This window comes from Actinia tenebrosa, unplaced genomic scaffold, assembly GCF_029948245.1.
Source record: "Actinia tenebrosa isolate PJP-AT-01 unplaced genomic scaffold, QUT_ActTen_1.0 PGA_scaffold5__44_contigs__length_20552954, whole genome shotgun sequence".
NCBI classification, from domain to species: domain Eukaryota; kingdom Metazoa; phylum Cnidaria; class Anthozoa; order Actiniaria; family Actiniidae; genus Actinia; species Actinia tenebrosa.
Window position 1 is genome coordinate 12,376,099 of NW_028292582.1, and position 71,280 is coordinate 12,447,378.

The 71,280-nt window shown below is 40.4% G+C and overlaps 7 protein-coding genes across 7 annotated transcripts in view; 1 reads left to right on the forward strand and 6 right to left on the reverse strand.

Moving 5' to 3' along the window:
- LOC116293977 (BTB/POZ domain-containing protein 2) overlaps positions 1–1,738 on the reverse strand; it is a 4,089-nt gene extending 2,351 nt beyond the window's left edge. Inside the window, exons 1-2 of the mRNA XM_031701485.2 lie at positions 911–1,738; positions 1–166 (exon numbers count right to left, since the gene is read on the reverse strand). The exon at positions 1–166 is cut by the window's left edge and continues 2,351 nt beyond it. Coding sequence (XP_031557345.1) covers positions 1–166; positions 911–1,566 — 822 coding nt within the window. The 5' untranslated portion in view covers positions 1,567–1,738. The remainder of the gene's footprint in view (positions 167–910) is intronic.
- An 85-nt stretch (positions 1,739–1,823) lies between these two features.
- Positions 1,824–12,417, forward strand: LOC116293987 (snRNA-activating protein complex subunit 3). The gene is given in 13 exon segments (XM_031701496.2): positions 1,824–2,060; positions 2,334–2,349; positions 2,822–2,904; positions 3,589–3,652; positions 4,114–4,171; positions 4,174–4,202; positions 4,627–4,665; positions 5,210–5,311; positions 5,418–5,500; positions 6,714–6,890; positions 7,821–7,928; positions 8,529–9,799; positions 11,391–12,417. Coding segments are annotated over 12 exon segments (1,110 nt in total). The 5' UTR covers positions 1,824–1,851; the 3' UTR covers positions 8,671–9,799; positions 11,391–12,417.
- A 403-nt stretch (positions 12,418–12,820) lies between these two features.
- Positions 12,821–15,563, reverse strand: LOC148906567 (uncharacterized). Its single transcript, XM_089037432.1, has one exon. The coding sequence runs from the start codon at positions 15,504–15,506 to the stop codon at positions 14,550–14,552; it is 957 nt and encodes a 318-aa protein (XP_088893558.1). The 5' UTR covers positions 15,507–15,563; the 3' UTR covers positions 12,821–14,549.
- Positions 15,564–19,384: 3,821 nt separating this feature from the next.
- LOC116293946 (lysM and putative peptidoglycan-binding domain-containing protein 3) lies at positions 19,385–24,167 on the reverse strand. Its single transcript, XM_031701451.2, has 2 exons — positions 23,734–24,167; positions 19,385–20,816 (listed from the first exon to the last, which is right to left on the reverse strand). Exons 1-2 carry the CDS (start codon positions 24,031–24,033, stop codon positions 20,304–20,306), a joined length of 813 nt encoding a protein of 270 aa, XP_031557311.1. The 5' UTR covers positions 24,034–24,167; the 3' UTR covers positions 19,385–20,303.
- A 3,179-nt stretch (positions 24,168–27,346) lies between these two features.
- On the reverse strand, positions 27,347–34,041 carry LOC116294015 (uncharacterized). The gene is made up of 6 exons (XM_031701533.2): positions 32,452–34,041; positions 31,804–32,307; positions 31,183–31,400; positions 30,963–31,117; positions 29,913–30,378; positions 27,347–29,522 (listed from the first exon to the last, which is right to left on the reverse strand). Exons 1-6 carry the CDS (start codon positions 34,039–34,041, stop codon positions 28,901–28,903), a joined length of 3,555 nt encoding a protein of 1,184 aa, XP_031557393.2. The 3' UTR covers positions 27,347–28,900.
- Positions 34,042–34,080: 39 nt separating this feature from the next.
- On the reverse strand, positions 34,081–39,572 carry LOC148906568 (uncharacterized). Its single transcript, XM_089038377.1, has one exon. It carries the CDS (start codon positions 39,254–39,256, stop codon positions 34,307–34,309), a length of 4,950 nt encoding a protein of 1,649 aa, XP_088894503.1. The 5' UTR covers positions 39,257–39,572; the 3' UTR covers positions 34,081–34,306.
- Positions 39,480–53,777, reverse strand: LOC148906569 (uncharacterized). The gene is made up of 6 exons (XM_089038073.1): positions 45,728–53,777; positions 43,969–45,458; positions 43,026–43,674; positions 41,638–42,180; positions 41,302–41,491; positions 39,480–41,184 (listed from the first exon to the last, which is right to left on the reverse strand). Exons 1-6 carry the CDS (start codon positions 53,775–53,777, stop codon positions 39,480–39,482), a joined length of 12,627 nt encoding a protein of 4,208 aa, XP_088894199.1.
- Between the last annotated feature and the right edge of the window lie 17,503 nt (positions 53,778–71,280).

The window sequence follows — 71,280 nt, forward strand, 5'->3', positions numbered from 1 at the left end:
GTCCATGAAGTCGACTGAGGGTTTTGGGTTAAGAGTGAAGTGAAGAAAAAGTGAAACCACTTCTTTGTCTGTAAGGATATTGGAATGGACGGCAGGAGATGATGCAAATTCCTCTACTGTCATCATGGGGAAACGGATTTGATAGAGTGCTTTTGACAAGACTGACCTGTAAAAGAGGAATATCCTATTGTTATATCATAATCACCAACATAAGAACCTCCATTACCACCATTATGTTCATCGTGACTCTCACTACCACTATCAACACTATAATCATTATCACCTCCTTCATCATCGCTACCATCACCACTATCATCACTATCAACATCTTCATTAGCCATTACCAACATCATCATCAACATCACCAGCACCATAACATCCCTGTCATCTTCCCTGTTAGGGGGTAAATTTCAGCAAGTAACATGCCCTTGAAACTGCAACATGAGAGCCACACACTAGCAACGAACCACATACTGCTCTAATAAATTACTGACAGCAAGGCCCTGTTAAGGGTAAATGCTGACAAGCAACACAAAAACATTCAGAAATTGTGATATGGACAGTTGTGAAATTCAGGAGAACATAGCATCGTCAACATCGCCATCACTATGACTATAGCATCACAATCAACAATCACTCTGCAATACTTTTAAAATCTATGCCCCTCCAATTCAAAAAACTGCTTTAGATTATTCTCGAAGTTTTATCCGTAAATTTAACTGATGACCTCCTTACAGCGAGGTCAAAATATTTTTAGTCACACAAGATCACGTGATACAACATTACAAAGAAAAATATTGTAACAAATTACGGAATATTTGAAAGTAAAAGATTTTATCAACACATTTTCAGGGTTTTGAAGTCTTGAGATGGTCTATGAATTATTTTAGTAAGATTTTTCTTACAGTACCTTTTGTTTTCAGCTGTGGTTTGAAGTCGTCTTCTTTGACACTCGTGCTCAGACCAGCGTACTACAGCTGTAAATAGCTGACTTTCTCGAATATTTAACGTATCTCGCTGTAAAACCACGTTAAGGGTATCATAGTCAATGTCAGTAAAGCCTTCTGCATTAACAGCTTCCACAGTATTTTTATCAATACAATCTAGGCATAGCGCTGCGAGTTGGGGTTCATCGAACAAGCGAGCCTGACTAAGCAACATGAAAGCATTATCAGGACTGAGATTTGTCTTTAAAAAATCCACACAAGCCTTCTCTAGTGTAGGAACTGCGTATTTTTTAGCAGTATAAAGAGTCGTCATGACAGTTTCAGGTCCAATTTGAACGTCATCTGTGTACAAAAAGCGAAGAAGAGCCAAGAAAGACGACGGTTCAACGTCGGGGAGTTCGACTTCGTCTGACTGTGTCGCGATTCCTCCATTAAACATGGCATCGAAAACAGCACTGCCTACTGAAAGGATGAACTTATGTGCTGGAATACGTCGTCTTTGAGGTCCTTTACCCACAAGGAAGTAAACATCACTGAGAATTTCGTTGTTAAATAGAAAAGCTATCCTGTCTTTAACACAGGTTTTCTCGGCCTGCCAGTTGTAGGTGGGCGAGCCCATTTTCACCTCAAAACTAAACGTCAAAACCTTCTTCTTTTGTTAAGGTTCTAGTAAAATAAACTGGCCAGATTTTAAACTCGAAGAAATACAGCAAAATGCCTCCCGAAACATATAAAATAATACTTCCTTGGTGATGTGCAGGTTTTTATTTATCAAGACGCACGAAAATATCGATCCCAGGGGTCTTAGCTTATACTATATAACGAAGCATCCTATTGGTCAACACCAACCCTCAGATTAAAGCAACCAATCAAATTTCCTGATAGACTCAGTACTATTTTCAAAATGGCGGTAAGAACGGCACGAGCGACAAGAGGGAAGGAAAATAGTGATTTTTCTTCATTAATAAGTGTCAAAAGTTTTAAAGAATATCTCTCGAATGAGCTGTCAGAGGAAGATATTGAAATGAAGAAACATGAGCCAACACATAGTGAGCTTGCAGAAGCGATGGGGGTTTCTCCTGAAACTGTTGCAGAGTTGGATGAAGTTTGCAGGTAAGCTTAAAAATTCTTAGTTTCATTCAAAATACATTTTTTCTTTGAGCATGATGTTATAGTCTTTAACTCATATACATAATGTTAAATTCAATACTTGATTTAAGCTTAATTGTTAGTTGTTTAAAATCATTAAACTTATATAACTTTAACTTTATTACTTTTTTCTGGTTCTATTTCTTATTTTTGATATTTAATATTTGTTTGTTTGTTTGTCTTTCTTTTGTCCACGATTTACCTTGGAATTCATTTTCTTGGAATCTGTTACCACAGTCCAGCTAACTTGAAGGTATTTTCTTTATAACTAATATATTAATTAATTTGTTTTTAGTCAATAGACACCTTGCAATACTTCGGAGTGCAGCTCAATTTAAAGGACATAACAATAGGTTTCCAATTCTCGTGAGATTTTGTTTTGTCCTCCAAACTGAGCTTCTTTGGGGTCATATGCAAGGGGTATATTACCCATACTCTCGTTTAGTCTCTCTCATGGCCATCATTAATAGTTCCTCACAGGCTCTTCCAACTAACAGGTGCTCACTCCAGTACAACTCCTTTATCTATTTTGTATGGTTGTACCTATCAAAATTGCATAGCTTTATTAGAAAGAACTTCCTTCTGGCAGGGTCCAGCAGAACTGTCTTTCTCACGGCCATCACTGATAGGCACTTCCAGGCTCTCCCAACTAACAGCTGCTCAATCCATTACACCATTCTTTATCTATTTTGCATAGTTCTAATGAAAAAACTTGTTTGTGACAGGGTCCAGCTGAACCAAGTGATTTAGACTCTGTTGATATTTACAATAATGATATCCCACCTGATACGGACCTCTCTTCTTTAAGGTAAAACATGGAAATAGAAATATAATAATAATAATAATAATAATAATAATAATAATAATAATAATAATGGGAGTTTCTCATATAGGGCATTTCAAATAATTTCAATGCGCTTTACATTATGAATGTATAACATGTGGTATATGTCTGGTGATGAATGATCTTCACACCAACTGCTTTGAATCAGCTGGTGCTTAACCAACTTTCGAACCTTTTACCAATAATTATAAATTTTTACTTCTATCAATCTATCCATATCTTTAGCCTTCATCTGTTCCTCTACCCATTCATCCATCCATCCACCCATTCATCCATCCAGCAATTATCCATCCATCCATTCATTTCTTTACTTTACAATCCCCTTTATCCACTCATCCATCCAGCCATCCATTCACTTGTACACACAACCACCAACCCATTCATCCATCCCTCTAGTAAGTACCCTTCCATCCACCTACCCATTCATCCATCCACCCATCCATCCATCGATCCAGTCACTTACCCGCCCATCCATCCTCCCACCAATTTATCCATCCATTCATCCATCCAACCATCTATTCATTGACCAATCATCTATCCATCCTTTTTACCCATCCATCCTCTAACTCTCCCACCTGCTATCCATTCATCCCATCCCATCCATACATATTCTCTTTTAGCTTGTTTATCATTATATTTCTGCACTAGGCTGTTAAAGGAAAGAAAAGGCAAAATCACTCATTTTAGAAAAGAAGTAAATTATTTTGTAAAGGTAAGTTTGATACATGCACAGGAAAAAAAACCGGATTCCCAAATTGGGAATTTGTTGGGAATTTCCTTGAATTCCCAGTGAATTCCCATCCAATTCCCAGAGAGAACAAAATTGGGAACGTGGCACTGATTCCCAATGTTAGTTTGTTGGGAATTTTGTTTTCCTATTGGGTATTAGAAGGAAATTCCCAACAATAAATCCCAACGTTGGTGCATGTTCGAATTGGGAATTCAAGGAAATTCCCAACAATTCCCAATTTGAGAATCCGGGTTTTTTCCCTGTGATGTCTTTATGTATTTGAGTTTTTTGATTCTGGCATACCAAAGTTGATAGAAAAAACAGGCTAGAAGACAGAAGAGTAAATAGGGTGATGTTGGGTGCTAAGGTGGGTTACAGAAGTTGAAAATAAGGATAAATAACAAATTTTTAGTTGCATGATAGTGATAGTCACTTTTCATTAGGAATCCGTAACTCGCAAAGGAGCAGAAGAGCATAAAGCTATAGAAGAAACAGAAGTTCTTCTTCCATTGCAATTTATCATCCTAAAATGGTAAAAATTATTATTGTTTTTGTTGCTTTCTTCATTTTTTCTTCATTACTAATTTTGTTTCTTCCTTCCTTCCTCCCTCCCTCCCTCCCTCCCTCCTTCCCTCCTTCCCTTCCCCCTCCCTCCCTTCCTTCCTTCCTTCCTTCCTTCCTTCCTTCCTTCCTTCCTTCCTTCCTTCCTTCCTTCCTTCCTTCCTTTCTTTCTTCCTTCCTTCCTTCCTTTATTCTTTTCTTCATTTCCTTCTTTCGTTCCTTCGCTCTTCCATTAATTCCTTTCTTTTTCCCTCCCCCCTCCACTGGTAACATCAGGCCATCAACCTTACCCTTCAACTTTCTTAATTATTTCTCTATTTCATTTCTTTGCTTTCCTATTATTCATAAATAAATATTATATTTATATATGCTTATTTTTATTTTTACATTATTAGTTAAACAAAGTTCAAGAATTTCTCGTTCTATCACATCAGGTGGGTTAAAATTACTCGTAGACTGCTTATACCTAACATAAATTGCTATGCACATTTTATTTGTATGTCACGATTAACCCTATTATTTAATTTTTACTTTTGAATGAACCCTTCTAAAAATTATTGTGGATGCAAGACTAACATGAAAACAAAATAAATCTCACCTTTTCTTGATGGAATTTTTGCCATTTCTTTTGAATTTCAATGCTAGCCTCACATCTTCTCAAATCTTTCAACAATCGATAGTCCCCTTCACAGTTCCCTGCACCATCTTGAAAGATAATCATTCCTGTGTATCGAAGCAAGGACAACGGTGACCTTGCAATGATAGAGACATGAATAATTGTCTAAGGTGTTAGGAAAGGTCTCTGTCAATAAGTGACCAGGCGAAAAATATTATTCTACTGCTTTGCTCACAACCATGAATAGTAAGTAGCTCAGTATATAGCTCAGTTTGTCAAAGAGAAGGTCACGTTCTGCCTGGAGCCTGAATTTTTTCAGAGAAAAATAGCTTGATGACCAAACTAATTTAATTTGTAAATAGAAACTTACCTCACTGCGAGACAAAATTTACTGTGCATCAGACCATGTTGTTCCAGGTGACCATAGTGACAACCCAAACCTTTTACAAGTGGCAAAATGCAAGGTATGTTACTTTGGAATAATGAATGTTTATAGCATCGATCAGGAGAAAATTGTGTTAAATGATTTGGTGTTTCTGGGAATTTATTTTGTTCTTTTTCCAATTACAGGATATTTGTAAATCTGGATTCTTTTATATTGAAAATGTGTTTTATAATGACATGAGGGATGGTCTTTCTAGAGATTACAGCAGGTAGGTCTACAGGTCAACAGAGAAGGGGGGTGGGGATGCGTTATAGAAAGAACTCTGTGAGAACATTTACTCCTCTTCTCTAAAAGTGAACACTTGAGTTTGTCAACCAATCAGATTATGAATCGAAAACAATAGAATTCGAGTTACATGTATTGAAAGTCTATAAAAGCTATTTAAGGAGATGAAACAGATGAAGGAGAAAGAAGAAATAAAAGTATATTTACACAAATAAAAAAAATAAAAAAAACAAACTTGAATGTCAACGGTTAGAATAGAATGACAGTAACCATAAAGTTTTTGTTATTTGTTGAAGTGTTTTAGGAAATGCTTTGGGGAGGGGTGGTTTGTTCGCACCCCCTGCACCCCCAAGGCATTTCACATACTAGTTTTCTCCAGTGACTAAGTATGAAAGTGTTACAGTATTAATCAGTACAGAACAAAAATGTATATATTTTACTGCAGTAGCTAAAACAAATTTTCCATTTCTTAAAATATTACTTCATACACAGAATCAAAATATGGAGACCATATACTCTCTGTTACATGGGAAAACACTTCTGTGTTTCCACATGAACACAAAACTTGTCAGTCCAGAACAATAGTTATTCAAATTGGTCACCAAATTTACTTTTAACTGAAGCCACTATAATTTGATTAACTGACTTAACTGATGATTGATGACTGATAGAAAGACAAATCTAGTCTTTGGGAACCCAGCTGTTACAGATAATGGCACAAGACACCTGTGTAATAAGCCTGAAACATGATGACGTTTTACCCCTGTCTCTAGACCATAATCCTTTTCACACTGCTTTTGTTCTTTAATTATGACCATTGTTCCTGTATCCTCTAAGGAATCAAAAATTTTAATATGAAAGAATTTTAAAAACTATTATGGTATAGAGTCGGGAGTAAAACGTCATCTCGCTTCAGGCTTATTATTCAGGCTTAAAAACTGGGTTGAGTAGGCTTTGCAGTGAATTTTGGGGTTGTTTTAGGAAATAAAACGAAAACGTTTTATGAAATAGGCACCGGTCCAAAATGCGCTGCAATGACACCTGGATCCAGTTCTTCCCTCAACCTCTAAGCAGCTAATACCATTTTCCAATTTTGAGAAACAGCATTTTAAGTTGTCTTTTTATAGGAAGCTCAATCAAGGGCTGTGCACAAAACGTCTCTCTGAGTTTTTAATATCACACTTGATTTTTACCAGGATAATCACTGACTGGGCCAAGGACAGTGATGAGGACTGGAGTACCAAGCTAAAGGAAGCACAAACAAAGTCAATGGATGAGTCAGTGTTTGGAGAGCTCACAATCAGATTAGGCTATCCTTATCTTTACTGTCACCAAGGCAACTGTGAACACCTCATAATTTTTACTGATCTGAGGTATGTGTCAGAGAAGTTGACAAACTAATGATGATGGTGATAGTGATGTTGATGATGATGATGGTAATGATGGTGATGGTGATGGTAATGGTAATGATGGTGATGGTAATGATGGTGATGGTGGTGGTGATGGTGATGATAATTGTGATGATGATGGTTATGATGGTTATGGTAATGATGGTGATGATGATGGTGATGATGATGGGGATGGTAATGATGATGATGGGGATGATTATTGTGATGAGGATGGTGATGATGATGATGGTGATGATAATGGTGGTGGTGGTAGGTCATGGTGGTGGTGGTGGTGGTGCTAGTGATGGTTGTGATGATAAGAATGAGGATGATGTGGATGATAATGGTGGAGTTATTTACTGGTTCACTTCTGTACTTCATATATATTTTCCTGGTGTTCCCATCCCACCGCAAAAATCACCCCTTTCTTCAGGGCATACTGGAATTCAAGTTTCTGACTCAGTCAATAGCTAACTACTTACTGTTGCAGCAGTTTTCCCAGTGGAGTAAAAACCTTGCCCCACAAACAACGACACAGTGTTAAAGTAATTGAAGGATTATAAGGCAATCTTATTTTATTTTAACACGACAGTAAGCAATCACACTAATTAATAAATCAAATTTCCACAATCAAAGTTTTTCAATTCTGAGAGCTTGTTGGACATAAGAAGAGATAACTAGCTAAAAACTAGTGTGAGCTGCATCGGTGTTTCTAATGAAACAGTAATAATAAAAGGGTAAATTCTACACCGTGAAAAGATGAAAAAACTTACTGACGTTTCGGACGCTAGTCCTTCGTCGGAGTAAAAGACAGCAGCAGTAACTAAGGAGAGTCGGTACCATGAATTGGCTAGTTTTTGGTGAAGAGATGTGCCATTTGAAATGGCATAACAGAAGCTGTTTTTGTTTTAACAGATTACTTCATGTAGATGACAGCAAGAATGCAATGGACTACCCTTTACAAGTGTTCAAACATCGGTGCAGGCGGCGGCGATGTCGTGTGTGTAACATCTATACTGCAGAGTAAGTAAATAATTTATCTTCGTAGTTAATGTTACTCGAAATCAATTTGGGCAGAGAGAAAAATAAGCCATTAGTAGGTTTAGACTAATACTACTTCTTCCGAGACATTTTTATGGTCGTCACGCAACTTTTGTGGGGAGGTAAGCGTTGCGTGACGATGTTAGACTGACGTCTGTTTAAGGCGCAGACACACGGTGCAACATTGCAAGCAACAAATTTGAATCCGGGTGACACACTTTGCAACAAAATCACGCAACATCGCTTGTGTCAGCCTGCAATGCTAAGATATTTGGTCAGCAGTTACTAGTATAAAGTTGGTGCAAGCTGATTGTCTGGAAATTTCAAAATGTTGCAGGTAATGTTGCAGCCTTGTTCACACGATGAAATTTGTTGCGCGCAATGTTGCAAGAGTAGAGTACGATTCAACTTCAGATCTGTTGCATTTGCGTTGGGGAGACACTCTGCAACAGTCCTGTTGCGTGACATGTTGCGTGCAATGTTGCACCGTGTGTCCGGAACTTTAGGGGCTTGCGGTAATACAAATCCTAACAGACTAGAAGACTTTTCCCCTCATTAAAATGTCTTTTTACTTCGTTTTAGATGGGTTACGAAAAACGATATATTGGCTAGTGAAGACCCTTCGTTCTTCTGCGATAAATGCTTTAAATCGTTACATTACGCCAAAGGAGAAAAACTCTGTGACTTTGAGGCTTATCCGTTTATGGGATACTCGGACTGGTGACAAGAAACAAGTAAGGGTATTTGTAAATAGTATTCAAACTGAGCTAAATACTATCAATATATTGTACATTGCGGCAGAGACAGTAAAATACCAACAGCAAATAACAACGATAACTGCAACAGCAGCAACCACTGACGACAGCACTGTGGCACTGTTGCAAAAACAGTTGCAACAGCAGCAACAGACGGCAACATCTACAATGACAACAACAACATCAGCAACTACAACAGCAAATACAGCAGCAGCAGCCAAAACAACAAAAGCAACGGCTACTGCAACTTAACAGCAGTCAGCAGCAACTTCGGCCATGAAAAAATGCAATGAGGAACTACTATAGCCTATGGTTTTGGCCGATTTTGGTCCATTTTCACACCTTTTCAAAAAACATGTATTATTTAAGAAGGATGCAAAACAGGTCATTTTGGGCCATTTTTACAGCAAAAGTTTACATTCACTAATTTTTGTAACTAAATAATTTTTTAAATATTCGTTTCGGCTGCCGGTCAATATGAAATGAGGCAAAAAATAGGGGAAAGGGAAAAATAAGTATCGGTTTATATACAAAGGTGAAAATATCCTTCTTTCGTGGTGAAAGTTGCCATTTTCGATGGCTTTCCTTTGCGTGTGTACAACTCTTTGCTCGGAACTTTGCAATTGCTTGGTTTTGAAACTGATAATTTTGAGTCTTTGATTCTTGTTATCTGATTCAAATCGACCAATAAAACTTGAAACTAGTGATTCAGCCGATAAACATTCGGGCTTGAGACAGGAAATGACGTCTAGCTTTTGAAAATCAGGCTTTTGTTACGCTTTGATCCTATCGATACATTAGGGGAGGGGAGGATGTAGCAACCAAACGTCTTTCGGCGTTTCCGTCATTAAGTTTATTAGGGTTACCGGAAATTGATCTCGGAGTTCGTCGTTTGATTTGGCTGAAACATCCACGACATTTTGGACGCTATATTTGCATCAAAACTAGCAGGTACTCAAGCCCAAGACGCGTCTCGTGACTGGCTGTTACATGTAACGCCCATTTTGTTGAAGAGGAAAAATTGTTCAATTTTGTTTTCCTAAGAGGATTCCATAAAAATGTCTGATTTACAGAGAGCAAGACAGCCAACGAACCAAGGTATGTAATGAAATTATTCTCTTATCCAATTTTTATTTTTAAGCATTGAAATACTTTGGGTAACTAATTTGATAATGTAAAATCAAAGATAATTATTGAACACTTTCATTTTGGCACGACGTTTTCCGGAATATCATGCTACATCGGGTACTTGTGCTCGAGCGAGAAGACGGCCTTGTAGCTCGGAGTTTCATGGTAGAATGCGCTACGCTTAATTCTTACAATTTTCCAATGACTTCCTTCTCATTTTACTTCATTCCTCGATTTCTTTCGTGTGCATTGAACTTTCCCTACTTCCCCTACTACTTCACGCCAAATCATATTAGTTGGAAGGAATAATATCCAAATATAATTAGAAAATTACTTGACGTGGTTCAGTAAGCACCGGGGGAGGGGGTGGGGGGGGGGGGGGGGGGAGATTTAAAAGTTAATACAGTAAAAATCCTCCAAAATTCTTCCAAAATATTCCAAAATGAGATGGTATGTAGCCTCGTAGGGGACTTCGTGTCCTAATTGCTGTATCACCTGGCAAATGCTTTGTCAAACAAATTTATTCCTCGGGCAAAGACACGTAATGTTGCCTGGAATGCAGTGACACGCAACGTCGAAGGACCTCGAAGTCATCACGACTACTAATAAAAACTCTATAGACCTGCTTGTACGGGCTTGTACGGTAGTAGGCAAAGAAAATAGGTGGTTTTCAGTTGGACTACAGTTGGAACAGTTATGAAAAATTTTCAGATTTCACATAAACGTGAAATCTTTTCCCCACATCGGGCCCAGATTTATTGACCTTTGTTTTATGTACATGTTGATATAAAAGTCATGTCACCACTGTCCGACCTTCGTCATCAAATTTAACTCTATCACGTCTACTACATTTAACAAGAATTTTCTTTTGCTAAAAAGCTTCAGAAAGTTCTTCCTTTTATCGATATTTCAAATATTCTACTTTACTGTGTATTATCATCTGGAGAAATTCAGGGGAAAAACACCGAACGTGACATTATCACGGGATCAGCTAGTGATTCTCACGTGCCAACACGACGGTTGGCCAATAATATAAACACATACCCTTTGAGTTCATGCGAGTGGATCATACTTTAGAAGTGAAAAGCGCAGTTAGTTATTCTGCTCTGAGGATCCGAAGAAAAACCCTGAAAAATCTAAAAGCTATTTTAAATCCTTCGATTTGTAGCAATCTTTTCATACAAACAAACAAGGAATCCATTAAGGTTTGTTATTTTTTGTTTTACGTTCTCTACTAGCTACATTTAGGTCCTAACTATAAGCTTTGAATATCGTCTTTCTCTCAACATTGTTAGTATTATTTTTCCATTTTATAAAGCTTACGTTTGTGAGATTTATTGTAGACCCACCAGAGTAAAAATAAGTCCACATTTTTCGAAATTAGTTTAAGATTCTGCTCGGTGTTTCGATATTTGATGCCTCGTTGCGTTACAATGTTTTGATAGTCAACTAGTCAACAGAATAAAGTCTACTTGTTTGAGGTCTTTTTAACAAGAAAGCTGTTATTTAGGCGATAGTTCAGAATAATAAGCTTATATTTTCTCATATACTTTTTTCACAGAGAAGACAAATAGCGAAAAGATGGTCAATACTGTTGCAAACACGAAGGCATCAGTCAAATCCGCCCCCAAAGCCGTTCAAGCTGTTGAATCAAACGGCGACGTAGGAAAGTCATCAAAGGAAATACACGAAGCCAAAGTCCAAGATACTGAAAAAGTCAGCTTCGAAGTGATGGGTATTCCCCAAATCACAACACTCGAAGGGTTTTTGGAAATGCACATTTGCTAAAGGACTTCCAAAAGTCTTCCATAAAAATTAGGAATGGAATGGAATGGATTCAGGAGTTCCGGACTTTCAAAATCTAGCAGTTGAAACATCAGAGACTATCAATCTGGATTTATGCACTGAACAAGGAAGATTTCCAATCACCTTTATTTGTAAATAGAAAGAAAAGTTTTATAAGACAATCAATTTTATTCCATGCAGGCTATTTCAGTCCAGCAATTATGCTCACATGATAGAATGCTTTATTTAACCACTCATAAAGATGGGCTTTTATTTTCTAAATTGTATAAAATTTATAATAGCAGATATCAGAGTTCCACTAGATTGCTTTCAAACAGTTGTTTCATTTAATTAGGTCAGACATTTCATTATATTGACCCAAATATATCGACCCCTTCACATTTCCCTTGGCCATCTTAAAAGGTAGCCTTGCCTTTGCATTTAAGTGAGAAGAATAGTGAGCTTGCAGTGATATAGATGTGAAGAAGGTCTCTATCATTGCAAGCTCACTTATCATTTCACTTCAATGCAAAGTCACAGCTACCTTTCAAGATGGCGCAGGGAACTGTGAAAGGGACTATTGTTTGAAGGCAATAGAGGATAACTCTAATATCTGCTTTCAAGATTGATATATAGAGAGAGAGAGTAGACCCTCCCTATAGGGGGAAGGGTTGCAAAGCAATTGTACATAGGCTAAAATATAAGTTATCTGTACAAACCCTTGTCATTCGTAAATAGTTCATAGTAAATAGTTAATTTTAGGAGTTGTATAGAATTAGAATAAATAAATAGTTAAATTTTAATTGTATTTGTTTCCCTTCCTGCTTTGCCACATCTCTTTCCCTTTTTTCTATTTTCTCTCCCCAACCCCTTCTCCTATTGAGGGCAAAACAATTGTCATCTCACAGGACCCGATTTAAGGGGGAGGGGTGGTGTTACCTGGTACCCACCACCTCTGGAAGTGAAATCTTAGATTTTGTCCCCAAATATCTCCAAAACTAAAAGCCAAATCACAGAAATGAATGGACTGTCTGTCTGAATGTATGCTAAAAACATATTTGTGTATAGAAATTGCCACTACAGACCCCCAGTATCGAGCATTTAAACAGGTCTCTGAGGGGGGAGGAGGTATATACCGGTACCCACCACCTTAATTCGTAAAATCGGGTCCCAATTTTGGACCATTGCTTTGACCTCTCCCCTAATATAACTTTCTCTTATTCGCCCGTTTCGAATCGAATTCCATTGGCGCTTATTTTGACCAGCAACGCGCCAATTACTAGTATAACTGCGGTAGATTGCATCTTGTTGAATTTATTTTTGTTTTTACGTCTTTAAACGTTAGTGTTTTCATTTTTTTAAACGATTTTATAACAGGATTAGCCGTGACAAGGCGCGCGTCTTTTGCTATAAGAATCACAGTGAGCCCGGCTGTACATGAACAAATAGATCAACAAAATACTCTGGGTTTCCTGTGTTGAAATTCGAAATTGTACTACCAGTAACTTGATAGCAAATTAACGTGACGTATTAGTGTAACGCACGCCTAACTCATACGTGGAAAGACCGAGACTGAACGTCTTATACACGCTTTTGTATCGTCAAAACTTGACCACTGTAATAGTATTCTTTATGGTCTTCCTGACTACCAAATCAAGAAACTACAGAGGATCCAAAATACTGCTGCAAGGATTGTCACAAGAACGAAAACTACTGAACACATCAGCCCAGTTCTACGAGAGCTCCACTGGCTACCGATTAAAGAGCGAATAATCTTCAAATTGTTGCTGATTACCTTCAAGGCTCTTCATGGTTCTGCTCCTGCTTATGTCTCCGCGCTCCTACAAGAACACAAGCCTGTACGCTCACTGAGATCATCTAAACAAAGCCTACTGTCTGTTCCTCGTACCTTCACTTCAAATTATGGCGACCGTGCTTTCTCAGTTGCTGGTCCTACACTATGGAACTCACTACCGGACACTATCAGGAAATCTGACAGCCTTCCCGAATTTAAGTCATTACTGAAAACTGTACTCTTTCAATCAGCCTACTTAATTTAAAACTTTTGAACCTGTTTGCTGGACTGAACTATTTATTATTTTTCGTTTTTATCTCCACAGCGCATTGAGGTAGCAGAATGCGCTATACAAGTACTGTTATTATTATTATTATACGTCACATTTGAATTTCAAGCTGCTCTCAAGTTACGTTTACGTTAATCTGCTAGTCTATCAAGTTACTGTTAATACGATTACCCTAAATTCGATATGTTATTAGCGTCTCAGGTTTCATATCTTAACACAAGAAACCTAGCCTGCGTGCAGCCGGACTTTTCTCTCAGTTAAAGGTCGGCTGCACGCAGGCTAACACGTATCCGGAATTTTTGTATACGCAAATTATTTTTGCGGATACGAAAATGTTTGCGTCCACATGCAGCGTATTCGAATCGTTTTCACCGTCCACACGTATCCGTTTTCGTAAAATTTGCGTATACGGACACCAAAATTTCCGGACACGTGTGGACTCAACCCGTATCCGTAAAAAAAAAAAAAATTGCGGATACAAAAATTTGCGGGTACGTGTGGGACGGGGACTAAAGAAACCCAGTTGTGTAACTGATTTTAATGAAATCTATATCAACTCATGAATATCAGTTACAGAACTCATGCATGAATATCAGTTACAGAATCATGAATATCAGTTTCAGAACTCATGAATATCAGTTACAGAATCATGAATATTAAAAGCTTTGAATTAGCCAATCAGTGTACTGCAATCAACACGTGAATATTACATCGGCCCCCGCACTCCCCTGGGAAATATTCAATGTCGCCCCCAACTTTAGATTGTTGACCCGTATTGGGATACACGCATGGCATCTTTAGAATTCTTTTTATTGAGTATTTGTTTCACTGGCCAAGTAAAACCACCGCCTCTATGTCACGGGATTAGTGACTTCTAGTGACCCTCTACCAGAAGGAGGGTATTTACTATTACAGGTATAGCTATAGCTATGTTCAGGTACTTTGACCGCCTTGTCGCCCTTCTTGTGAATAAAGACAGCACCTTTCTCAGGACAATACCTTGAAACTCCAAACAGATCTCTTTCTTTGACATAATAAATCTCTTTTATATCATCATGATCCTTTAAGCATTGCTCGTTCCAAAAGCACAATGATAGCGTAAAAATCCCAATATGGGTCTTGTCTTTGCAATCTGACTCGAGATTGTGGCCGATGTACAAAGATCCTCCAGGTTTGACGATTCGAAGCATTTCTTTCACAGCTTTGCATTGTTTCTCGGGACTTACGTAAGGAAAGGTGCCAAAAGTCATTGAATGATCATACGAAGCATCTTGGACGAAAGAGAGATCCTCAACTGTCCCTACTTTGAAGTTGTCCTTCATTTCAGGAAATATCTCTCTTGTAAACTTTATTGCCCCGGTACTGAGATCAAGACCGCCGGCTTTTACATTTTTGTAAGTTAGGTTAAAAGCCGAAAGAAATGCTCCACAGCCACAACCATTGTCAAAGATCGAGTGTCCGTCTTGAAAACCTAACTGTTCGCCAATCTTTTGAGTCCACTGTAAGTAATCTTCCATAGTGTAGCTTTTTCCCATGGCTAAACTCTTTCTTTTTTTGCAGTAAGTATCGACGTAACTTTCCCATTTGTAAGACAATAATTTATTCTGTATCCAGCTTCCAACGTATTGCCTTTCAAACCAGCTATTTTTTACAAGTTTAACCTTGCGAAACAAGGACGCTTCTTGTAAATCAATACGAATTTGAATTCCAACAAAGAGCACCAATAAGCCAACAATTATATTCAGCAATACGCACCTTTTTGTACAAAAGCATATTCGCTTTCCTATCCTTTCCCTCATGTAAGCCATGTTGCTTACTTTTGCATTATAAGCAATACAGACTTTGCACCATCACGTGATGGCAGCCGTGACAGGAGACACTACAATAGAGTCTTTTTCCTCTGGGAAACTTAATTCTATCTCGTGTAAATCAGAATATTCCTGATTCAACGTTCCAGCTACTATGCTCAGCGGTCTTCCGCCACGCGAATATATAAACAGTGAGAAACTACGTTCTGTACCCAGTTGAGACGTATGTTCCTCTTCGGTAGCTTAATTTTACATGGCTAAACACGATCCAGAAGTACAAGTTCCGTACTCCCCGATGTCCCAGTGAATCTAATAGTTTTTATTTTTTTTATTTTTTATTTTATTTAGCATTTGCCTCACATCAAATCTTTAAAAAAATGAAAAATATAAACAAATTACAAGCAGATGAGAGGTAAGGGATACCGTCACAGGTTTCCCCAATTACGACCGTCCCTTGAATAATATGACATTAGATTATTGAACATTAACTTAATTACAGGAGAAAATTGTTTTTGCTAATGAGCTTCATTTGATGCAGACAGTCTACTGCAGTCATCAATGTTGTAGGTTTCTCGTAGAGCCGTATACAAACACAGCGTTCTAGTACTTTGCCAAGTATGGACAGGAGAGAAATTGGACGGTAGTTTTCAGCAAGTTCCTTTGAATCTTTTTTGTGTATAGCGCAGCGCGCTCATTCTAAAAATAGCTTAAAGATTCGGACAAACATTGCATTCTGTTTAACCGCTACGAGGATTATACGAACCGATTTTATTTTTTACACTTAAAGTTACAATAATAACCCATGTAAACTAAGGTCAACTGCGATCGGCTGTGAAAATTATCTGCTGAAAGTAAACTTGTAAGTTTGTTTGTCCGAATTTCGCCTTTGTCTTCGTTTTTATGACGTCACGGCTGCGCTGCGCTATTGGAGTGACATCAGCCAGTTTCCATTCCGAAGGGAGTTTTCCCAAGAGTAAAGAAAGATTAAACCTATTGCAGATGCTAGGTGCAAATTTGTGAATCATCACCAGCGACTGATGTAAAGGCTTTCAAGCTCCTTGCGTTCAGCAAAACCAGTAAAACACAAACCAAGACCCCCACCACCAGTACAAGGAGAACTTGTGGTAATATTCTTGTTTTACTTAATTTGTCGGGTTTTTTTTATACTTGCCGAGTTTCGCTAATGTGCGTGGCAGGATTAGCTGTTTTATCAAGTTTTACGCTCAACTGTCCTTACGGTGGCAGTAATTTTCCCTTGGTTTGTACATTTTGTAGTTCTAATATTAATGTTTGCTAGTCAGTTGTTGGTCATAACCTTATGCTATATTTTGGTTGCCACTGTGCACTCCGTCACTTCTGGCTGATCGTCCAAAAATTTTGCCAGTTGTGTTTGGTCATAAACTCTTTGGCTCAGCGTTATTCATGGCTTTTTGTTAATGCATGTTTTTTGGTTTTGTTTTATTGTGCACTTCGTCACTTCTGGCTGTTCGTTCAAAATTTTTGCCAGTTGTGTTTGGTCATGAACTATTTGGCTCACCGTTATTCATGGCTTTTTGTCAATGCATATATGCTTTTTGGTTTTTGTTTTATTGTGCACTCTGTGGTTTTACTTTGTTCATACTTTTGGAACTGGTTTGCAACCCATCAATAGACACAAAAGAAAACAATGGAATTAAGGTCTACTAAAGTGTGTTAATCTAATATCTATTTCACGCTTTCACTCTAATGACTTCACTCTATCTTAACTGGTGAGTAAAAATATCCTTTAAATTTTGAACAATATCCCAGCAATAGAGTCTTCACTCTTATTTCAACTCCTGATATTTGAATGCGAGGGATCTGTGTTATTCTTGGTTTGGACGTTACGTTACCAATGTCTAGTGTGTTACACTCTCTTGGGATCGAATGGCTTGATGAGTCGAGATATACTTGTTTCCAGCAGAGCGGTGAATTTTGTTTTAGCCAATCACAGTGCGTTTAGCTGTTTTGCCGCCGGCTCTTATTCCCAGGCCACTGTAACCCAAATTTGGCGTATTTTTCCGGTTTTTTTTTTTTTTTTTTTTTTGACTGAAATACAATATACATGCCTACAAGAAGCAGAAATATGGAAAGGAAAAATAAAAACAATTTCACTTACCGCCAGGTTTGCTTCTTTCTTTAAACGGGCTGGTTATTTTGTCTGATCATGCTTTGCGCGACGCGTTCACCTTCTGGTTTTCTTTTTTCTTTCTTTTTTTTTTTTCTTTTTTTTTTTTTCTTTTGCGAGGAGTGGGGATTGGGGAAGAGGAGGGGAGGGGCAGAGAAAAGGAGTCTCGTACTAAAACCTTTGTGCGTGACCAGCGAAGAACTGATGTCGGAAGTGGCCTATTTCTAAATATTCTCTTGAGATCGTTTTTCAAGCAGTTCCATAAACTCGCAGCACGTGTCTTATCCGGCATCTATCACGTGAGCAGGTGTTAGCTAGCAGAGCTAGAAGCCCTTCGTCTCTCCAAGGGCACTAGGACACCGAATGTGGTTGGATTTCTATATTTTTTTCTTTCCCTTTCGATTATTTGAATTAAATTAACGTCATACTTGTTTATTTATCCCCGGCCGAGGCTCTATATGGAACTTAAGGTGAATTTGATTAACCATATTAACTCTGGACGGTTGAATATTACTGACGTAAGGAGCATCACGCGGTCGCGTTGTTGTTGGTATAGTACAAACAGAGTCAAGTACGGAACGGCCGTTAAAGAAGTAACGCTCATAGGCTATTCAAACCGTTTGACCTTTGGAATGAAAACGTCTGCATTATAACAGCGGACGAAGGAACACGGACACAAGATAAATAAACAAGTATAACGTTAAATTAATTCAAATAATCGAAAGGGAAAGAAAAAAAAAAATAGAAATCCAACCACATTCGGTGTCCTAGTGCCCTTGGTCTCTCCAGTCACAGAGTTAAAATCCCCGCTATGGTATGTCCCGCTTATTGAAGTGCGCGTTTAGTAACTTTCATACAGAATATTGCCTTCTTTCACTAACATCGTTGGACTGCTTTATTTAATAAATCATTTGTTAGAGTGCACGCACTAAACCCGTGAATAATATTTAGTACTAATTAGTAGTAATTTATACAGAATCCTTTGTTTCCTATTGTTTGATCATCACTACTTAGTACTAAAAATTAGTATTTGTTTCACGGGTTTAGTGCGAACACTTTATATACTATATAACTACCAGTAGAAAAGGGTTAGAAAAGCAACTTTTTTTTTGGCTACAGTTGTGATGAAACACAATGACAAGCCGTTTGCACTACATCTCAAACACAAAATCCAAGGAGTTTTCAAGGACAAAAATTACGATTTTCAAGACCATTTTGTTTGTGAATTTTTTACTTAACAATTCATAGAGACAAAAAACATTATTTTAAAGACTTTATTTTAGCAATGACTCATATAAAGTCAGGGATTTCCAATACTAGTGAGGGGAAGAGGCCACTCCCTACCAAAAAAAATTATCCCTTCAAAACACATGCTGATTTCATATACCCAATGGAGAGGGAATTTAAAATTAGTCAGGATTTCCAATACTAGTGACAGGAAGAGGCCAATCCCTACCAAAAAATATCCCTCCATCCCCCTCTCTTCAAACACATGAAGTTGGCGAGGGAATTTGAATTAGTCAAGATTTCCGATACCAGCAAGGGGAAGAGGGCTACACCCTGCTACAACAAATCAACTCTCCATCCCTTCCCCCCCCCCCCCCCCCCCAAAAAAAAACATGCAGATTTTATATACCCAAGGGGAAGGGAGGTCGTAGGGTCAAAGATTCTCTAGAACTCATTCTTGAAATACTCTACAATGTATATAACATAATACAGCTGTACATAAATGTTGAGTTTTTCTTTATGCTTTATATATTATTTGATCTACTAATTTAAAGCTTAATTCTATCATTCCTAAAATCTAATTCAGTCAATGAGTAGAACTAATAATAAATTAATAACAATAATAATAGCACTTGATGTTTCATTGTTTCCTTTACCCTATATTCTGAGGCTTTGCGCACTTACACTTTCAGTCCTCAAGACTCATTTACTCAGGGTTAACCTCATTTCGGTGTCAAAATATTCACAAATACCAATAGTATTTTTGACTGTTACTAAAAATAGACTTGTAAAGACTTGTGGGATAGAAATGAAGACAAACATTGCAAATAAAGGCATTGAATACATGGAAAAGAATGATTTCAGTTGAAAAACCAAAGTTCTTCCATGAATTGCAAACAACAAGACTTACAAAACAACAACGAGGGAGGGGGGTATGGATAATTTCTGGAACTACACATTATAATAATTCAGATAATACCTCTGTTAATTTGAAAATGTGAAATTTCATTTCTTTCTTATATAAATGATGTGTGTTGAAATGCACTGTATTTAAATTTAAACTATGAAACCATAAACTTTTGATTCATACAGGTATTAGCCCATTTAGCTTACTGGCAAGAATTCAAGAGATTGATGGATCGACAGATATTGTATTTGCAGGGCAAAATCATTCCATGGAGGCTGTAGGAAGGAGGATGAATGTCTCTCTTTCATAAGGTCAAAAAGATTAATTCCCAATTTTTAAAACAAATGATATCATTAAAAATCCCAAATTCCCTCAATAACCTACCCCAATAATTAAGGTGTTCCCTAATTGAATGAAAAAAAATATTGTTCCCAAACTTTTACACTCACATCTCACCCTTTCTCCCACCTCAAAGGAATAAGTCCCTCAAATCAGAAGTTTATGGCTCAAACTCAGGTTAGCTTTTAATTTTGGGCCAGAGCCACATCAATGCTAACGCTGCTGGAATAACAATACAGACGACAACTACTACTGCTACAAATCCCTTCCATCCTATGCCATAAACATTCCCTAAGTCTCTCTTTTCTGCCTGCATTTTTAGAGGACGTATACAAGTCACTGTAAGTGTTCTTGCAACTTCGTCCAGATTTGCTTTTCGCAGTGGAGTCCCTTTGCAAATCATTCTTAAATCTTCATCCATGCTTCGAAGGAAGCTATTAGGTGAATCCAAAGCAGAACGAATGCTTATTTTTCTGACACATTCATCATCATCATCATCATACCCATTTACTAATGTTCCATTCATTCCTGATGATGAGGGATCCAGGTTCAGTGGTTCTGGTTTGTGTTTCTTTTTTTCTTCGTCTTCTTGTGCTAGTATTCCATGTGGCTGAACTGGTATTCTGATTTTTTGTAGAGCATGAAAGTCTTGTTCGGAATATAAATTGTTTGCTCTTTTGATTTCCTCCATCTACAAAAAAAAAAAAGAAAAAATTACTGTGACTACGCATACATGTACAGCAAATATAAGTTCACTTTAATATATAATCATTGATGAAATATCTATTTCTATATCTATTACTAAAAATAGATATATTCACATGACCTGAGAGTATGAACCTTGATTCATTTAGTGGATGAAGAGCCACTGTGGAAATGCCATTTTTATATTCCATTCATTTATTTGTGTTCACTTTTTTATTTACATATGAAGACTCATAGCTAATAAGCTGATCATGAGACACGATGAACTTTAGAGACACAACATGCTGGTTTTGAAAGCACTTTTATTATGTTTACGACTCAGAGCCTTGATCAAAATGACTGCCATTCATGCTATCTTGGGTTTTTGAACCTTGACAAACTTGACTGCATTTGATCACATTTACATGCAAATTTGCGCCATATAACGGCTGGACATCAAACAATGTCAGGCCGGAACTGGGACTTGTCCAGTCAAATCTTTGCCTTGTTGGTCATTTTCAGCAGTAACATTTAGTCAAAAATTATTAATAAACATGACTAAGCAAAAACTTATTTGGCCTGTGATTGGCCATTATTTTATAATAATATTGATCAAAATATTTAATTAATTATTATATTTAATCGATTAAAATGTTTTTTTAATATTAAAATATATTAAAATTAGATAAATTTAAAAAAATCAAGTGTTTAAAAACAAAATTAAGCAAAATTGAAAAAATAGTTCTTCAAAATCATTCAAAGCACAGCTTTTCTTTCCTAAACATTGCATAAAGCTATATAAAAACATGGTGCATACACCAAATAAAAAAACATTGCTGGATTGAAAAGGTTAAATCATTGTTGCTAAGACCAAAGGGTGTTCTAAGTTAATAGTTAATAATATGCATCTATTACCAGTATTGCAGCTCTCAAACATTGATATCTAACCTATATACTGTATATAACAAGCTATAACCTAACAAAGCTTCATGTATGTGCCTGTATGCAAACATATTCCAGACACCTAGGATATTGACTACCCAGAATACCCCTGGATCTTAATTTCAATGATTTAACCCTTTCAACCTGACAACGTTTTTAAATATGGCATATGCATAAATGTCTTGAATTCACCACGTTATTTGTACAGCTTTATGCACTGTTTATAAAAGAGCAGCTGTGCTTTTGAATTATTTTGAAGAACTATTTGTTTCATCAGGTTTTGGCAGTTTCACCAAAAGGCGCAGCTGAGCAAAAATAGACCTCATATGAGAGGGTGACTTTAAATTGATTCTAACTGTAAGCAGATAAAAACATAAAAGATAAAACATCTACTTTCAATAAATTGCGACAAAAGATTCTTAAGATGGCTTATAGAGGGCAAACCATGTATGTGTGAAATATTACTAATTATTAAACAAAATAGCACCAATGAAACATAATTGAAAACAAAAAAAAATAGATGTGTTTAGTGCAATTTAGTTTTTGTGCTATTTTACGGATATAATATTATGATTTGCACTCTAGTAAAGAAACAAAATAAAAAAATTTCAAAAGTACTCTGTAAGAGATGCTTCGACATTATCAAGTCAAAAAACTTACATATAAAGAATAATATAATTATATAAAAAAGCTGAATTCCTATGGGACTATTGTTTGTTTTTTGTCCAATAGGAATTCAGCTTAAAACTTTAAACAAAAATATAAGCTATCCTAAAAATAATGCACCTAAGTATTCATAATATTTTGCCGGAAGTCTAAAGCTAATATTTAACAAACAAATCATGTGCAGACCTGGACATTTTATATTTTTTTTAACAAAACATTAAAAAGGAAATAAAAATAACTTCATTCTAGGAAAATTTAGTGAGAAAAAACAGGTTTTATTAAGAAGTATTTTTTGTTCATAAATTTTCACTCAGCATTGAATATCACAGATTCCTTTAAAAACCTATTGGATTAATCTCTTCAACAAATCTAAAAAAATTACTAGTTTCTGTTTGGATTATTGGCTGTCAATTTTCTCTTACTCTGTTCCAAAAATTAATAGTCCCCTTCACAGTTCCCTGTGCCATCTTGAAAGGTAGCCATGCCTTTGCATCCAAGTGAGAAGGAGGGTGAGCTTGTAATGATAGAGACATTTTTTGACCACCTTGAAAAAATTTTAATGTGCCTCTATTATTGCAAGCTCACATGCTTGTTCCATCTCGCTTGGATGCAATTGGCATAGCTACCTTTCAAGATGGCACAGGGAACTGCGAAGGGGACTATTGTGCCAGGCAATTAATTTGAATTCATTTGAATGATACCCAAAACGTTTTGCCGATATTTCATATATTTTAAATACACATATTTTGTAGATATGTTATTAATATTAATAATAATAATAGAAAATACCACCTTGGCCCTCAAAGAATCAATGAAAAATACCACTTGTAATTGATGAAAGTGGCTTTTCAAATAAGAGTGGTATTTTCCATTAATTCTTTGAGGACTAATGTAAGGTGGTATATCCTATATATATAATATAATATTAATGCAATTCTAAAAATAGTATCATATTAAGGGCTTTTTGAAGTAGGAAGGTGTAGGATTTAAAGGGCCTCAAAAAATTTAATCCATAATATTTTTGCTCAATAGCAATTCCAACAAATAAATTGGAAGAAACATTCGAGATAAACATATAAACAAATTGAATACCTCTAGATCAGGTAATACTTCGAATTGTGAAAGTTTTAAAGATATTTTCAAAGTCTTATAACTTTGTACACGTATTGTTTACATATATTATCGATATTATTTCCAGAAACTCAAAATTACGAATTTACTAATATTATAATTCGTTAAATCTATAAACATCTACAATTACAAAATTCTCATTAGGTGAATAAGAATATTGGTTAGAGAAAAGGAAAATAACTCACCGTACAACCAAAATTGAGAGCAAATCTTTGTAAAGTATCGTTCGGTTTGACATCTTTCTCGATAATATGGCTTTTTTTGAGATCTAGTGAAGTTAAACTACTAGTGATTCCTCCTTTACCCCTGGATCGTACTTCTGATAACTCCAAAGCGTCATCATCCACTGATAAGTCCTCAGTTGAATCATTCCCAAAGATGTAAACTCTAGATGCCGATCTGTTCTGGATTTCTCCGAAGGACTCATGATCATTCTTATCGACTTTAAGCTTGGAATATTTTGAGTAACCCGTTCTTTTACTCATAATAGACTAATGTGAAGGCCAGCCTGGTTATTACATCGTAGATTTAAGGTGAAAGATACTGTTTAAATTTTTGCGATTGAGAATCGTAAAAGAAAATCCAGGAGTATTAATTTCACAGATTCACATCTTGTTCGTCCGCCATCTTTATATAACACGTCAGTGTCAACCTACTCGGTATTAGGCTCTTCCGTTGACTCACGAAAATAATGGACCATGTAGGCCTGGGATCAACAAACAGCGAATTCTTTGTTGGTTTCTTTATCTTCTTTTTCTTCTTCTGTTATTTTCTTACTTTTTTATTTCGATGCTGTCCTTTCTTTTCTTTTCCTTCTTTCGTTTTTCTTTTCTTTTTTCTTTCTTTTCGCATTCTTTTCTCTCTCTCTCTCTCTCTCTCTCTCTCTCATTCCTTCTTTCCTTTCTTTCTTTCTTTGTTTTATTTTTAGCTTTTTCCTTTCGCTTAATAACTTGTGAGCCAATTCTGTGGAATAACTCCGACCTAGCCATGGGCGGCGCCATGGGCCAAGGAAGGGAGCCTGAAGCTATTCGGTTACTAAATCAAACGCCCTTTGGCAAACTCGTGGATACTTGTTGCACTTTTCGAAGATTGGTCTTCCTGTGCCCTCCTTATGCTTGTTGACATTCTCAAAGACTCAAAGAATATTTCGCTCGATTAAATATTTTAAATACTCAATTATCTAGTAAGATGAGTAATCGTCCTTTTTATTTTTATTTTAACACCTAGTTCTTCGCTATTTTGTTGAGTTTGGAAGCGAATTCTGTGATAAATTAATTCTCTGAACTTCAATTAATACGAACTACGAAAGACGACTACGACTTCGATGGAGTTAACTTAGTACAAGCCAGAGTATAATTGGAAGAAGATCTATTTGAAAACGCTTTCTCTGTTTTCAATTTCAAATGCGGGCTGTGTGTTTTATTCCAGGAATCATTCGACCTACGAGCTCAAAACTCAATACAAGATAATCGGCCGTTTATGATAAAATCGGGACGATCAACATAAAGCGTTGCGTTTATGCGTGTTGATTTACATTACTACTTATCTTGACCTTCAATGGTCACGGCTCCTACATTTGTTTCGAATGAAACTATTTATTTACACTTTGAACTAAGCAAATATTTTATAGAAATTCGTTTAGAAATGCTCTTTATTTTGTCTTCATCCAAGTCGGTAAATTAATGATTATTTATTGGAGCGAATTCTCGTTAGACCTTCGCACATTTCAACATACAATCTGAGCATTGCTTCGGCTGTTTGTAATCTTGTACAGTATAATGTGTTGCGATCAATCAACTTTTTATTCAGAACGGCTTATTTAAATTACAAAACTGGCCGAACTTCCTTCAAAACTCCATTGGAATTGTTCTTTTTTTCGTCTTTTGCTATTTTTTGCTACATCTACATTGATAGTTTTCTTAAGAAGTCACTTGATCAGTAATATTAAAACTTCGCTCGATCGAGTTTATGAGATTTTATTGCTGAATATCGCCGTGACTTTGAGCTGTCTCTATGGAGAGTAAAGTCCTCCAGAGCTTGAAATCAGACTCTTTTCTTGAGTTCTAATTAAAATAGCTTTTTTCGATAACCGATGGCTCGATCTACGAGTCTTCTGAAAAATCGAAATTTTGACGTTGTACCTAATAAGCGTTTTTGTTTACTTTTTAAAATACATCAGAAAAAAGGTCTAACTAATTGAAATTTTATTTCAGGCGTTAATTTTATAATTTTACTTCAATTTGCATCTTTCCTTGATTCTTTTATTATGAATAATTCGAAGATAGAACTATGTGAGAGTGTGCACATGCACAGTGGGCCCCCAAGGCGTCTAAAAGTGCTAGAAATATATCCCACATGGAACAACAGCATCTCGTTTCCTCATATAAATAACAAAGTGATCTATATTGTATATAAGAGCTTTGTACTTGTTACTATCGTGTAACATTCGTAATCAGATGACGTAAGACGATAGACAAACGTTTAATTATCGATCTGCTAACATCTTAGTGAGTGAGTGAGTGAGCGAGTGAGTGAGCGAGTGAGTGAGTGACACATTTGCATATTCAGACCCCTCACAATAACTCGTTTCTACGCTTCGCGTATCCACGAGTTAAAAAGGGGAAAAATCAATGTCAAGATCTTAGTGTTGCCATACAAAAAAATGTGAAGAAAAAAAAACGATCATAGAGCCACTATGTTGATTTTAAATAATAATAGAAATATGAATTAGAGTCAATTTTTCCTATTTCATTTTCACCTTTCACTTTTGTTTAAATTAGCTCCCTGTATTCCCACTGACCAATCAGCATCAAGTTTGGAATTTTCGCGCGCTTACTGCACGCTTGCCGAAAACACGTGTGTGTTTATCGTGCACTAATCGGCAGTCAATCGGCAGTTGATGTTGAGAACAGCGGAGGGCCGGAAAGAGAACGGAGAAGATATCGCAAAAGCTCTGGAACGAGCGGGCTTTCAAGGGCTTGAAAAACTAAAATTATGGACCAAAAAGGTTGAAGGTATTTCGTCTTAAATATAATTTATCAATCAATCAGTTAAGGTAGTAAAAAGACAAAGAATCGCAGCAAGGTACTCGGACTTCCTCGGACTTGCCACTCGTCTGTACTAGTCGATTACTCGTCGTTACACAAAGAACTCGATTGACCAATCAGCATCAAGTTTGGATTTTCCCGCGTTTGCCGAAGACGGGTGTGTGCTTTTTGACGCTAATCTCTCAGAGAAGAAAAAAAGTCCGCAAAAAAGCTCGCAAAAATAGTTGAAGAAAATTGAAGAAGCCTTTTGAAGGCTAAAAAAATCCCTAAAATTATGGACGAAAACTACTGAAAAGGTATGGGATGAGGCGTTCGGATAGTTTGTATATCAATTAGAAATCAGGTCTTGAAGGGATTTTTTCTGGTATTTAGAGCTCCATACTTTACCTTCAACTACTCTTAGTATTAAATATAATTATTTGTTACTTGCTTTCCAATTTGTTTTCTCCCTGAATTGTTAATTTACCTTATGCATTTTAATCGGTTTTAAAGCTTAATATTATTAACTCTTTAAGGATTACCGTACTTGGCTGCTTGAATTTATGGAGTTTTCTCCTAGCATTTTTGACTTGCAAAGATATTTTCCATACCTTCGAGTCAGTTGTAAGAACTCTTGTTCCTTTTGTTTACACTTTAGAAAACTCTTACGTGCATGTGTTCAAGCTATTTAAAAGTTTGGACTGTAGATTTACAGCGTTTTCTAAGTATGCTTGCTAAACAACGCAAACTTGGACTTTTTCTTGGACTAAGATTATGTTTTGTAGATGAATTTAATTATTGTATTTCTCGTCTGGTATATAGAGTGAAGAGCTGTGCGGGACTCTATCTCCAATTTTAAAAATGGTTTGGATATATATCGATATCACGAACAAATAAAGTCGTAACAATGTTCTGAATAAGTAAAATGAGTGCTTCTCTTTTCTCTACAGCATAACTTTTCTAATATTTCAGCAATTGTATTTAAGTTTAACTTCAGTTATTGACAAAATGTCTTAAAAGACCTAAAAGTCTTATATAAACGGTCTTTTGTTTTTAGATTAAATTGTATATTACACCCACATGGCTGACACACGAATACTAATAATTACATTACACTATCTGTGCTTACTGCTTTCTGTATTGATTTCGTTGTTCAGGGTTCTATTTTAAGGGATCCAGGCATAGTTGAATTGTGCAGAGTGCAGGTCTTACGCTTAGGAGCCAATGTGCTATGAATGTTTCATACGAATACAGCTTCAACACTCGGGCAAACAGTGCATTCCGTTTAACCCGGCGTGTCGAGTGTTCTACGAACCTATTTTATTATTTAAGCTAGAATAATGACCAATAGGACGTTTGCATGATGGCGTCATTTGACTCCTACTACCACAATGCTTCGCGAATTTTCTTTCTTATTTACAGTCAAACAAGCTCACACATTGACCCCTAGAGTCGATTAATGATTTGAATTTTCGAATTTTGATTTCATTATTCAGTTGAAATTTACAACGTCGAAAACGAAGATATGAAAATTCCAATCAACTTTAAATTCAATATACGACATTTTGATTGGTTAATCAGTGCTAACACAGCAGGAAGACCAAGAAAACATGGCGGCCAGAAATAGTCTTGGCCGTGTTTATGTGCTGGGAAAGCCTTTATGTACCTGATATTATTCGACAGGAAATTGTTCATCTCAGCAATAGCGGATTGTCCAATAAAGCAATTTCGCGACAACTGAAAATTTCTAGTTGGGGAGTCCAGAAAATACTTCAACATTATCGACAACATGGAACTGTGTCTCCATTTTGCTCAAGACGGGAGCGTTCCCTACAAAATTACTGATGATATCCCCCAAGTAATTGAGGCATGGAAATTACAAAACCTAGTGTGTATATGCTAATGAAATGAGAGAGCGACTTCTGCTCGAAGGTATCTGTAATTTAGATAGTTTACCTTCTTCATCACGAGTCGAATAATGAACTGAATTTTCATTTGAATATTGCGATATTGCATTATTCCGGTTCGTACGTATAAAAGGAATAATCGACCAATGATTTCATTAATCGAATCTAGGGGTCAACGCGTGAGCTTGTTTGACTGTAAATTTGTATTCCCTCATGAGAATAGTAAGACAATTGGTGCTAATTAACTGAACAAAAGAAAGTGTGCAAGGGAGTCTGGTAGTAGAGGTCAATGACGCCATCGTGCAAACGTCCTATTGTTCAAAGAACTACTGCGATCGGCTATGAAAATTCAGCTGCTAAACTAAAAAGTATATGTTTATGTTTGTCTGAGTTTTGCCTTTGTCTTCGTTTTTATGATACTAAATTTCTAATTGACATGCATCGTCATCGTTTTCCGTTTGATAACTTTGATTGTCGTATCCTCGATTTTCGGCTTTCATTTTCTTTGTTTCCTCTTTGGAAGCACCTAAGGTTCCATCGAAAGTTAAAGAAACGATATCTTTTATTGCTGGGGACCTGGCTGAAGAAGCTGCCTCACTTGATTTAGGAAGATTGGCACCATCTTGGGGATGACGATGATCTTTAAGGACTTTATTGATGCCTTCGTCTGCAACTGTATTTGGGTCACCTAGCCTCATTTTCATTTCTTCAACTTCGACATCATCATTTTCAAAGCTTGGATTGTTATATTGGCCTCGATGACCAGGTGCTACCTTTTTTTCCTTTGAATGCTGTTTATCTTCATTACTGTGGGATAGTTTTCCCACATTGGCGCCCATATCACGCAGCTCGATTGCATTATCACTAACAACACCGAGGAAAGCTGAAGCATCATATTCTCCTAGATTTCCTGTTACTCCTATAAATTCTGTTGCAGACTCTGAGTCATTAGTAATGTCCAATTGTTTACCATCTTGAGCTGGAGTGGCAGCAACTCCTTGTGTTTGCAGCTGGCTCTGTGTAGAATTTGTGGCAGTTGAGCTGAATTAAAAAAAGGAGATAATTAAGGGCATCGATACAAAACTTATTTTTTCGACTTCTTGAGTTATAGGAATAACTTTCGCTTTGTTTATTAATAGGCGAATAAAAAATCAAAATAGTACAATCCGTTAAAAAATCGTACTTTCTTTTATTATTTTGCCCTTGGTTATTTTTATTTTACTTGCTTATTCATGTTATTTATCCGCCATTAAACTTCATTTAGTTTCTCGTAATCAGACATCACTCTAAGCAAAGTATTACGATAATGACAAACGGTATAATGTATTTTACTAGAAACAACCCAAAAGCATCCAAGTTAAAACAGAATAGTGAAAAAAGAACATTTGTGTGCAAATTTCCTAAGCATGCTTAATTCTTTGTGGTACTTACGATAGATTTATTTTAAATATTCCATTTTTTCTCATTCTTCTTATAAGAATGGCTATCGTTATCAAAATAACTCCTAAAACTAATCCAATGATCCAGGTTAAGGTGGACTTAGGGTCTTGGTGTACTTCAGAACTGCCTACAATAACCAGGCTCGATTCTATCTTGTCACGTGATGCTAGAATTGCCCCGCCAGTCACGTTGTTAAGGCGAACATAGATAACTTGTTTTCCTGTCCTCTTTTCATTACTGGCTACCCTCAGAGATAGAGTAGCGTTCCACTGGCTTTCTGACAATGATATTTTCCCTGACTTTGGCCTTATCAAATCTGAATCAAGTGATTCATTGTTTTGAAGAGACCAATAAACTTCGATGTTTCCGGTGCTGCCTTTGGAACGCTTGATAGGAAGATCTATTTCTTGTGCTCTTGTTTCAAGAAGAACAATTACGTCACCATTTTCGTCGTAAACTGCGAGAGAATTTATGAATATTCAATGAACATTGTACACAATAAATTTAAAAAATAACAGAAAACGAGCGCTGTGTGCTCTCATGCTTAGCACGCGCCTCAACCAATCTGAAAGCAAGATTAACTAATAAGACATTACCGGCAGTTTTAGAAAAATGTAAGGAAAACTCAACGAAGAATTTTTTTATGGTATGAGGGATTTTAGACCTTTTTTAAAAAAAGGTTATGATCACCAACCATAGATATACGCCTATTTAAGAAAAAAGTTGTCGGTCAGAGATTTGAAATGTGAAATCTCAGGCCGAGTAACACGCTGCAGAATGTAATATATTCAATGCCAAACAAAGCAGTTTCCTTCATTAGATTGGTATATGGAGCATCACCTTTGAATTAGAAATGTGCTTTTTCTTGTTTTGACCCATCCAAGAAAACATAGGAGCTCAGAAATTGTGTTTAAACTCAGATCGCCCATTTCAGATCTCCGAGCAACAACGTTTTTTGAAATAGGTGTATATCATCAACAACACCAACAACACCATCAAATCAAACCCCATCCCACCAATACTGCAACTACCAAAATTTACCCGAAGTGTTCTTTTCAAACATTATCAATCCATTCTTTGCTTTGAACGACCAGAAGAAAGCAAACTGAGTCAAGTGACAGAAATGAACAGTGAGAAGTTTGATAGTACGGTTGATGTACTGCCAGGGTTCTGGGCAAGATAGAGATGCATCGATCCTGCAATGAAGGAAAAAAATCGAATAATATTTGCTATACCTATTATCAAGAAAAGCAACATTTACCATGTGTTATTTTTAATATCCCATAAATACAGCACAGGATCAATGTCTTCCTTTTTGACTTCTTTGTTCACCACTTGTTTGTTGGCTCTCACTAAATTCTCTACATCGTAAAACATGGAGATCTTGATCGGCTTAGCAAACTTATATCCCTCTTTGATAGTGTTGTTTAAGGGCTCCATAGCTTTTATCTGGAAGCTGTAATTGCCGAGCATGAATTGCTAGAAATAAAATTTAATAAAGGAGTCAATAAGCACAACACGAGAGAGGGTGTGGAAATTGGGAAAGCCCCTGCGGGCTCAAACAGCATTAAGTAGTGTTTGCTGTTTATCTTTTGCTTCTGAGGCATAAAGTGTTTAAGGGCGCTACTCTAACTCCATAAAATGCCAGCCCATCAGTATATTGCCAGCATATTGCCCAGTTTCATAAATATTAATTGATATTAGTTTCAAAGGACAATGGACAACAATTACGAAATAATTATAAAGCGGATGGCAAGAGGTTTTTTATAGCTCTTAATTATTTTAGGGTCTTAATCATGAATAATCATAATTGCAAAGCAATTTCTAAAGATTCCAAGGAAAACTGTAAGTTTCTGGAGATGCAAATACACTTGATAAATACCTTTGGTTTTGTAGTGCTAGGGTTGGAAAGAGGACCATCTTCAGATTTATTGGATGCAAGGGTCTCGTCATCCAGAGTGTAACACTGAAGTTTTACTTCGCCATCTACAGCTCCTTTGGGAACTTCCAAAGTCCCATATGTTTGCCCAACGCCATCATCCTCTCTGGTTCCATCAGTTTTCACATTCACAGTGTCAAAAAAGAACGATGCTGAAACATTGTTGTCAAACATGTACTCAGACTTTCCAACGATTATGCCATCAGACGACATTGGCTCTGATAATAAACCAGCCTTGTTGGATGCTCTTACGGTTGCAAAATACTTATTTTTCTTCTCCAGCGTGTTGTTCTTAAACTTTGCATACCATATGGTTGCATTTCCAATTTCTTCGTATTCTTTTATGTTTGTAAGACCAGGAGCTGTTCCCCAGGCCACCTCATACGAGCTTATGTCACTGTTTTCATCAGAGGCTTTGAAATATGCAAAAATGATGTCCAGGAATACCTAGAAAATATTCATCAGTTTTAGGAATACGTGGGGGCTCATAAAAGGCACACACGGGAATGATCTTTATACGACATCAAGGAAACAACATGAAGAATTAGACACATTAAATTTAAACGTTTCAACAAGATGCTTAACAATCACCTGGTAGTCCATATCAGGACCAAGTACACCATCTCGTACATACTGCATGGTAGGTGGAGTAGTATCAATTGTCACACCATTTGAATGACCTGCTGAACATCTTTGAGCATTATTACATGCAACCACGGTAACATAGTACGTGTCACCTTGCTGAAAGTCCAGTCCATATTGACTGCCATTTTGCCTATGTCCTGTACTCTCGCACTGCCGAATGTCATCTAGCATGGGTTTTGATCCTACACACCAGAAATACTCTGCTATGTCGCTCTCGTTGTCAGCAAAGTCGATCCATCGAGCGTGAACTTCGGAGGTATTATTAGTATAATCAATGTCCGTATCTTGGAAGCTACGTGTAGAACACTGACTATCTTCGCCGAACGTTTCGTTACTTGAGCAGTTCATATTTTGGTCACTTCCTAGGCCATCATACACAGTACCTACCACAGGAGATGTTGTATCGATAATAAACGGCTCTGATTCAGATGTTGTTGACATACCTGCACGAGTTGTCTCGACTAACTTTATAGTGTACTCGTTGACTGCACCTTCTTCGAAAAACGTACCGTTCATCTGGATTATCTTAATTCCATTGGTTTTATTGCTCGCTTTCTCATTAGTAGGACACATCGAATCATTGCAAACTTTCGTAACAAAATGTAAAGGATCATCAACAAAAGGCAATGCACACTTACGACTTTCACACACTGTACAAATTGTTGTTACACCTCCAAGAGACCTTCTGCCATCCTCGCATGCTTCGCATTTTAATAGATGTTGTTCCACTAACGTTGAAATCTTTATTCTTTTATGGTGAAGAGGGCAGTACGTGACTATATAAACTCTACCAGTTCCCGCGTCTTCATTTCGATCTGGCCATGTTAATTCTCCGGGAGTTCCAAAAACAATAGTCGAACCCTGTATTGAAACACTTACACGTTGCACTCCATTGTCAACACGAAGTTTGTTAACGCGTGAAAGAATTCTTCCTAATCCAAGACACCGACCCAAATCGTACATGAGATGGTATGCAAATGCGCCTTGAAATCCAATTAGTAGAACCCCATCAACACCGCCTAAGGTTTGCATTCCAAGCGCTATAACAGTTCCACCATCCCTATCCATTGAGTCAAATTTATCACTCAGCTTGATGTCTAAAGGTATTTTGTAGGAACATATTTCTTTGTATGACTTGGTATGGATGTCAAGATTTAAGATGGCGATTTTTGAATGTTTCTTGGATACTAGGATCAAGACATCACTCTTTGTGAGTTGCAATGAAGGTTCTGCAAGGTTCATTCCCAGAACCTCAAGGTTAATTCTAAAAGCAACTTCGAAATCTTCCAAAGAATATACTATTACAGAAGATGAAGACAAAACTACTAGAAAATGGTTGTTTATCGCTAGGGCTTTAGCAAATTCTGTACTGTTTTCAGTTTCTCCAAGTATTTTATTGACCTTCCAAACCCCATTTTTTACGTGGAATATCCCAACCACACCTTTGTTTTGTGCAGTTCTTCCGGTAGCTGCTATGGTGGTATTATGTAATACAGCGATTCTACCATCCAATTTTTTCCATGAAAGTATAAGCATTTTTTCAACATGCAACGCCAGTAAACACGACGAACGACGTAAACGAATGAACAAGCTTTAATAATGAAACGTAGTCGCAAGATGGCCGACCAATAACAACAGTAATGAACAGGCGTCACTGGCGCGGGCGCGCGCGCATGACAGGCACAAATGTCCGCGGGCACAACGGGCTCGCTGGCGCAGTATCTTCTTCTTCCTTATTTTCTGTTAATTAACTGGATAACAAAGTTATTATGGTTCATACATCTACAGGTCGCATAATGTCTCAATATAGGAAGTAGTCCTTGAGGTAGGCTGGGGGTTTGCGTGTTCGTTGTGGTCTCGAGGGAGATTCTTCGCTGCTGAGTTCGTTGTTGATGGGCAGTGGGACGGTGAGAGTGACTTGCGAGGGTGGTGGGTCTTGCTCAGTTGTTTCTGGGGTTGTGTTGGTGTCTTCTTCCGATGCGTTGTCTTGATTGTTTGGTTTACACCAGCTTGGTAAGTCAACTTCGTATGGGCGGATAAGTTCCGATGGGGGTGTTGGTGGACTTGGTTCTTCTGACGCTAACGTTGGGTCTACGGTGGCGAAGTCTTCGTCGGCATCGTTGTGGATTACTTGAGTACTAGTGTGGGAGGAGGCGAGGGGAGCGGGAACGGCATAGCACTCACATAGCTTGACCTTGTATGATGTGGCGCGAAGTTGGGATCCGGTGAACTTCTTAATGTAACACCAAGGGTCGCTCACTTCTGTAACGATGTAGCGGTCACGAGCACGTAGTTTGTCGCGGTCAGCGATCAAATAAACTATGTCTCCCACTCGAATCTGTGGCTGAGGTGCGGCAACTCCGTGTTTGTCTTTGGACTTTTCGCTGTGGGGATGGTTAGTGGACCTCTTCTGGTGCTGCGCTACTATATTCTGGTAGTCAGATAGTGGGAGTTGGTCACAGGTGTATTGACTGCGCTGTGTCCATAGTTCACGAGCGGAGAGACCTTGATGGCGTAGGCGAGAGTTGAGACGAGCTGTTGCTAGTGCGAGGCCAGTAGAAGTAATGGGTCCACCTCCGGGCTCCTGTCGCAGAAGCTCTTCTTCTAGCTCTTGAATAGCCTTTTCGGCGACTGGGTTCTTATTCTTATTCTTTATGCGACCAACATCGAGCCAAATGTTCAAGTGTTTTAGACCGTCGTTGTTGCTAAGAGATAAGAAGCTTGGTGCAGGGTCTACTCGAATGACTGCTCTTGGACCGTCCAAAGGGTGTAGTTCCACAATGAGGCGTGTAAGGGCGTCGCGCAGGGTGTCGTACTTTTCGTCTTGTATTAAACAAGTGTTGGTGTAGGATGTCGAACACTCTCTGAGTAGTAAGATTGCTTGTCGTTGTCGTTTGATAACGTCAGCAGCGAAGGATATGCCGACGACGTCGGGTGGTTCTTCAGATGATTGGTTTACGAGAGAACTTGGAAACTTCCGTAAGGAGGCACATGGGTGGCATGACGAGGATACCCTGGTTAGGGCACTGTTCATGTCTAACGCAAAGAAGTGGCGTAGTACAACCATCTGAAGCTGGTTGCGAGATGGATGGTTTAGACGAACGTGGAGAGCTGTGAGAAGACCATCAAGTACGGACCGTGGTACTACTATTGCCTCAGATGAGGGGGTGAAAGGTTGGTTGCGTTTGACTACTAGAATGCCGTCTTTGGAGATGGACGTTACGTTTAGATAGCGTTTGATGTCTTTTATGTTAGTCAGTTTCTTCGAGGGTCTAGTTCCTTGTTTCAGATGGGCATGGACTCTGCGGAGGTCGGGACATCCGTTTTGGATTTCTCGCCAGGCTGATCTCGTGGTGAATGGAAGTGACTTGGTGTTGTCGATGATGTCTTGAACGGACACGTCACGGACGACAGAGTCTTCTGTTTCTTTGATGAAACTGCACACCTGGCATGTTGGTTCTTGGCACTCTGGAGCGTTGCGGCTCGTAAAGTCTGAAGGGAGGTTAGCCGTACCGGCCAAATGCTGCAACGTGACTTGATATCGGCTAACGGTAGTTAGGAATGATGTTACCCGAGGGCTTGCGGAAAATTCGCCGCGACAGAGTTTATTGATGGCTTGGACGCATGGTTTGCTGTCAGTGAGTACGCAAGTACGGTGTTCAGACTGTATTATAAACGGGCTGAAGTGCTTGACGGCCGCGGCGATACTCAGTGCTTCAATTTCACAGGGCAGCCAGTTGACTTGGTGTTTGCGGAGTTTTGCGCTGAAAAATCCGGCAAGATAGAGGTTGTTCTCACGGGACACATATAGTGTTGCTCCGAGGCCACGTTTGGTTACGGAGCCGTCTGTTACGATCCATAAGGAGTCGGATGGACGTGGTAGAGCGATGGCTTTGGTTGACGTGAGGGCCTGCTGAGCAGCTTTAAACTTGTGGAGAAGACTTTCGTTCAACGTAAGTTTGTCTTGTGACTGGAGACCCGAGATTGCGCCTTCGAGGGGGTCGATTAGGGAGGAACACTCTGGTAGGACGCGGCTAAGGACTTTGTAGGACCCGATAAAAGAGCGCATGCCTTTGACGGTAGTTGGAGGAGGACAAGATGCAAGAACCGCGACGCGATGAGGACTTGCAGATAGTTTGCCTTGGGACCACACCCATCCTAATATGGTGGTGGACTTTGGACAGATGACCGTTTTAGTTGGTGAGAGTCTAAGGTTGCACCTGTCAAGCTGTTCCAGGACCCGTGCCCAGATAGGTAGAAGGTCTTCGGGGCTTGCTTCTCCGCAGTACAAGTCGTCTGCTATCTTTGCCACGCAGCCTTCTTGGATGAAGTCACCAAGTACTCGACACATCATCTCTTCGAGTGCTGTTTCTGAGCCGGGCATTCCCATTGCGGAGCGGCAGTAAACGCGTACGCCACGAAATGGTGTGGCTACGCCGCAGTACTTCCTGGATTCTTTAGCAAGGGGTATTTGGTAGAAGGCGCGGCTGAGATCAGACTTTATCAGGAACTTCCATGGTGCAATGGTGCGTAGTGTGGAGTCAACGTCTGGCATGAGTGATGGTTGGGGTTTGCTGTACCGTCCCACGTCTGCAAAGGCAGTGACGAGGCGATGACCGCCAGAGGGTTTCTTTATGAGGAAGGAGGGGTTCAGGTATTCTACTGCCACGTCGATATCTTCGGGTTTTTGGAAGACTTGGTCTCTTTCCAGTTCGTCAAACTTCTCTTGCAGCTCTATTAGTTGGTTTCGAGAGTATTGAGGAAGGCGCCCTTTACGTTGGGGCGGCTGTACCGGTCCCATGTTTACGCGGGCTTCTATATGGCCCGCTGCTCCGTTGTACCCTGGAATGTCCGGTTTGAAGACGTTGTCGTATTTCTGTAGGACCTTCTGGAATTGGTCACGCATGGAACTTGTAAGTAGCTTGTCTGGATCTAGACTTACGCTGCCTGAGGACGGCGGGGTAGGCTTTACTTCTGTAACGGGGAGTGTTGAGGGTGGAGCCGCTTCGGGAGGAGTCGCTGGGACGGTTGGGCGGGCCCAGCAGATGTGGTCGTGGCGTCGGACGGTGTATGGTTCGTCGGACGTGTTGGTAATTCGCACTTTACCTCCGACTGTATCTATGACTCGTGGTTGGGGCCATGGGTTTTCGCTGGGTGGAGGGCGTTTGAGTTGGGACGTATCACTACGGGGTTCAATGGCGATAGTGTTGTCAGTTCCCAGCTCGGGGGGGACGTCAACTTCTAGGTAATCTCCAGGCCAGATAACGGTGGTGGGCGACGATGAACGTAACACATACGACGTGGCGTGGCGTATGGTGTGAGCCTGAGTGCTGTGTTTTTCATCGGTGTGGTACAAGATGGTTTCGGAGCCTTGTATAGTTATCTGTTGAGTGGCTGGGCGAACTGAGATGTCGTTCGCGATGAGGAAGGGTATTCCAGCGAGTATGTCAACATCTATGTCCTCTACTACGAGGGCGTCGAGCGCGAGTTTCTTGTTGGAACGAGAGAGCAGGACGTGTACTTCGCCAATAACGGTCAGCGGTGTCGTACCATCGGCTTGCAATGCTTGTTGGGAAGACTTTTCGACGGTAAGACCAAGTGTCTGGGCAACGGACGCTTTAATCATGCTGGTTTCGGCGCCGGTGTCGAGGGTCAGCCTCACTGGGTGTTGTCGATAGAAGGCGTTGAGTAGGGGTGACCTTCTGGTGCTGACCCTTCGGGAGATGGAACGTGCGGACGGAAGGGCTGACGCTTCACTGTCAACTTGATCAGGTGCGTACAGATCTAGGTTATCGTCGTCTTCTTCTCCTTCCTCTTCATAGTTGGTTGTCGAGCGAGTCTTGGCGAGGAAGAGTCTGTCCTCAGGAGGTAAGTAAGGGCACTTACTTAGGAAATGCTGTTGATCTGCGCGGCCTGCTTCTTTGCATAGTGGGCATGACCTGGGGCGTCTGGAAGTCGTTGGGCGGCGACTGTTTGGCAATTTGTTTGGTTCACGTGAGGCAGGGAATCTAAATTTTGACGCTGTAGCGCGTAGTATCTTGGAATCAGCGGCTGTGCGTAGTTCGTCAAGCAGTGAGTCCAACGCTTGGGAGATTTCTGGTTTTATCGATGCGAGGGTTCTGGAGCGAAGTTCCGTGCCATATCGTTGTTTTACGAGGTTTGGTAAGTCCGGGTGGATTAGTCTAAGCCAGGTGAGAACGATCATATTTTCAAGACTGGGTGTTGATTCCTCGTCGGCGGTTATAATCTCGCCATGGTGGGTGATATTGCCATTAGCGATGAGGAGATTGTCTTCGACGAAGGACATCAGTCGTTGAAAGAGGTCTTCTGGGCGTTCGTCATGTTCCAGTTTAATGTTATTAAAGTCGATAAAGTGTGCTCCGGTGGACTGGAACCCATAATGCATGCGAATCATTTGCCAGATGGAGTTGATAGATGTTGAGTTCTTGACAATTGAATTTCTAGAGATAACTGGGCAATAATTAGCGATTTGGCCAAGCATCAACTCCAGATGGGTACACTTTTGCTGTGCTGTTCGACGTCTAGCGACAGGGACTGCTTCACCGTCATCAGTAAAGCCTCTTAGAGGGCCTCGAGATTTCTTTAGCCACGTCACGGTATCACCAAGGAAGGATGCGAAATTTACGTCGAGAGATAATGTATACTGTAGGTTTTGTCTCCATGCTTCGAAGGAAGTGATTGTCTCGTTTTTAGTCAGTGTCCATTGTTTTGGTGCTCTTGTTGAAGTCATTTTTGGAGTCGATGGTTTGGGTGATTGTTGATGAGGCCGTGTGAATGTGTTTCGTAAGCTCTTGTGTACGTTTCTTGCTGTTCGTTTTCCAACCACCGTACAGGTTGGCTCGTTACGAGACTTCTGCTATTGATCGTTGTATTTATACTGTTGTTCGTGGGTCCTTTAATCGCTGCCACCACGCCAGTAAACACGACGAACGACGTAAACGAATGAACAAGCTTTAATAATGAAACGTAGTCGCAAGATGGCCGACCAATAACAACAGTAATGAACAGGCGTCACTGGCGCGGGCGCGCGCGCATGACAGGCACAAATGTCCGCGGGCACAACGGGCTCGCTGGCGCAAAGAGGAGTTATTTTTTTCATTATATCTTAACTTGTACACGTGGAGCTTTCGCGTAGACGTTATGAGAATGCAATCTTCAGAGTGTGAAATCCCAGATATTGTTTCTGTTATAGATATGACCTCGGAATTAAGCGATTTGTTTTGAAGAGAAAAGATAAAGACCTTGTCAACAGAGGCAACTGCTAGGTATCTCTGTTTTAGCAAAGCGACAAAAGATCCAAACATCTGAGTTGGCAAAGTAGGCTTGTAGTGGATGTCAGTTTGCATAGTGACATCATTTGATGTATAATTGGCGCAGCATGGGCCATGTGGACTGGCAATACCTGGTAATGTCTCCGTTTCTAAGATATTCTCAGAAGAGTTCGTAGCATTATTGCCAGAAAGTACCCGATAAAATAAAATTTTGAAATCTTGAGAACTGTCGCTGAGTAATTCTGCTTTAGCTGTTTCAGTTTGATTTGTAATGTTAATGATAGAGCTTACTACCACAAAAATGTTACTGGGCGATGAAATGTACAGTATTTCGGGAATTAAGGCACTTCTATTAAAAACCGGAAGCCGAAGATTGGGTAGCCATCGCAATCTCTCTTTTTCTGAAGAAATATCTTGAATAACGATTTTACGAGGCAATGGACGATTTGGCTCAAAGCGCACGCCATCACTACTGGCCTCACTGTAGATTTCCCCTTCATTCCATACGCGAACAACACTACGATATTCTTCCCATGGTTTCAAGTCCAAGCTCTCGATGCTTAAATTGTTTTTCCAAAGCTGTAAATTGGTAAAACTTAGAGCAAACGGTTCTCCATTCCAAGCTTTCTTGCTGTTGATTCTTGGATAGGATAAGTTAGAAACTGGCAGTGTCACAGCTACTTCAACACGCATCTTTGATTTATGTTCTGCTACGTTATCTGACATGCCCCATTTCATTCTTAAGATTGTTGTATTTGCCGTCCAATCAATTTCAGTATCATCATTTATATTTGATGCATTTAAATCTTTAACGTACTGTATTCTAGGAACCCTATTTATCAAAACACATTCTTCAGATTCCATGCTATATTGCCCAACATTGTTAAATGCTTTAAATTTCGCAAATAGTCGAGAACTTGCAACTCTTTTATGAGTAAAGGCTTGGCTGCTAAGATTTGAAGTTAATGATGTATGAGGAACGATATTGCACAGTTCTTCCTCTGTCCCGACGTACAACTCATATCTAGATATTCCACTTTCCGGATCTTCAAACATGTTCCATTCAAAGCCTACGAATTCTTCAGTACAATTAAACCTGAGAACCTTTTGTTCTGCCGTTTTGTTGACCATACTTGAATCAATAAAGGGTTCAGGTGGTGTGGTGTCTATAGTAATAGTATCTGTAATCGTTGTAGAAGTTAACCCAGCTCCATTTGTCCCTTTTACTGTTACGTAATATGACTTGCCATGTTCAAGTTCTAACTTAGTTAGGTCATAGCTGGTATTCAGGCCAACGTTTAGGTAGTCACTGACATTGCAGTCACTTGACGTTAAACATATTTCATAGGAAAATATCCCACTTTCAGCATCGTTAAACATTTGCCATCTATAAAATGCAAATGTAAAATTAAAAAAACGCAATTCATTAAATTGTGTAACTGAGGTGGGACAAATTATGTGTTAATCAAAAAACGACATTTTCAACCTCGTGACAAAAGTTTACCTGACTTTCAGTTCAGTTTTACTTGATTGGAAGAATATGTGCTTGCTTTCTGGGCCAATCCAAGCGTGACTGCCAGAAGGCGGACTATAATCAACTGTGATTCCTTTTGACATTGCATCTGTCTTTAGGCCTGCAAAGTTTGTTGCTCTAACTATGGCAATGTACATGGCTCCACTTTCAAAATCTAGTCCTGAAAGGAAGAGTAACGCAAATGATTTTTCAAAACCCGTTAAGGTCAAAAATAATTTTAGCGACAACTTACTTTCGAGTTACTGAAAAACGGCTGCAATTAGTACCTGTTATTTTCGAAATTCTGTGTAAAATAAAGTTTAGTACCTGTTATTTGTACGTGTGTTGCATTATTAACTGAGGTATACGGCTGTGGACAGTTTGTTAGATTTCGTGCATCACATATAGCAACCTCATAACTCTGTATTTCACTTTCCTTGTCAGCGAATTCTAGCCAGTGCAGATCAATGTCATTTTCGCCAAAGAAGTAGTTAACTTCATTTGTTGTGTTATCGAAAAGCACTTTTCCTTTCATTGGAGGAGTGCCGTCGATAGTAATTCCGTTTGACGCAACAGTTGTAGTTTTCCCGGCTCCGTTTGTTGCTTGGATTGTTAAGTATAATACTTGTCCATTTTGTAGTGGTTTCTCTAAGGCTGCATGTACGTCGTATACAGAGGGAGATATGTCACGCATTTTTGAAATCTCACAAAGACCTTTCGTAGTGCCAGCACACCATGCTACTTTAATGATATCGCTTTCTGGATCTTCACAAGTCGTCCAGTGGGCTTTGACGTCGAGAGTTGAGTTTTGGAAGTGTATCTCTTTGCCTTCCACTTCACCATCGTGCAGTACATGTCCTAGTAATGGAGCTGTAAAAATTGTTTTAATTAGATATCTGGATTGTTTTCTTCGAATCTCAGTTAAACTGTTTCTTGAAATTTTAAACAAAAGGTTTGTTACCTGAATTACTACTAAATATAATCTTAATCTTCTTCGCATGTGATGTCTAACAATTATTCGCCGAAGGCGAAGTGAATATCGGGGAATATTTACCGTGACGCAAGTCTTCGAGCCGCGAGGTAAATATTTCCCGATATTCACTAAGCATGAGGCGAATAATTGTTTTAGTATTTTTAGCACAAGTGAATTAAGTAAAAAACGGATAGAGTTTTTTTTTTTTTTTGTCTTTTCAAATTTTATTTATCTCTGCAAGCGGCACAAATCGACAAACGAGCGTGCGCGTGCGCAAGTTATATTCATCTGTAGGTGAATATAGCAGCATAAGCCCAACAAGCGCGCCGGATTTATAATATTCATAAATCCGACGCGCTCATGTTGGTTATAATTTACGTCTTATGCTGCTATATTCACCTACAGATGAATATAACTTGCGCACGCGCACGCTCGTTTATCGATTTGTGCCGCTTGCAGAGATAAATAACATTTGAAAAAACGTAACAAAACTCTCTCTCCGTAATATATTAAATTCTCTTGTGTTAAAAATACTAATCAGGCTTAGTAAATATCGGGGAATATTTAACTCGCGGCTCGAAGTCTCGTGTCTCGGTAAATATTCTCCTATTTTCTTTTCTTATGATTGTTGAATGGTGAATATTTACTTCGTGGCTCGAAGACCAGCAGCTTGGTAAATATTTACCGATATTCACTTCGCCTTCGGCAAATAATTGTTGAATAGTGGCAATTGTTAACATACCTGTAGCATCCATTAAGACCCCAACGAAAGAAACTGCATTGCTTTGAAGGCCAGCTCCGTTCTCAGCAATAACAAATACATAATACCTAGTGTTGTGCTTTATATCAATGCCTTTAAAGGAGTAACCTGTTAGATTCCCAACATCTGTAAAATTAGTAATGTGATCACATATTCCTGAGAAGCCTTCTTCAAGGCAAACAAAATACTTTGATACTGAACTTTCTTTATCCCAAAATCCATGCCATCGAACTTCAATATCAGAGCATGTAAAACGGGATAAGGTCGTGTCAGTCATGTCAAGATCGTTCACATGATAAACTTCTCCTGTATCCGGAGGAGAAAAATCGAGTACAAATCCATCAGAGGTTTTCGATGAGCTCAGTCCAGCATTATTAGTAACTTGTGCTATAGCAATGTACTTGATTCCTTCTTGAAGCTCAAGGTTTGACATGCAAATTAATAACCTCACTCCAACATCCATAGAAGAAATAAGGCAATCGCTATTAGGAGTTAGAGCAGGGCAGACTGATATTTTACTTGTCTGTATGTCACTTTCCTTATCAATGGCTTTCCACGAAACGCAATATTCAGCTTTGGAAGTGATAAAGTCTGTATCTTTCAAATGATGTCTAAAGCGCAGATCTTTAACCTAGATGTTAAATGAAATCAGTCATTAGTACTAAATCACTGTTCAGGAAATATTAATAACACTTGATGGAAGGCTCACCAGTCAGGACAGGTCAACCAGTGATAATGACATATATTTATTGCAAATGTTGTTTGCAAATCAATAGCGAAAATGCAAGAAGCGTGGAGGGCGTTGAGCATCTTTGAACAAGAAACGTTTTTCACCAATGTATATATAATATAACAAAGTAGCGTGGGTTTGGGGGGGGGGGGGGGGGGAGGAATGGACGGCCTAAATTATTCTCTTTCGATTTACCTCCGTTATTTCGGGAGGAGTGCTGTCTATTACTACTCCGTCTGAATACAGTGTTGTCTTTCCACCACCTCCGTTTACAGCAGTGACTTTGACGTAGAGAATCAACCCAGGATTGACCGGTACATCGAGTTGGTGTCCAACGTATCTGGCTTCTAAAACTAACTTTTCGATTATGACATCACACGATCCTTTTGCAGTTCCAACACACCAGATGTATTTCTCTATTCCTGACTCTGTATCTGAAAACTGATCCCAATTTGCTGAAATGAAGGAGTCGTCAGCTTGATAATCGATATCTTCTTCGCCATTTCCATCTCTTATTTCTCCTCCTTTAGGGGGAGTGCTGTCAATCTTGACGCCATCGGTCGATGCATTTGCTGTATTTCCTGCCTCGTTCCAGGCTCTTACTGTTATATAATATGTGCTCATGTGTTTTAAAGTGATCTCAGAGATTTCCCCTTTTAGGAAAAGGCCAACGTTTCGATAGGGCACAATATTACACGCTGATGGTTTGCTACCTGCGCACAGTTCATAATCTGTAAGTCTTGAATTTAAATTAATAAATGGCTCCCAATTAGCTGATAGAACATTCGTTGAACTTTGAATAGAAATGTCTTTGGTAATCTCAATGCCATCAAACACAGACTTTGGAATCGGATAATCATTGGCTAACGTAAATGTATTAGACCAGGCTTCGCTTTGAAGCCTTACTTGGTTGTGAACTCTCACCATAAGTCTATAGCTAATACCAGGCGTCAAATCGCGATCCTTTTTTGTGAATTTATAATTCAATCCTGTGTTAATAAAGGAATCTGTGCATTGCCTCGTCGAAATAGCAAAGCAGATCGCCCATTCATAAGCAGCTATACCACTTTCTTTATCTTCAAATCCTGTGGCTACTCCATCGATAACCTCGCCTCTCTTAAAATATTTCATTCCGTTTGTATTTCCCACTGAGACTCTTCCTATTGAAGGGGGGCTGGAATCAATAACCAAAGCTCTGGAATGTGTTCTTAAACTTAGTCCTGCTCCGTTGATGGCTTCTAAACTGAGATAAAGAGTTGCACCAGATGAAAAAGGCTCGTCAAAAATGTGAGTGATCGATGTCTCCTCAAGCGCGAGAAGTGTCCATTCGATTACGTTACATACATTGAAGCGTTTCCCAATGCAGTACTTTAAACTGGTGATTCCGCTTTGGATATCTGTGATTTTCCTCCATTGTGCTTTCAGAGACCTTCCACTGCTTTGGTATGTGCGATTTCCAATAATTGTCAAATGTATGTCATCAGAAGCAGCGGTGAAAGAGAGTTTGCTTATAACAGGTGGGCTAGAATCGATAGTAACTCCATCCGAAGACGACATTTGTGTAAATCCTGCACCATTTGTTGCTTCTACCATAACAAAATAACGAAACCCTTCCTGTAGGTCTAACGACACTGAGACGTAATTTAGGAGTCCTGTAGACACCATTTTGGTCAATGAGCAAGTTCCTATAAAGACAAAACATGTATCAATAATGCTTGAAATCACAAACCAAAAACTTTGTATAACATGTCACAACGATAAGTTTATAATGAAATTTCATTATAATGACATTCTAAATTTCGAGCAGATATTTTCTGTTTATTTCTGTGCCTTTAATTAGGAAAGTTTTTTGTTGGTGATGCCATTTTAAATTAGGCTTTTTATAATAAAACAATTTTAAAACGATTTTACCTCCAATCATTCTGACATGCAATCTTGCCTTCAATGTATTTACCTTGTTTTGATCCGAGACACCATTTATAGTGAACAATGTCGCTTTCATTATCCTCAAAACCATACCAGTGAGCTGATATTGACTGTCTGCTGGTCTGGTAGTCACGATCCTTTGTTTCTGGATCTTCATCACCAGATATGTCTCCATCTATTACAATTCCAGCCAAGGGAGGTGTCCAGTCTACTACTATTTGCTGTGAAGTTAAGGTTGTTTCTAAGCCAAGCATATTATAGCCTGATATGATCACAAAAAAATTAAGCCCCTTTGACATTGTAAAATTTAGATCTCTCATGTTAACCGATCTTGTTGGTTCGTCTATTTTCTTGAAACTCAGTAAGTCGTCCTGATAGGGAAAAGTACCTGCTCCAATCCTAAAATGATTCATTCCGCTTTCTTTGTCGTTCATGTCCCAAATGATGCTTGGTGCTTGGAAAGAAGTCGTATACAATATATCTTTGCCTAAAGCCGGAGTAATCTTTATGAATCCTCCTTCTGGATGACTTCGATCAACAACAACTCCATCAGAGGTTGCATACACATTTTCTCCCTGACTGTTGATGGCTTTGACATTGGCATAGTATGTTTTGCCTTGGAAAAGAGTGAGGTTAAAAAAGTGATGAGCTTCTGTTCTTCCACTGATAACTTTCGTGTAAGGCCATTTGCAAATATCTTTGGACGATGAATTGTGTGGATGGTCACCAATACACCATTCATATGAAGACACTCCATACACAGGATCATCAAATCCACTCCAGTAAGCCCATAATGCTTTATCATCAAGCTGGAAATCCAGGTCTTTCATTGTGTTTCTTGGACCATCGTTAACCACACCAGCCGAGAATTTACCCAGTGCTACTTTCATTCCTGGTGAGCAATCTGTTCTTTGTAGGCCTGCGCCGTTGGTTGCTCTGATGCACACGTAGTATGTAGTATTGCCAACCAGAGTTACGTTCTTAATCTGCACACCGCCAACAGATTCGTCGAGCAGAATGTTTGTATATTTACTGTCATCCAAATCTAGAAGCGGTTGCAAGTTATTTCCTGTAGCCCAGCTGTGTTGAGATATTCCACTTTCTTTATCAATAAATCCTGTCCAGGATACTGCGAATGATGAACCGTGGACAACGTTGTTGTTTCTGTCATAATTTAGAGGTAGAATATATTGGGCGTAAACTATTCCATTATTCGGTGCGGTAAAATCAGTCACCACTCCATTTGATACAGCTCTGTTCAAAAGACCTACAATATTTATTGCTTCCACATAGAAGAAATAGGTAGACCCAAGTTCTAGATCTTGCATGATGTTGAGACTTTTACTTGAAATATCGATAGTTGTTGAGTTTTTGACATCTGTTTTGTCTGAACTGCTACCTAGTCCCCACTTTACAACATCAAGTCCACTTTCCTCGTCCTTGACATCCCAAAATGCAGTTAAAGAGTTGTTGCGTGGGTTGAATGTGAGCTTGAGATGTGTAAAAATCGGTGGGCTTGTATCCACTTTAACTCCTTCTGTCCAAAAAACTGAAGTGAGTTCCACAGAATTGGTAAGCTCTAGCCCAATGACATAAGTTTTGCCTGTTTCGAATTTAGGTCGTGTTCTTCTGGCAGTGACAGTGGCTGTTCCTGTATAGTTGTTATTTTCATTTAGAGAATGAAAAGGGAGAATGAATTTCGAAGAGTTTTTTTCTTTAACTGCAAATTGAAGTTTCGTCAATGTTGTTTGGTCCGAACAGTTCCATGAAACATACAAGAACCTTGCCCCAGAAACAAAACGCAATCTTGATAGAAAGTCTTTATCTCCATGCCAGACGCTGTCGCAAGAAGGCGGGGTGTTATCTATCATAAAACCATCAGTTATGACAGACGATGCGAGACCTGCGCCATTATATCCTGTTATGTTTGTAAAATAATTCTTTCCAGCGTCGAAAGTTGACTCCAAGAAAAGCGTTGCTGAACTAATATTTCCTGGGAATTCAAAAGGTCCTTCTTGTAAAAGGCCATCTGACTTAAGTATTACTATGTGATACATATGGATTCCACTCTCTGCGTCGACAAACTTCCAATCAACTTTTAGTTTGTTTGTAGAGTTTTGATAGTCACCATCATCAGCAAGTCCTTGAGGAGGAGTATCATCATATGTGGCACCATTAGAAGTAGACATTTTTTGAAGACCGGCATTATTTGTGCACCTGACTGTTGCAAAATATATAATACCTGATTTTAGGCTTGCCTGATACTCATACCACATACTTGAAGCATTGACAGCTGTAAATTGCTTCACATCCGAACTTCCAGGTTGAAGACCGAACGCAATTTCAACAAGTTTTAATTTTGATTCTTCATCATCACATCGCCAAGAACATGACAGGCTTTGTACTCTAGAGTACCTTACATCTTGTCCTAAATTTGTACCGTCAGTTGTGGAAAAGGTAAAGGATGGAGGGGTGATGTCAATTAATACTCCATCTGAAGATACTTTTTCACTTGGTAGGCCCAATTTGTTTATTGCTATAACACTGGCGTAATATCGCTGAGCAGTTGCGAGCTCAGTCATGTTCAGCCGTGTACTAGAAGCTCCATGTACAAGTCCTACTTCAGTAAATTCTTGGATGTCTTCTTTTCCAGGCGACGTGCCAAAAGCGAGCTTGTACTGAACAATTTCTGTTTCCTCCTCAGTAAAATTTGACCAGGTGGCCCATAAAACCGAGTTTTCTTTTTGGAAATCAATATCGTTAATAGTGTTACCATCTATTACGTAACCTGGCGAGGGAGATGTGTTATCGATAACTATGCCATCAGATGTAAAATAGGCTGTATTTTGGGCATTATCAACAACTTTAAGGAAGGCATAATATATTGATCCAGATTTAAGATTTAGTCCAGAAAACACGTGGTAATTCGCTTCATCTTGGGCCTTTTCTAATGGACTGACATCACATGTTGTTGCATCATGATCGCTTTTTAGCCCTACGTAAACAGAATGCACATCTGAAAAATCGGTAATTCTTTGCCAATGAACACGATATATAGACAAATAACTTTGATAGTCAACATCCATCATATCCCAACCGTCTAGAACGATAACGTTCTTAGGAGCTTCCCTGTCTGAAATCAGCGCTTCTGAAGAAACACTTCCAAGTAGCCCAGCGTTATTTACGGCATGGATAGTTATATAATATTTGCGGTTATTCTCTAATTTCGTCGAATGTTCTGCTGTCCAGTTTACTGCGACTGTGTACTGTGGTTCAGGAAGCTCAATCTCTAGCGAGCAGACTACATCTTCTCCCCCGATGTAAGAACCGACCAAAACTTTGTAAGAAGCAACCTTTGATAAATTGTCTTTGAGTTCAAAGTAGCTTTGAAAAGTGAAATTTGCGCTCCTAGTATATTCGATTTTACTTCCACGATGCCCGTGTTGCACATCAACTATTATAGGTGGAGTACTATCGACAGTAAGAATATTTGAAAGAGCAATGGATTTCATTCCGGCCTTGTCTGTTGCTTCTACAACAACAGAATATACCCCATCTTTTAAGGTAATAGCCCTTCCACTCATGCGCACTCGTCCTACTTTTTTCACTTCTGCAAGTAATTGACCATTCTTTAGAGAAATGACAGATAACCCAAATCCAATTACACCAGAGTAGACGTCATAGAAACTATCATTAGCGCACTGGCTGTAGTTAAAATTGCCTGAGCTTCTTTTCTCGTCGACAGGACACCACTTCCATCGAGCCCACACTGACTTGGTTATCCACTGATATAGAACTGGGGGTCCCTCGTAGCCAGTTATTACTGTTCCTGGATGAGGAGGCGTATAATCAACCACCATCCCATTGCTGCTGGCATTAGTACACATTCCTACTGCATTACATCCAACAACTGTGGCAAAATAGCGACGTCCACTTTTAAGAACCAAGCCAGTCAGAGTAACATTGTTTCTTATTCCAACAGATGTTAACTTTTTTGTATCTGTGAGTCCGGGTTCTGTGCCAAGTCCAACATGATACTCAGCCAAACCACTTTCTGCATCAGCGAAAGCTTGCTCCCAGTGAACACTGAACGTAAAGGGTTCTTTCGTGAAATTTTTGTCACTTCCTTTCATGCCATCTTTTATTAAATAAGCATTAACAACAGGGGAGGTTGTATCTATTGAAATACCATCAGATGATAGAGTTTGCCGAAGCCCAGCTCCATTAAACACCTTAATGGTTAAGTGGTACCTTGCATTTGGATTGATATCAAACCCATTTATATGTGCAAATATGTAACCATCTGCCAAAACTGAAGCGTTAAATGTGTTGACATTGCTAAATGGCTTAATGTCTGCACCTCCTGGATATGTGCCAACAGCAATTAATTGCTCGTAAATGCCACTTTCTTCATCAGCACACTTCCATTTTCCTTGTAAGCCATTCAGTTTTTGAGCAAAATCTAGATCTTTTTTGTTATTTTGGCTAATTACATCCAACATCGTTTTACATGAGGGAGGACTTGCGTCAACGATAAAGCCATCTGATTCGACTTCAGTCTTCAACCCAACTGCATTAATACCTCGCAGGACAATTTTGTATTTTCTACCTTGCTGTAGGTTTAAACCTTCCATAAGAGGAGTTCTTTGTGTAAGCGGAATGGTTCTAAACGAAGTGACGTCCATATTGTCCTCATGATGGGATATTTTCCATTCGTATTTCACTATAGGGCTTTCTTTGTCTGTAAAGGGTTGAAACCGTGCTCGCACACGCCTTGTTGACGAAATAAAGTCAGTGTCATTTTCTCCAGACCCATCATATAAGTAACCTGCTAGAGGAGGAGTATTATCTATTACTATGCCATCACTGCACATAACTGTCTTTAATCCAATTGAGTTGGTAGAAATAACTCTTGCGTAATATTTCTTGCCATGTCTTAAACTCAAGCTTGATGTCTGTATCGAGTTTGTCTTGCCAACTGGCATCAATCCGTATATGTCGACTTCACTTTCATCAAGAGTGCACTTTAAAGAGGTTGAAATACCCCATTTAATATCAATTACACTTTGTTCGCCCTCGCCATATGCAAAATTCGTGCCTAGGACAAAATCCTCTAATTGGTAATCTTTGTCTTGACTCAAATCAAAGCCATCGTTTACATAGCGCATCTGCGGTCCTTTTCGAAAAGCTTTGAACATAGGGCATATGGCCAATCCGCTGTGGAGCCCCTGGTCGTTTGTTGCTCTCACACTAACGTGTACATCTCGTCTATCCATGATTGGCAGATTTCTGACGATAGTGCTCAAAGATAGTCCAACGTTTGCCCTATAGTCATCATCAGAACCCTTATTTGATCCAATATTTATCGAGTAATGGTTTATCTTTTTATCCTCACTGAAACTGTGCCACTGAATTAAGTAGCTCTTAACGCCAACCTGCCTTGCCTGGCATTTGCCTACACCAGGTGGAGATGTATCAATGTTTTGTTGACATGTTTGAAATATTGTCCACTGAATTTTTGGACTTGACCAAGACCATTGACCCAATATTTGTTTGTTGCACCATCCAATATCTATTTCTATCCAAAACAAGCCAACTCTTAGACGATGAATACAAAGATAAAGTCTAAACCATAACGACACCTGTATTTTCAAAGGTGTCATGTCCATCCTGAGCTCAAGACAAGCTTTGAGTGGCCATTTCTCTAGATAAACCGATATTTCAGGAATAAGGCGAGTCTGTAAAAGTGTTGCAGTGATCGTTACTCCTGCTTCAACAACAAATAGGGATACACTTGCACCGGCATGAACGTTGACATATGCTCCAGGGATGATAGCAACCTTAAGTGTTCTGTCTTTCAAACATATCTGGGCATCATAGTCTATAAAGTAGTAACCGTTTGCCCCAACAAAAAGGGAAACAGTAATACCGTAAATTGGAAACGAAAAGCTTAAATCGGGAATGAACTGTATGACCCCTTTTTTGAGATTTTCTTGAAATCTCATCTTACATGACGGTAGGCCATTGTCTGTATCAAGATCTCTCCTTCTTCTTGTGTGGATTCTTTCAAGCTCTGTAGAGTAAACGTCGGATTCGAGAAATTGATTTTGTATACTACGTTTTCTTAGACGCCCACATTGTAGTTTACCGAAAGGAAACAATCTGCGTGGTTGAATTATCCAGTCTTTCATAACTTGGAACATCAAGCAATTTTCGAAGACACCAAATGTCATTTTTAGGATCGGTAGTTTCATTCTAAAATACCTATCTTCAAAATCTCCGCCAATAAGTTGAATTTTTTCTTTTTCGCTGAACACTGCACTTGAAAATACCGTGAGCAAATTATCGTTACTAACAATTTGGACTGATTCTAATCCTGATGGAGTACGGACAACCCTTGATAATGTATGCTCACTAATTCTATTTACATTGGTTACGTCATGGAACTCTAGCTTACACTGAAATCCAGCACGCATAGCACACCTTGAAACGACGACATATATTGTGTTAAACTGACGTGTTATCGCCATACCTTGAGCATATTTTTTAATTACCAATATTCTAATGAGTTTCAAACCACTGGAGGGCAGACTTCCATCAGGAGATAATTTGTATCCGTATCCTTTTCCAGCAACACCATCTGTTACCCAAAGTGTCATATTGGCCTCGTCAAATGTTACAGAAGTAGCGATACCTTCCACTATATGACTTTCTGATACTACAGCCCTCGATGGGCCAGAGGATGACATAGTTCCTGTTACTGATCCTATTTTTATACGATAAATCTTGTTTGTAGTGCCGCTACTGATCCAGATACTATGTCTTGCAATTGCGATGCCCCCTATTTTGTCAGATAGTGGCTTCTTATTAGAGCTCCCATGTACTAACTGTATGATTTTCTTTACAGTATCACTACCAGGCTCGATAACAACCAGGATGGACGGTTTGCCTTTCTTTGTGGATACACCATGCATTCCAAGTACTATTTCCGATTTAGATAACTGTGCAATACCTTCCACCTTGTAATCATCAAATAAACCTGGAATGAGCCATCTTCCACAGTCTGTCATCGATGAAAGATCGTCGAGGTGGGGAAATTTCCAAGGAAAGATCGTGCTGTAATAAAGTGACGACGATCTTTTGAGAAGACGAACGCAGACATCAGCAGAACAATAAGGGTAAGCACTCCATTTTCTATATTTTGTTAAGTCAAGCCCTCTCTGACGAAGCTGAAACTTATCGAGAAAGTCTTTTACCGTATTAATAAACCCATTAATAGCATTAAAAGTTTCCTTAATGTTGAAAATGTAATTGTCGGCATTGGGCTTTATGACACCACTAAGAAGAAGTGTCCCAGAAAGAAGTTTTTGAATGTGGTTTGAAGAAAAGGAAGTCAAGTCCTTAAGTTTTATGGAGAAGGTAAAGGCTTCTCCAGCAATCGTACTAAGACCTTGAATTACAGAAGATATATCCTTTATCTTCTTCAAAACTTTATACGAATTTTCCACCTTTTTTCGAACGTCTTTTACGATTTTCATATGCTTCTGGATGTTTTCTTTGTATATATTTTGCATTGATTCAAAGGCACTTCCCAATGTTGATTTTACATTTTTTTCCAATTGTCTTGCCCATGTTATGTAATCAGATGCAGGCTTTGTCATATATTTTGCATCCAGTCCTTTACTGCTGCCAGTTTGTTCTGGTTGTCTTCCAGTAATGACTTCAAGAACCGCTTTCACCTCTTTAACTTGGTTTGCCATATAAAAATCATTTATTTGTTCAATAAGACTTTCAGCTGTATCAATTACCGCCGTGATGTCTACAATTCTTTTTCGGCTTGTTTCCAATAAATCTGTGTAATCTATTGCTTTTGCAAATTTTGACCTTAAAACACCAAATTGTATTTCGACCATCTTAGCTTGAGTGATAAATGACTTGGACAAGCGTTTGGCATCGTGGCTGTCAGCGTATTTTTGTGCTTTCAAAAGTTTCAAGGTTTCAGGAAACATGTGATAGAGAATAGCCACTTGTTTACGCAAATCTTTATATTGAATAATCACACCTTTTCCAAGAAACATTGCTGTTGTCACGCATGGCTTGATAGTAGTATAGGGAATGGGGGTTCCAGCGCAATCTCAACACGGGCAAGACCCGTGTCAAAAATCCACCTACGGAAACAACCCACTCCAAGTGTGGTTGGGGGCAACAGCGCAAATATGTTAGTCTATATATGGAGTGCGAAGAATGTAAGAGAACTTTTAAGAAAGAAGCGGATTTGAAAAAGCATTTGAAAATGAAGACGAAGTGTATGAGCAGTTATGATTGTGGATGTGGTAAGAAGTTTGAGACTAAGGTTAAATTGTTTTGGCATTGTCAGGACTGTGAGTACGACTACGACGACTTAAAAAGTGCTTGGTATTAGGTATAAAATATTTCCTATTATATAGATGGAATCCCAAAGCAACTTCAGCACGGTGTCAATACCCGGTAACGGTGAGATTGACGTTAGACAGTTTTGGCGTCAGTCAGAAAGGAAGGTTAAAAGGACTCTCCGAAAAGGTATAGAAGAATTAGGAGCCCTGAAAGCGAGCATAATGGTAGAAGTAAGTTTGTCAAAAGACGAGGTAATGACGACAGCAATGTTGCGATCAAAGTCGTTAGTGATATTAGAATCCACGAATCTGGATAGGTCACTCAGTGAAGCCTTAGAAGCGATAATGGAGTCGCTGTCTAACTACACGAAAGAAGGATCGGGTTGGACAGTAGAGGAGGTTGAAGGAATAGAGATAAGTATAGCCAGGTACGTACCCATACGAGGGGGGAGTTACGTACCGCTACCAACGTGGGTAGAAAGGAAGAAGGCTATTGTAAACGTGAAGAATGAAGACAATCGATGCTTTATGTGGGCAATCAGGTCTGCACTGTATCCAGCAGAGAAGGATCCCTGTAGGACAAGTAAGTATCCCACAGATGATTTAGAGTGGGATGGTGTGGAATTTCCCATGCAGTTGATAGACATCCCCATATTTGAGGAAATAAACGATCTAGCAATTAACGTTTACGGAGTCAGAGAGCAGACGATAGTACCGTTAGTTCTGTCAAAAAGTAAAGGAGAGCGCGTACATTTATTCTACCACGGCGGACACTACTCATGGGTTAAACACATTAGCAGACTATTCTACAGACATACTAAGCACAAAGGCAAAAAGTACTTCTGTGACTGCTGCTTGCTGTCATTTACATCCTTAAATACCCTAAAGAAACACGATGAGATCTGCCGCGGAGTCGAAGAAGTGGCGCAACGGATCCAGATGCCCACCAACAAAGAGCTTTCATACGCAGACCATCAAAAGCAGATGCAAGTGCCTTACGTGATATATGCAGACTTCGAAGCGTTGATAACTAAGGAAGAGCAGAAACGTGGCGCCACGAATAAGGTAGGATTACACGAGATCTGCTCCTTTGGTTACATAGTAGTCAGATCAGACGGTAAAGCAAACCCTCCTGTGATTTACCGAGGTAAGAACGCAGCTAATGAGTTTCTAGAAGCATTGCGAGAAGAGGAGGGAGAGATTAGAGAACAATTAAGATGTCCAAAGAAGATGGAATTTACCAAAGAGAACCAGGAGGCTTTTAACAAGGCAAAAAAATGCTACATTTGCCAACATACGCTTCTTCAGTTTGGAAGACGAGCCAAGAAAGCGTGGGATGAAGATGGAAAGTATCTAGGAGAAGCTCATTTTAAATGCGGGAAGTATGCTAAGAAAGGTGAGAAGCCGGGAAAGCCCTCCACGCACTGCATTCACTGTCACAAAGCATTTGTTGAGGATTTCTATGTGGATAAGGTTAGGGATCACTGCCACATCACGGGTAAATACAGAGGAGCGGCTCATTGGAAATGCAATATAAACTTCAAAGTAAATCCAGACATGGAGATTCCGGTGTTCTTTCACAACCTCCGCGGTTACGACTCCCATTTGCTACTACAAGGAACAGACGGCTCCGACGTCAAATGCATACCCAACAACAAAGAGCGCTACATGTCCGTAACTGTGGGTAAGCTAAAGTTCTTAGATTCGCAGCAGTTTATGGCGGACTCCTTAGCAAACCTCGTAAAGTATAACACCAACTTTCCCATTTCCAGTCAATACGGCGCGGAAAGGAAAGGAGTCTACCCATACGAATACATGGACTCCTGGGATCGATTCAAAGAACCCCTACCACCCAAAGATCGCTTCTACAGCACCCTAAACGAGTCCGGTATAAAGGATGAGGAGTACCAGCATGCGTTAGACGTGTGGGAAAAGTACTCCTGTGAGAACATGGGGGACTACCACGACATCTACCTAAGGTCTGACGTAGTGCTGCTTGCAGATGTTTTCCAAAGCTTCAGAAAGATGGCTATGGAATATTACGGATTGGATCCCGCTAATTTCTACACGGCTCCTGGGCTCAGCTGGAGTGCTTTGTTAAAGAAGACAAATGCGCAGTTGGATCTCCTAACGGAGTACGACATGTATCGGTTTATGGAAGACGGTATTCGTGGCGGCGTATGCGGACCCAGCCGACGTTACGCCCGCGCAAACAACCCCTTAGTAGAGCACGACCCAGAGAAACCAACCACATACATTTACTACCTGGATGCGAATAACCTTTATGGTTGGGCAATGTCACAGTACCTACCTGTGAGAGACTTCGAATGGGATCCAGTGAAGCCGATAGACTTCTACATGCAGGTAGGAAAGGAGGAAGACAAGGGTTACGTCTTAGAAGTGGATCTGGAGTACCCAGAGCGCCTGCACGACGAACACAATGAGTTCCCCTTAGCACCAGAAGCGATAGAGATACCATTTAAGCAGCTAAGTCCGCTGCAAAAGCAAATGTGCCCTGGTTACAAACCGTACAGGAAACTAACTATGAACCTGATGGATAAGAAGAAGTATGTGGTACATTACCGCAACCTGCAGTTCTACGTGCGACACGGAATGCGCGTAGAGAAGATCCACAGAGTCCTAAAATTCACGCAGGAACCCTGGATGCGCCCCTACATTGACTTTAACACGCAAAAGCGTACCGCAGCGAAAAATGACTTCGAGAAAAATCTCTTCAAACTGATGAACAACAGCGTGTTCGGAAAGACAATGGAGAACATCCGCAAGCGCGTAAGCGTAAAAATAGTCAGCACCAAAGAGGAAGCAGAAGCATACGTGTCACAGCCAGGCTTCGTTAGATACGTAGAAATGCTGAACTTCTACGTGATTCACATGAAAAAGGCAAACCTCTTACTAAACAAGCCCGTTTACACAGGCTTTACGGTGCTGGATCTATCGAAGCTGCTTATGTACGAGTTCTACTACGATAAGCTTAAGCCAAAGTACGGAGACCGCTGTCGCCTCCTGTACACAGACACCGACTCCCTAATTCTAGAAGTGCAAACGGAAGACGTTTACAAAGACTGCCTCCCCGACATAGACGAGTACGACACCAGCGGTTACCCGAAGGAGCACTTCCTTTACTCTGCGAAGAATAAGAAGGTAATTGGGAAGATGAAAGACGAAATGTTAGGAAAACCCATCGTGGAATACGTGGGTCTGAAACCAAAGATGTACAGCGTGCTAAAGTTAGACGGCGTAGAAAAGAAAGCTAAAGGCGTAAAAAAGTATGTGGTTAAGAAGGACATTACGCACGAGTCCTACCTCAACGTATTACGAACACGCAAGGAACAGCGGCATAAGATGAACAGCCTGCGCAGCTATGGTCATCAGATACATAACGTCACGCAGGAGAAGGTGTCACTGTCTGCATTTGACGGTAAGCGATGGATGTGTGATGACGGAGTGCATACGATAGCATTCGGACATCACACGATAAGCAGTTCTTCTTTGACGAACCCACGCGTGGGACCATCATGAAGATAATACAAGATGGGCTGACCCTTCTTAGCTATCGCACTTCGGATCTGGTAAGTTTCCAAAGACCAATTAGGATCCGTAGCTCTTTTGGATCCTCCTTCTAATTCACCCGGCTCATAGAGATATCGAACCGTGACATTACCTAATTTCTTTTCATGGGGGAAGACCGCCCTCGAACTTCTGATGAAGGACTTGTGTTCCACGTGTTTCTTTTTTATGGCATCCCTGGGTTTCATTCCCGTAGCCCTGGCCGCCTCGTTGTTCGAAGCTGCGACGACCTGGGGGAGCCTCTGAGTCCATTCCCTATTGCGTTTGGAGGGATCTTCCAGCTCTTTCCAATACTGGTATCCAAAGAGACGCTCGGCCAGGGTCTTATTGAATCTTTCGACAATGCTTTGACCCCTGTGGTACTCTGCTTTAGCTCTTCTAATTTTAGTGTCGTGGTCTTTCAGGGTCTTGGTAACCACGCCCATAAACTCCGTCCCCGCATCCACTTGCAGCAGCTTAGGCCATTTCAAGACGCGCTTATAAACCCTACCTAGGGCTTCTGCGACTTCCCCAGAATCCTTGCTGGTTATAGGTTCGGCGTCCTTATATCTGCTTGCGATATCAACTACGGTCAAAGCGTACCTATAGGTCTTCTTTCTCACCTTATCGTGCGGCAAGAAAAGCAAATCCGCCTGATGAACTTCATTGGGGGTATTTACGGTGAAGCTGGGCCTGGGAATGTACTTAGGCACGGGAAGATAAACCTGCCAGAGGGTTTGTTTTTTCAACCAGTTCTTAGCCGTTTCGTCTGATACCCTGGCCGCGGTCGCGAGTTTCTTGATAGCTGACGCTCCTCTCCAATAGCCTTCCGGCCCATAGTAAATCCTTTTAAGTTTGTCCTCTACGCGGCCCATTATATGAATTCCAAAACAAGATTGATCTTACGTCCGTTAAAATCCACCGTCTTTCCGTCCACTTTAATGGTGATGTTTATGCTTTCTACCAAATTAGACAAGTCATAGCTCAAAGAAACGGGAGTGTATTCTACTGGGTCAAATGGATTACCTTGGGGCAGAAACTTGGACATAAGAGAAGACTTTTCTCCATTGTTGTAACTATGGACCAAGTCGCAATAGACTTCATAAGAGGATGCGACTTTCCATTTCACATCATATGTACTGCCGCTATTTATCGTGGTACTAGTAAGGCCCAGGAGTTCTACCAATGAACTGTCCTTTAGATTGGCGCTCCCATTATTTTTCTTGAATGTCATTTCATGGGGCAATCCTGTGGTAAGAGTATATCCATGCTTTGCTAGCTCCTTAGCCAGTGTTATGGGGGTGTAATGGGAATCTGGTATTTTTGGTTTGGTGCCGGAAGTTCCGATGACAAAGCCATTAATTAAATTATACCAAGAATTATACAAAGAGCAACTAACCAACCGAACCTTACAGGCTTTGATGGGAGGATTCAAATACGTGGTAAAGTCATTCTTGTCGCTTTCCAAAAAGACGATCATTATATTAGATACGCCAAAGCCACGCCTCCGGCCAGCCCTGCGACTCCTACAAAGACCAATTCATTGTCTTTTTGTTTCTTAGAAGGCTGGTAGTAATTCTTGAACTGAGGCTTTTTCATTCTAAAGTCGGGGTGTGCTTGCGCATAAAGTTTGAAGGCGTAGTCTGTGTTTTCGAAGTTCTTGTCTGCCTGCATTTTGTCTTGGTAGTTCTTATCCAACCAATCCCTGTAAGCTTGTCTTTTTTCATTCCAAGCCGCCACATCCCTTTGATATTTCTCCAGCGCTAAGTCGTGTCTCTTTCTTTCGGCGGCACCGCTTTTGTCGCCTCTAACTAATCTATCCAAATATTGACCACCATAATTAGCCCCTGTAAATGCTAAAGCTGCAATGACTCCACCTGCGACTAAGCTAACCATTATATGTTAGGCAGGTACTTTTCCTTCCGTAGGTAATCCTTTACCATGATAGCCCCGCCTACGGCAGCGGTCATCTTAGCAAAGTTAGCGAAGCTCTTGCTTGGGTCTTCAGTAAAGTCTTCTTTGAGCACTTTCTTACCTACCCAACCAATACCCGCAACGATGGAAGTAATGATAGCTGCCTCTTCAACAGTTTTCAACAACGCGGTCGACATTATATTACAAAGCGAGAAGGAAAATCTGGGTCGCCACGGTACGTGGTGATAAATCTACTCCATTTCAGGGATCTTACTTTTTCTAACCTCCACAGGTGCGTGATACGTTGGTGGTTCTACCTTTTTCGTTGCCCGCCATTGTAAGTAAAGGCTGCCTGCTGCTATAGCGACTCCTAACGCGCCAATGACGTATCCCGGATTAATAAAGGATTCCTCTTCTCTTTCCTCCACCTTTTCCTCCTTCTTTGCTTTGTTCTTTTTATTCATCTCCGCGAGCTTCTTTCCGGCAGCGACTCTGCCCGGAGATTTAGCCTTGGTAATCTTGGTATCTTCTACGGGAGCCTTTTCTGGTTGTTCTTCGGTGTCACTCATCTTATATTAAGGGACTTGAAGGACTTGACAAGTAACTTGATGACGACTTGACAATGACTTGGCAATGACTTGACAACGACTTGACTAAGTACTTGAGAATGACTTAAGGACGACTTGACTAAGTACTTGAGGTGACTTGACAACGACTTGACTAGGTACTTGAGGCGACTTGATCAGGTACCTCAGTAAGTGCTGCCTGGAAGACCTTTTCAACGTCTCTGTCCTTCTTGAAGTCCTTCCAAGATGTTCCGAAGGAACCTAGTACCTCCTTCAAGTCGACATGCTGAGCTACGTGAAGTGCCGCAGAGGCGACTGCCATTAACTTACCGCACTTCAAAGACAACCACCCACAGGTTATCTTAAGTTCTTGGGATATGACATAGTCATCTCTTATGTCCTTCTGTAGTTGCTCCACGTCGTCTATGGGCAGTGCAAGTCCAAGCAATTTAGTGGCAAGTCGGATAGCGGAGTCTGCTACGGCGTCCGTGGTCTTACTTGCAAGGGCAGCCTCATACCTCTTATGGAACTTCTTAACCTCCTCTTCCGACAGCTTATTAACTTGCTCATGGGTAAGTTCCTTACCTATCATTTCTTTACACTTCCCAGAAGACACAAGAATGTTAAGTTGTTCCTTGAGGTTACTTTCATCTAACTGAGTGGGGACTTCATCTAAGAGCTGCTCAATCTCCATATATGTTAATGGAATACGGAAACCTCAAAGAGAAGATCATCTTGGAATGTTGGTGCGTTTTTAGGTGCCGCATGTATTCATGCAACTGTTCCTTGGATATCTCACCACCGTAGTCGCTTAAGATGGTTTCCAGGTCACTCCGGCTCGGAGTATAAAATACGACCAGGGAGCCTATGTTTTCCCTGAAGGGCTTAGAGACGCTGGTAAGCTGCTGGGAAAGCAACCAAACGCTAATGTTGTCATGTCTGCCGCTAAAGGCGAGCTTCACTAATTCGGAGGTGCGCCTTTTTACGTCGTCCCCACAGGCAATGTCATCCAATATGAGGAGCGTCTGTGTATCTTTAGGGAATTGCTTGTGCCAGAACTTCAAATGGCTGGATAACTCGTTAGGATCTAAGATATCTACGAAGAAGTCGTCATCTTTCACTCCTATGCCTTCCCAGGTGCGGTTATTCACGTAGGTGGGACAAAGCAGCACTATGTAGTCAAAGCGGTATCTAAAGGGTCCTAATAGCTGCTCTACCACGAACTGGGTCTTTCCGCAGCCGGTGGGTCCTACTATCAGAGCATTGCAGGGAATATGATTCGGATCCATTATATATACAATGGACCCAGTGGAAGCAGTAAGAAGGATTACCGCCGACGCAAAGGATAAAAGAGACACCATAGAAATGCAAAGGGAAGAGATAGACCGGTTAAAAGAGCGCGTACAGGAATTGTACGATGAAATGTGTGGTCTGAAGCGTGCAGAACGGTTTGGCGCGCTTTTGACAATGGCGGGCTGGGCTAAGGAGTCCATTAAGGACTTCATTCGATATCCCCCATAGATATATGGACTGCATTACGTGCGAACTACCTGCTGACTGCATCATCGTTACCCCTCCGACGCCTCGTAAGAAACACAGCTGCCGTCACTGTAATAAGGTATTCTCTGAAGAAGACTTCGTTGGACATTGGTGTCCCGCGGATACTAAAGCACAAAGGACTTTAGACGACGTTCGAGAAGAGTAAGAGGTCGCAAAGAAGATCTTACTAAGCCCCAGCAAGAGGAATTAGCATAGGTCTTTCTTTTTTATCGTTATTTTGTTAAATGCTGCAAAGAGGTCTCAAGTAAGGGCCTATCTTTTATTGTTATTTTGTTAAATCGTCACGATCGAAGAATGGTTAACATGATTATCTTTTTGCTGGTTTCAACAATGAGAAAGAATGATACCTCATCTTTTAATGGGGGCTTAACAAAATAACAATAAAAGATAGATCCTTACTTGAGACCTCTTTGCAGCATTTAACAAAATAACAATAAAAAAATAAGGTGTATATAATGGAGTGCATGCGATGTAATAAATCTCTCAGCAGTAAGCAGCGACTGCAATACCATCTTTCCAAGAAAGTCTGTCAGAAGACCGTAAGTACCCTTTGCGGCGACTGCGGTAAGGAACTGTCCACTGTACAGGCCCTACGATATCACCGCGAGAACAGAGTCTGCCTCAAAGACCGTTGTCTCCGTTGCGATGAACCTCACTTCGAGGAGAACTGGCATAAATACCGCTGTCGTCGTTACCACCTCGAAGATGTCGTCTGTGAAACCCACGGAGACTTAGCCGAACGTTGTTGTCCCCACGAAACCTCCCGGGTGCTCACGCGACGTAAGAAGGAAATAGACCAGACCTTCGTATGCTTTGACGACGTTGAGGGCGTGAGATGGGAATACAGGGAACACTGGGACGGCATTTGCAACCGATGTGGCTGTATACGTAGCGGTCAACATATTTGGTGTTGCCTGTACGACGGACCCAAGCCCTTAGACCATTACCTTGCTGTAAGAAAAGCATGGAAAAATGAATAATATATGATGTTACCTTACATCGCAGCGTTCGCAGGAGGAGCCTTAATTACCATACTAATTACATGACAGAAAAAATGAGGTCCGACATAGCAGACCAATACTTAACCGCCCATGAGGATGACTTCTAATCACAAAGAGGATTAGCATCTACCTTCCTTTCAACGTCGAACTTCCATCGCCCGTTAACCTTACCATAGCTGCGTATGTGCGTGTACTCTTCACCTTGGATTACATACCGCACACAGTCAGGTGCCCACAGGGTACACTCTTTCCCTTCGTATTCGAGGACCAACCTTAAACGGCTGATGTCTTCGAAAACGACGTAATTTTTTATTTTGTATGTGATGCCTTGGACTAATTCACGCCAGTGTGTCTGTTCAACTATCATTATATCTATGAAATATTCTTTGGTGAGTCCTTAACGCCTCCTGCGTCTTAAAAGCCTTAACACACCAAGGACAAGGTACACGAATGCCTTCCGCGTAATGGTCGATCTCCCTACATATAAGGTCGTAATCGTTGCACACCATGGTTAGGTAACCATTTGCCTCGTATTGTGTGAGTAACGCCTCTTGTTTTGAGGATAATACGCCGTTACCCTTAGGCGTCTTCAACTCCAGGCATAACCCATTATGTTTTTTATGTGCATTAAGGACTAAGATGTCGGGTTGCCCCGCCTGATACCCTTTCTGCCAACATACTATTCTTTTGCTAGCTGAGTCCTGTAGTTCTCCAAGACCTGGTGCGAGCAGTAGGATAGGGTGGAATCGACGTATGTAGTTTACGACCTTCTTATGCAGGTCAAATTCATTTTCTATTTTGAATACCAACTTGTTAGGACTGTCAAAGCGTTTGTCCATTGCATACTTACCTGTTTTCCTGAGGGTAGGGAGAACGTCACCTAACACCCATTTTCTGAACTCCTTAGCTACGAACTTTTCAGATCCGAATATTAACTCATAAAGACCCATTTCAGTGATGTAAACGGAATGTGGTTGCGCATTAAGGGTGTCAGTCAGATTTACACCCTTTATAGACCTCAAAGTTACCTTGTTTTCCTCTGAGACGTGATCAGACGCCGCTTTTCTGGAATTTACGTAACCCAAGGCATCAGCCACGGACTTTGCTTTGAAATAAAGTTTATCGCCTTGCACTATGCATTGCAGTTTGGTGTTGTTGTTTTCGAATACGCGAAGCATTATATACGCAAGGGATATTTTATCCTTTCTTGGATGAGGGAGCGCAGCGCGCGAATCAATACGCAACGCTCTTTAGCTGATTCATTTCTACGCTCAACTGGGCGTCAGACACCACGAAGATGTATGCGTTGATCTTGTCTGAGTCGCCTGCGCTAGCGTTTAAGTCACGCTTGATTTCCAGGGTAATACCGTCCTGGGTATTTACCAGACGCAATCCCTGCCCATGTAAATCCTCGTCGTTGGTGGTTCGCATGTCAATCCACAGTGCATACTTATTGGTAAAGAACTCACCGGGTGTAACTTGATCCCCAAACTTTCTTTTTATTTCCCTGTAGATGTCTGAGGGCTTCATTCCCTGCGAATACACCTTATTTGGAACTCCATTGATGCTAATCCCGACGTTGGTGATGCCGGGGTTATGAAAGGCTTCAGAGTCGCGCTTACCGGCTTCATAAGGCTTAATAAATACCAACATCAGCCCCGTAAGACTGCGACGTGGTAAATTAATGCTCTGAGTAATTACCGCGTCTGTCTTATCCAGGAAACTAAAGGTTTTGTACATTACCGCGTGGTCGTACAAGAAAGCCTTTCCAGCACTGTATTCCATGCCAGCGCTACGTGCTAGATCTTCGGAGTGTATGGTTTCATACTGCAATTCCAGGTTGGTAATGGCGTATGGATGAATACTTCCCGACAACGCAGTGCTTAACCCGCCAATGATGTTAGCCATGTTGGCTAAGGTCACTTCAAACTGCAACTCACTCAACTGTCTAGGATAATAAACCCCGTGGCTGGTAATAGCCTCAAAGTCCAATGGTACTACGTATTTAGTACCATAGGCTGTCTTGATGGCCTTTGCATCTGCCACGTCAGTTGCGTCGCCAGAATCGGTAGGTTGTGTCTTGGTGGGAGTCCTAACCTTACGTAATATTGCGCTACCGATACCCTGCTCTATTTTTTGTGCCCTTTCGAATGCAGTCAGCCACAGATCTTTGTAGGTGGTGTACAGGTCATAGTTGTTTAAGTCTAAGAGGGATTCCCCGGCGAACTTTACTCGCATCTTTGAAACGATGTTGCGACCAAGGTTGTTAACGATAATCCTTTCATCTGTGGGGTTTGACTGTACCGCTAGGTCGAACCTTAAAGCCAAGGTGCCAGGAACTAAGACTAGGTTATCCGTTAGGCGGGGCACGCCTACGTACAGCGTTTCCCCAGGTTTGGCGCTGCTGGGGGTAAAGGTGACCCGGTGAAAGGTGCGTTCTGCTTTCAGTCCGCCAACCTGCTTAGGTAATACGTTGGGGTTTAACTTTGAGCTTATCATATATAATGGAAGTAGAAGGAACGGATTTCGATCCCCTTACCGAAGAAGGTCAAGTCGACATTAACGACGAAGAATACGACGCATGGACTAAAGGCGCGGAAACCGACCCCCTAATCTACGACATGGCCCTAGAAAACACGTACGGCAGTAGGTGGAAAAGCTTCAAGACCTCCTTGAATCGCATGTGGCACGAAAAGAACCCGGGTAAGTCCGCCCCCGAGTACATAGAACTTCGAAACATGGGTGAGCAGGGAGCAACCGCGCGGGAAACCGTAGAGTGGGCAACGCAAGAGCTAACGCAGCGCTATTCCCACTTCGAGGCCGACGACGTAAGGCTCACAGAACGCGGAAACAAAGTCCTCATAAGCGTCCAAGACTTGAGATTTCCTGACAAAGACCGCTGGACCAAACCACAAGTCCTCTTTGACGAAAATGGCTCGGTCAAGGTTAACGTGGCAAGATTAAGGGGCTTCCAAGTGGCTACCAGAAGTGCGTTAGAAAGGTTGGAAACCCTAAATGAACGGGTTGCGCTAGAAAAACGCGTCGAGGGGCTACAAGAAACGTTGGAAGAAAGGGAGGCAGAATACATGAGGCAAAACCGACTACTTCTCGATGCTCAAAAGAGAGAAGTCGATGACAAAACCCAAAGAATAATAGAAATTAGAGGACAAAGAGACAATGCCCTACGCGATAGAGACCAAGCCCAAAGGGCTTTCGACCTCACCTTACAGGAGTTAGACCTGACAAAAGAGGAAGCTAAAAACCTACATATCACCATAACCGGCTCTTTGGAGGAACGGCGGCAGTTAGCTGCTGAAATCAACACTAAGGAAGAACAAATCCGGCAAAGAGATCAGGCCATCGAAGACCTGGAGGGGCAAATAGAGCGGCAGCAGGAAATAATCAACGACCAGACTCGTCCCGAAGAGGAAAGGGAGACAGCTCAAAGGGAATCAGAAACCCTTCAGGTACGCCTTGCGGAATTACAGGCGCAAAAGGAAAACCTGGAAAAAGAGCTGGGGCTTACCACCAAGGAAAAGGTAAAAAGAGCCCTTTTGAAGTATGGCGTTCCGCTGGCGTTTGCGGTCGCTATTAGCACCGTAGTAGGAGTTATCCTATCCGCGCTTAAGGCTACAGGCGCGGGCGTAAAGAAATTAGGCAATGGACTAACGGACTTAGGAAAAAAGATGGCAGCCGGTCTTCCTGGGCTGCTGGGTTCGGTTGTTTCCTTGGCACTTAGGGCCGGCGGCGAACTGTTGAAGTTCGTGGGTAACAACATTTGGATCTTGGTTGTCGCTATTGGAGTGGTACTCCTGAAGAAGATGAGGGGTTGATCTTATCCTTGTGTATTACTGGTGGCTTATCGTCGTCGGGCGCCCGAGGCGTCCTCGACTGGGGATAAGTAAAGATAGTATTCGCACCGCCTTGATAATGCGGAACTAGCGGCAACACACTCATGGTGCTAATGGGCTTATGACTCCAAGCTGCATCGTCAATGCCAGTAGAAATCGACGTTGTGCCATTTATGGTGGCCCTACCATTTTTTGTTCCATCGCTACTGCCGCCATCGGGGTAAATTTGTAACTTAGCATGCTTACAATTGACCACCATATGAAACGTAGTCGGATAAAGTGCCTCACCGCTAAATGTAAATGGCTGCGCCGAGAAATGAGCAACCCTCCTATTATTAGTCGAAGTTCTATAAGGAAATAAAGGTTCATCATTCTCATCAACCAACCTAAACCCTACGTTTGCGGCCACCCCCGTAGCAATCTCAATAGTAAGAACAATTAACGCAATGCCCCCAACTTCGACCCATATCCCAGTATCAAACCAACCGGGATCTGCATATATTTTTTCCTCTAAGTAGTGAGCATAATGGGTTTCCTTTCGATGCGGATTCATATATTTCAGAGAATAAATTCCCTTCTAGAGACTTATTACCGTCAAAGTGCTTATGGTCATGTGGTTATAATCCTTATTCCTTTGATCCTCCGTGCTATTCATGCAAACGCTTCCGGTGTCGTCTACGCGTATTTGCAGCTTTACCTTCCCATGGCAATCGGCCACCATGTGGAAAGTCCAAACCGATAGATTCTCAGCGCTATTCGTTGGCGGCTCTGTGGAAAAATGCACAGGCTCCCTGTTGTTTGTCTTCGCGCGCATAGGCTGCAGTACGCCATTCTCATCCAGGAACCTAAAGCCGACGTTGGCGTGACTGCTTGTACCAATGCAAATACTACAAAGGATCAATTTCTTTCCTGAGTAATTCAAATTTACGGACATCCCCGCGACATCAACCCAAGAGCTCTGAGTGTATTTTTTCTCGCCTGTGTAAGTCGTATAAACACAATCTACTCCAGCTACGTAGGGGTTGTTCATCGCCATATATAATAGCTCAGACCAATGCTTGCAGCTGCTAGACCGGCTTTTAATAAGTTATGGTCATATTCCTCAGGTATCGCAGGTAGGACCTTCTTCTTTACGTTCTTTGGTGCGGGCTTTTCTACGTGCTCCTTCTTAGGCTTCTCCACGAAATGGGGGATGCTTCTAAGAGTGTCAGAGTTCACGTCGTTCACCCCAAACTTCATGTCCTTGGTAGCTCGTTGAAGTTTGTTGTTGTATCCTACTACAGAACCAGTATTTATAGATAAATTACTAGGCATTAACCAACAACCCGGGGCTACTGCGTAGTCCAGTCGGGCCTTAGAATTTTGTATAGCTAGTTGGTAACGCTGTACGCCCTTGCTAATGTCGCCCTCCAAAATCGAACTTTCGAATAGAATCAAAGCTTCGGCTCGCGTCTCTTCTGCGGCGCCGGTATTCCCCACTATACTCGATCGGGTGTTTACCTGAGCTCCAAGGATGGAATACACGTAAGCTTCTATGCTGCGGTTCAAACGGGCAAGGCCGGCTTTGGTTAGTCCTTTACCTTCTGGGGGTATGAAATTAAGATATTGCTTTGTTTGCTCGTCGTTGGTAATTTTGATAATCAGTGGATTAGCCCCTGCATACTTACCGCCCTCGTCTTTGAACAAAGGTCCGTCTCTAACTTCCTTAGTGGTCTTAGCGTTTGGTTCAAAGAAGGTGCTACTGTCGTGAGTTTCTTTGTGATACCCAGTGTTCCATCGTAGATTCAACGCATGAACTTCCTTATCACTTAGCTCGTGTCCACCAATCCCCCAATAAGCCCAAATATGCCCCAGACCATTGTTAGCGCCGGCAGTGCATCGGAAATCCTTCCCTACAACGTCAAACTCCTTACAAAGTCTGTCATAAGCCGGCACGCTGTATTTATTATCTCTTGGATAAAACGTGGCATCTCCCGGCAGCGCAATAACACCCATTTCATGCAGTATTCTTCTAACCGTGAAGTGAAAATGAAACATAAATATTGAATTCTTCATCAAGCTTGCGCTTACACCACAGCCGCTAGTGGCACACCAAACTGCAAAGTTTAGTTGCTGCGGCCAATAACGCATGTTAGGACCGCTTAACCATTCATGAGATTCCTTAGCGGTGGTATGATTAATGGGCACGTTTTTGAAGATATCTCGCACCTTTAACGGAAAGGAATGCTTGTTAGAAATCCGCATGTTCAGCGTTAGGTCCAAGCTTGGGTGTTTATCAAATGAAACTGCGGGTATCGGATAAGTACTGGTACCAAGCAATAATTCCTTTGACCAACTGGGTTCAACATGCGTTGGCGCTGGCGTTGGCTTATGCATTGGCGAATGCTTCAGTTGATCGTCTATTTGATTAACCAGCGTAGGCTTCAAATCCTCGTTGCTGTACATCCTAGAGCCGTTATAGTAAATACCATCGGGTCTTCTTTCGAACTTACTGGGGTCTGCATGTGGAAACATCTTCCTAAATGCTCTCCAATTCCAGTAATCCCGGTTGTCGTGATGTGGCTGCTCCTCAATATCATTCCCAAAAGCGTCGTACATTAGTATATATAATGGATGTTATACCATCAGCACCTCCACTTTATCCTGAACTTCCTAAGGAACCTAACGAATTAAACGCTGAAAACTTTAGGCTCAACAAAGCAAATTTAATCCTGGCTTACTTGGAAGGGCAAACAAAACACTACGAAAAAGTTAGGAAGAAATACGTCAGAGCCCGGAGTACGCTACATAAGATTGCGATAACTTCAGGATCCATATCTGTTGTGTTAACGGGCTCCGGCGTTGCTACTTCGCTTACTGGACCGGGAATAATCGTTGGAGTTCCTTTGGCCGGCGTTGGGGCAGCCTGTGGTATTATTTCGGCTTTTGCTACGGGTATTATGAAACAGTTGTCAAGCAAAATATCCAAGCATGACACGACAATAGCTCTGTCAAGGGCTAAAGTAAATACTATCACTGACCTTGTCTCAAAGGCTTTGCGTGACAGAAAGATAGACGACGTAGAATTCTCGCTTATCTTAGCTGAAGAGGAAAAGTACGAGAAATTAAAGTCGGACATAAGGAATAAAAAAACAGTCGTAAAAGATCTTTCCGAGGAATCTCGCAAAAAGATCTACCAGGAGGCAAAAGAAGAGCTTCAAAGAAAGCTTGCTCAGTAAACATCTGCTTTGAAAAGAGCAAAACAGGATTCTATTTACATATTGAACGCCGGCTGTCTGGGTCATATGCGTAATCAAATGTCTGAAGCTATCATTGACGTCGGCACATTCCTGAGCGCCTTAACAACCAGCGATCCTAAAAGTGAATATCGAGTCTACTTTCAAACTTGCTGGTTGTTAAGGCGAAGGGGCATGATCGGAATGTTGTCTATTGTTTTACACGTAAACAACTCATTGTTCTTCCTAGGCACGCCACTTCCGCCACGTGAAAGTAAAAAACCCACGGTCAAAGCTGTTATCATTATTATGTCGATCGCCTTGGAATCCATCCTAACAGGGGGTGGTTGGGGTCTATTTCATGGAATATTTCGTGGATTACGTCAGGGTAATAAGGAATATCCTTATCCAGCCGACAAAACATCCACTCGGCTTTTGTCATATCAGAAACCTCGGGAATAGACTTACCGGTAATTTCAGACAAAAGATAGGGAATAGCTTTGTAATATTTCCCTAGCTTTAATTTTTTCAACGTTTTCCGTAGACTTTGTGGGGTTGGCTCTTCTAAATGGTCTATGATTTTCTTCTTTACTTCGTTGTCTAAATATACCGGTCGATAACCTTGGATATGACTCATCCAGTCCCTAAAGTATTTTATTCTTTTGTATGGCGTCTTCTTACGACCTCCGTTGGAATAATATTGTTCCCTGGTAGCACAAGGCACGGCATTACGAATATTTTTACCGCACTCGTAACACTGTGCTGACGTGTCGTCTTCTATTTGCATTTTCTTACCACAACAAATATACTTATTTGGTTTAGTAGGTACAAACTTGGGTTTCAAGCACTTTACACAGAAATCATAAACAAACTCTTTACAATCTTCGCACTCCATATATAGACTAACATATTTGCGCTGTTGCCCCCAACCACACTTGGAGTGGGTTGTTTCCGTAGGTGGATTTTTGACACGGGTCTTGCCCGTGTTGAGATTGCGCTGGAACCCCCATTCCCTATACTACTCTTGATACTCTCGCTAAATAAAAATGTCATTTTCTGGCAGCTTGGTAAGTTGTTCAGTGTTGATAGAATTGGTAAGAAACGTGTTTTTAAAGGCCTTAAGTTCAATATAATGTTTGCCATCTGACTGATCATATTTAGAAAGCTCTCCAGCTCGAATCGGATAGTTTGTAAAGGTTTCTTTGTTACCCGTAAACTCTTAGCCGCCTCTGCCATTAAATTAGTGGCCTCCAGTTTTATAAAGCTTTCAACTTTCGAACCAATGTTGTTAGTGTAGCCTCCAATCCTTTCAAGAGTTTGATCTGCAATAACTTTAAAATTGTTACAAAAATCGCGCATTTTGTTGTCGAAATTAAGTCCAAATTGGTTTCTTATGTGAAGCTTCCTTATTTTATCTTTCAAAATTGAGCCACCATCAGCAAATTTTATCATTTCATCCACTAAATCACGAGCTTTTGTCGCATGTTTAGGAAGATTATTCAGATGACCAAAAAGGTCATTGACTTTGACAACAA

Excerpts from the sequence above, each read along its gene's own strand:
- LOC148906567 (XM_089037432.1), bottom strand. The coding sequence starts at position 15,506 with ATGGCTTACATGAGGGAAAGGATAGGAAAGCGAATATGCTTTTGTACA.
- LOC116293946 (XM_031701451.2), bottom strand. The coding sequence starts at position 24,033 with ATGAGTAAAAGAACGGGTTACTCAAAATATTCCAAGCTTAAAGTCGAT. Across the intron at positions 20,817-23,733 it reads CTCTCAATTTTGGTTGTACG|ATGGAGGAAATCAAAAGAGC; the intron begins GTGAGTTATTTT and ends TTTTTTTTGTAG.
- LOC116294015 (XM_031701533.2), bottom strand. The coding sequence starts at position 34,041 with ATGCTTATACTTTCATGGAAAAAATTGGATGGTAGAATCGCTGTATTA. Across the intron at positions 32,308-32,451 it reads GTCCTGATATGGACTACCAG|GTATTCCTGGACATCATTTT; the intron begins GTGATTGTTAAG and ends AATATTTTCTAG. Across the intron at positions 29,523-29,912 it reads ATATTTAAAATAAATCTATC|CTCAACTGCCACAAATTCTA; the intron begins GTAAGTACCACA and ends TTTTTAATTCAG.
- LOC148906568 (XM_089038377.1), bottom strand. The coding sequence starts at position 39,256 with ATGACTTCAACAAGAGCACCAAAACAATGGACACTGACTAAAAACGAG.
- LOC148906569 (XM_089038073.1), bottom strand. The coding sequence starts at position 53,777 with ATGTTTCTTGGAAAAGGTGTGATTATTCAATATAAAGATTTGCGTAAA. Across the intron at positions 42,181-43,025 it reads GGTCTTAATGGATGCTACAG|CTCCATTACTAGGACATGTA; the intron begins GTATGTTAACAA and ends CAATTTTTACAG. Across the intron at positions 41,492-41,637 it reads AACACACGTACAAATAACAG|GACTAGATTTTGAAAGTGGA; the intron begins GTACTAAACTTT and ends TCTTCCTTTCAG.